Below are 70,233 nucleotides of genomic sequence, written 5' to 3' on the forward strand. Positions count from 1 at the left end.
CCACTGTGACTAGTCTTATGCGAAAAGCTGGGGAAGCCGCAAAAAGAACTGGCCCTAGGAGTAGTAGCTAGGGATACTAGGAGTAGTAGCTAGGGATCGAGTGTGCGAGATGAACCAGAGAAAGTAAATGCAGAGAAATGAAATGCAAAAAAGATGGAGGGATGTGATGGTTGCTTGTCCGTTTATTTTACCAGGCCACTTATTACTGGGAGTGGTTGGGTTTTGTGATATGACGGCTTTACTGCCGCGCCACGAGCGGGGCGAGACTCCCGTGCAGCGCCGCCCTCTACACTAGTACTACATCGGTCGTGGTTTATCCCCCATTGAATTTGACTGAAGATTTAACTGACAAAATGTTAGTGCATGTCAACAAAAACAATATCGTTGGATTCGTATTTGAACATAGTTTTCAATGATATAATTTTAGGTGACATGCATCATCATTTATCGTACTGTATATAATGTTAGTTCAATTTTTGGTCGTACTAATCTATAGTAAGGTGCTCGTGCGTTGCATGGAAGAGTGAAATGCATTGATCGGGGAGTTGTTTATTTTGACAAAGGATGTGGGGGTCATCTCATGTGTAACGGGTATCGATAGGTTTGTTCGGATATTATTTCATCTCTAAAGCTCACAAACATCTGGGTGAAATAGGTAAAAAAGTATCTTTTGCAAACAAAAGCGTTCAACTGTTCAACCTGCATCCAAAACTTGTGAAGAAATAACTCTTATTGTGCTTTGCAAGAAATGATCTTCAAGAATTAGTTTTTGAGTATCCATTGTTATACATGTTGGCTACAGATGACATGGCACTTTCTTATAGTCAACAGTTGGCTATACTATTTAAGTATTAACCATGCCCTTATACACCTAGGCGGAGGGATTAAATCAGGATGACTTGGAAGGGGGCAGAGGATATGTAAGAAATGGTTCATCATAAGTCTTTCACCAGTACTGTAGTAAAAATTCATACATGGAAGATTCTAGACTGAACCATAAATGGATACACTTTTATTCATGCGCGATACTCCAATAGAGCAAGATCATGCATGGAAGTCTCCACATGCTTAGACAGCGGATTACATTGAGCGAAGACTAATGATCAACATTTAACTTGATAATGCAGATGTCCAGGTGAACCTCCTTGGAGTACCCGTGCACATTGTTGGGGGTCAAATAATACCATGCGTCTTCCATGTCCACATCGGCAGGAAGGTCCCAGCTCAGCAGAGTCCAAGTCAGCTTGATGTAGCCAGTGTCGTCGCCCACGTACCTCCGAGGGGTAGTAATAGTGAGCACGCACCCGTACATCGGCCTCGTGTCAGTGTCAGCGTCAGCGCCCCTGACGCACACTACAGAGACGGGGCGGCGGCCTGCGCGGGCCTCGCCGGTGCCCACGATCAAGAGGAAGACGCTGTCATCCTCCTCCGAGACTAGCAGGCGGCGGTGATCCTCCAGCGACTCCGGCACGGTGAACGGGTAGCATGTCTCGTACTTGATGTTCTTCGCCAAGGGCCAGCAGTGACCGCTGCACGCATCCGTGAGGTGATGCACCATGTCCGCCGGCGAGCCACAAAACGGCATCAGGCACTCATAGCAGTGGACGAAGTGCTCCTTGGAAGCATCGACCAGGCCGTCCATGAAACGGGAGTGGCTGTAGGGGACGTTGCGCCAGTTGAATATATGAGCAAGTTACTACGAGATTTAATCCGAATAAGCACAAAATAAATCATGACAGCTATAACAGAGATCAAACTAATCATGCGTACTAGCATAGTAGATGAACAGATCGAATCTAGGGCATAGACTAGAAACATGAATTCTACCACGATTTCGAACAGGAAGGACAGAAACACATACGGTGCAACGGGAGCAGCACCATTGGTGTTGAGGTTGTCGCCCATGTCGTTGAGGAAGAGGTTGCCGAGGTCGGGGAAGAAGTCGTCGTTGGTGAAGTCGTCGCTGCTAGCAGTCGCGAGAGTGCGCTCCCCAAATTTCAACAGCGCCCGCCGAATGGAGCGCGGGAGGGAGTGGATGTAGGGGACGTTGCGGCCGCCGAATGGAGCGCAGGAGTAGCCCACGAAGCAGTAGATGGTGCTCCTCCCTAGTCTCTATTCTTATCTCTATCTCTACTACTCTTCTTTGTTTTTTATAATATACTAGTTGTAGTTGTCAAATCGAATAGTACTGCGTCGTCCACTGCACGCCCGGCTGAACATGCCTCCTCGCCTCCATCAAACCCCTCCGTTAAACCCGCATGCAAACAGAGAAACCTACTATGGCCCGCGGGAGGAAATTTGTCGGTTGCAGTTGGAGAATAATAGAGTCACGTCCAATCCATTTGAGTTAATTGCGTGTATGATTCTCCCTCTATAAAAAGTTAATTGCATCCTTAATCTTGTATTCTAAGTACTCTGTGGGTTCCACTGTCAGTACAGTGTACATGACTTGCAGGCTGGCTACAGATTCATACAGAAAGTTAAAAAGAAACAAATCCATCCTTAATCCTGTATTCTAAGTACTCTATGGGTTTCACTGCCAGTACAGTAGCAAAGAAGTAGTATATATTAAAAAATATAAAAAGCTAAAGTTTAGGACAGAATTCGAACTCAGGTCATCGGGCTGCGAGCATCCGGCCCGGACCAGTACGCTAGGTGTTGGTTGCGGAGAATGCAAGAGATAAACCTTTATAACTATGAGCCCGTCCGTTGCAACAGATCCAAAGTAGAATAATACATATTCACAAATTTGAAAGAAAACAGTTTACTTTTGATATACATATCACTAAAAAAATCTTATGTTTCACTCCAAATATATTCTTTGGGCTGTTTTGATGAAGTAAGGGAGGAATGTGGTTGGTTTCAAGATACTAAGGGGTTTTGTGTAAACTGGAGCAGAGAAGTGGGAATTGTTGCAAAAGTCCACAACTTACATCACAGCCGTTAGATGCAGATCTAATGGTCAGAAATGGCGGATGGCAGACACACCATCATCACCAACTGAGTCTTTTATAGGAGTAGGAGTAGAGAAAAAACCGAGTTGGTGATGATGGTGCGCCTGCCATCTTATAATATAGATTGTCCGATCTATATCTGACGGATAGAAAGCAAACTATGACTAATTTACAAAAGATACCCGCTCCTCTCTCCACATTTACAGATAAGGCCTTGCCTCGTTCATCCTTATATCCCACAACCTCATTGCTGAGCAATTACAAAAGGAAGTCTCTGGAACAATCTAGCATGGTGGCCGCTGCCGGCGCCGTCCATCCCCATGCCTCCGCCCAGTCCGACCACCAGTCACCACCACGCCCCGCTCCTCCTCACCTCTATCATCTTTTTCGACATATCATTTTTTCGATGAAATGGTCGGCATACTATTTTCCGATAAAATTCTCAAGATATCATTAGTTTTTACACATGGGATTACTCCTGCCCATGATCAAGAGGAAGACGCTGCCGTCCTCCTCCGAGACTAGCAGGCGGCGGTGATCCTCCAGCGACTCCGGCATGGTGAACGGGTAGCACTTCTCGTACTTGATGTTCTCCGCCAAGGGCCAGCAGTGACCGCTGCACGCATCCGTGAGGTGATGCACCATGTCCGCCGGCGAGCCACAAAACGGCATCGGGCACTCATAGCAGTGGACGAAGGGCTCCTTGGAGGCATCGACCAGGCCGTCCATGAAACGGGAGTGGCTGTAGGGGACGTTGCGCCAGTTGAATATATGAGCAAGTTACTACGAGATTTAATCCGAATAAGCACAAAATAAATCATGACGGCTATAACATAGATGAAACTAATCATGTGGACTAGCATAGTAGTAGGATACAAAGTAGAAACATGAATTCTACCATGATTTCGAACAGCAAGGACAGAAACACATACGGTGCAACGGGAGCAGCACCGTTGGTGTTGAGGTTGTCGCCCATGTCCAAACACCATGTAGACACGGTCTTTGAGCACGGTTCGTAGTCGTTCCACGCTCGGGCATTGAAGTTTGTAACTATTTTAGATTAGAATATACTACTCCTTCGGTGCTAGTAGTAGAGCAGAGTCCTACTCTACTACTCTACTCAAGCAAGTTAGGGCATAGCACTGTAGGGAGTACCGGTACTGTGATCACTCAAGCAAGTTGTCTGGCATCGACATGACCCTACGCTGCTGGTATGTGTCTCGTAAGTCAAGCGGCGTGCTGCAGTCATCATCACCTGTCCACTTCCCGCAGCACATATTCGCTTCTCCATCTTTGTCCGCACATAATCTCGTCCAATCTTCCATCCCCGCTAAGGCGCCTCCCCCCTCGTCCGAAACCCAAGCACTAACAATGGCAGAACCGAGCAGCGTCCGCCGAAAGAGTGGCTGGAATTCGCTCCCCACAGAGGTAATCAAGCTCATTGTTTCGCGTGTGGACGATCTCAGTACCATGCCGCTCGCCGCGTGCTCGTCGGGGTTGTACCGTTTACTCAAAGCCCTCAGGCCGGAGCTTTTTAAGCCAGCTCCTTGCTTGCTGATGCCGCCTGATCTTCAGAAACGGCATGTCACGCAGCATAACGATCGTAGGGTGGCGAGCATCAACCCCCTTGACTGCGATCCGATCCCCGTCAGCCTCAACTACATTAACGGTATGTACTGGGTCGGCATGAACACGTCTTGGATGGTGCTCGTCGACGGTCGCGGCAGCTGGATGCTCATGGAGGTCTACACCCGGCGATTGATCCCCCTTCCTTCGATTAACACTGCACTGCTTTGGCACCGTGGCCCAGAATACTCGGAATCTTACAATAGCCAACATGATACCAAGTTTGATTTGCTCAAGGTTGTAATCTACCAAGTGCCCACAAGATCTGCGAATTATAAAGACTTCAGGCTAATTGCGTTCTTCAACCGCGGTCTCGCCTATCTGACAGGTCACTGCGGTAAGTGGATAAATCTGCACGTCCATCGCAGGATCATACATCCTCCATGGTTCTCTGATGCCATTGAACACAAGGGCTTCATTTACGCTGTCGACTCCTTCTATGGCTGGACGTATTGCTGGCCTACTCCAGTCATCGCTACAAACGGCTGTTACAGCAGTATGTTACTTTCCTATGATATCATGATGGCTTGCTTATATTACTGTCAACATTTGCTGAAAAATATTCATGCTCATAACATGATGTTTTTAAGATTGACTAAATCAAGAGCCCTTTTTTATTTGACTCCAACTTGATATGATGTTGTAGGCCGCCTGGTGTCCCTACCCTTCCTAATCCCAGAACCTTTCAAAGAAAAGCGGCATGGCAGTTGCAGGTGGTTCCTGGCTCGATCAGACGACGACGAAAGATTGATGATCGTTCGCACGTACCGGACGTGTTGTTTCGCGGAATACAATCACAGTCACTGCAAGGTCTTTGAGCAGGATCCCAGCTTCTCTGGGCCTTCAGGAATTTTTGACTGGAGGCTGGTAAGTAGCCTTGGTACACGCTCTCTGTTTGTCGGACTGAATTATCCGATTAACCAGGAGATAACCGACGGCAAGGATCATGATGGCAGCACGGTTTCGTTCATCAGGCAAAACTATGTGTCCACAGCGTACCATGCGTCTCTGCATGCACCATACCCTGATATGTGCCGCCACGCTCTGCAACCCAAAGTAGGAGAGAGGGTCGCAAGTATCAGACTTCGACCTGCTGGCTGGAGTTTCCCCCGTCAGGCACCCATCTGGTTCAAGCCGTCAGCCAATCTCCACAGCTTAATAAATAGTAACGTCTAACTGAGCTAGTTAGTTAGATGCGTACACTTGGTGTAGTAGGATCTTTATTTAGTTTGATGCATACACTTGTTCTTTTTTGGTAGCCCTTTTGTAATGATGGCTGATATTTGGTTTGGAAGAGAGAGTTGTGTCTTCACTCTTCTGGCCTGCTTACTGCTTCTGTTGCACCCACAGCCCTGGTTGTTGCTGCTGCTGTTTTCAATGTACAATCAGTAGTATATTTCGTCTGTTGGTTGAATAAATGTGTTATTAGAACGACAAACACAATGTTTTGGAAGTCATTGCACGGTTTGATCCTTTAGTGCCCCGTACCGTACGTAGCGCATACTATTTTTTGTACGGAACACATTTTCCACTTGTTGATAACATGCAGCCCACTGATGAAGGCCCAATAGAGAAGCCCATAATTAACTAGAAGGGAGGCTCTCACATGAATCCGGCCCAGGTACATGCTCATGGTCCCCTAAAGATAAATAAGTAAATAAATAAATAAATAAATAAAGCTAAATGCTCATGCACCAGTTCTTTGGGAAAATAGGTAGCCCAGTATTTCTTTTTGAAGAATACCCAAGCTAGGCCTATTTGTTTTCTCTGAATTACTGGGCTGCAAATCTTTCAAGACGAGGAGGGATGCATTCCGGCCTGGCTTAAGAGTATGGTCAATGTCTGTTAAAAGTAATATCAAAAGGGGTTGAAAATTCCAAAAAAATTATAGCAAATGGGATATAAGTTTCTTTTTTTGTTTTTATTCTTCACTGATATCTTATATGTATTTCATTGAATTTAACATGACATAGTACTAATTTATTTTTAAATTTGTTTTAGTATGGCTATTAATTTTTGGATTAAGAATATTTCGTTCCCCAGCAAAAATTTGCGAATTTTCAAAATTTCCCACATATTTAGTTAATTTTTTGACCCTGGTACTGACCAGAAAATGGCCAGCAATTCTAAAAATGGAAAACGGGCTGCAATAAATTCCATATGAATTAGAAAATGAGTAAAAATTATAAAAATAATAGCAAATGGGCTGTACACGCCACAGATTTCGAGGCTGACTTGTTTACGCAAGGCTTTGTCAGTGAACACACGATTCTAGCAGCAGTGACTGTTGGATGTCCATCCAACGGCCGACGTGCTTCTTCAATCTCTGATCTTCCTGCTCCAGCCGCCTAAACTAGCGCCGGCGGGACTGCCTGCTCCCTCCTCTTGTGGCCCGCTGTGATGCCGCGCAGGCTTCCCCGGCCCACCCTACTCCCTCCGCTGGCCTGGCCGCACGCAATCAACTGCCTCCTTATTACGCGAAAAAAATGATTCCTCCCACTGACATCTGGGGCGCACCGGTTGGGAGGCTGACCTGTGGGCCTACTAAGTTGACGCGTACGCAGGGCTTGTCAACTTAGTCAACAAACGATTCTAGCAGCAGTAACCGTTGGATTTGAATCGAACGGTCCTGCTGCTTCTTCAATCGCTGCTCTTCTTGCACCAGCCGCCCAAACCAGCGCCGGGGAGACCGCCTGCTCCTGCCTCCAGTGGCCGGCTGTGCTGCCGTTGAGGCCTCATCGCCCCCTACTACTCCCACCGCTAGCCAGGCCCTGCGGCGACGGCAGCCTCACACCGCAGCCGAACCAGTGAACCCTCGTACTCCTCTCCGCGTGGGCATCCACTGCCGCGTCTTCCCCGGCTCCGCGTCGTCCCCTTCCTAGGCCTCGCCGTCGTCCACCGCCTTGGTGCTCTCGGCGCGGCGTGGTCAACGTGGTCAACGACATTCCATCGGAAGAGTACTGTACGTGGAGAGGCTGACAGCTGGGTCCACGGCCACAGCCCAGTTTTTTTGTGATTTGCCAAGTAAGTCGCTTTGTCAGGCCTGTTGGGCTGCAAATCTTTCAAGACGAGGAGAGCTTTCATTCGGCTGGCCGAGAAAATGGCCCATCAGTAATGAGAAATGGGCTGTACATTTTTAAAACACATCAAACCGGCAATTAGTTTCAAATATCTTTTTTTTCATTTCGAGATTTTAAATTACATTAATTTTTATGCGTGGAGAATTTGTTGGATTTTATATTGATATACATTTATTTTTAAAATCAGTTTGAATGTGAGTCGAAATTTCGGGATTAAAAACAGTTCGGACCGCACCGAAATATGCAAAATTTCGTATAATTTTTTAACCGTGGCCACAATATGGGCTGTAATGCTAACAAAAAGAATATGGGCTCCAAAAAAACCTTAATAATTAGCAAATGGGCTGTAAATTATTAGAAATAATGGCAGATGGGCTGTATGCTGTTTTCCACAGATTTGAGGCTTTCCTAAAAAAAGGTTGACGCACAAGCACTGACTGTTGGATGTCCATCCAACGGCCGTCGTGCTTCTTCAATCTCTGCTCTTCCTGCTCCAGCCGCTCAAACAAGCGCCGGCGGGACTGCCTGCTCCCTCCTCCCCGCGGCCGGCTCTGCTGCCGCGCAGGCCTCACCGCCCCACCGTACTCCCATCGCTGGCCTAGCCATCCCTCTACTCACCCACACCTGCTGTTATTCTCCGGCGACGGCAGACGAACCAGTAAACCCTCGTACAGTCGTACTCCCCTCCGCGTGGGAAACAACTGCCGAGTCTTCCCTGCCTCCGTGTCGTTCCCTTCCTAGGCCTCGCCGTCGTCCACCGCCCTGGTGCTCTCGGCGCGGCCTGGTCAACGTGGTCAACGACCGACATGCATCTGAAGTGGACTGTACGTGGAGAGGCCGACAGCTGGGTCCACGGCCGCACGCAAGGAAATGCCTCCTTATTACGCGCAAAATAATGATTCCTCCACCTGACATCAGGGACCCACCGAAAGGGCCTCTGTATTTCGCGAAAAAAACGTTACCGCCGCTGACAGCTCGGACCCACCAGCTATATCTTCGCACGCAAGGAAGTGCCTCCTTATTACGCACAAAAAAATGAATACTCCCCCTGTTAGCTGGGACCCAGTATAGTGGCAGGCTGACTTGTGGGCCTACTAAGTTGACGGGGACGGAGGGCTTTGTCAACTTAGTCAATATGCACGATTCTAGCTCCAGTGACCGTACGATGTCCATCCAACGGCCGTAGTGCTTCTTCAACCTCTGGTCTTCTTGCTCCAGCCGCCCAAACCAGCGCCGGTCGTGCCTCGTGCTCCTGCCTCCCGTGGCCGGCTGCGATGCGGCGGAGGCCTCACCGCCCCCTACTACTCCCACCGCTGGCCAGGCCATCCCTCTACTCACCCACACCCCCTGTTATTCTGCGGCGACGGCAGCCTCACACCGCAGCGAACCAGTGAACCCTCGTACTCCTCTACGCGTGGGCATCCACTGCCGCGTCTTCCCCGGCTCCGCGTCGTCCCCTTCCTAGGCCTCGCCGTCGTCCACCGCCCTGGTGCTCTCGGCGCGGCGTGGTCAACGTGGTCAAGGAACGGCTTCCATCGGACGTGGACTGTACGTGGAGAGGCTGACAGCTGGGTCCACGGCCGCAGCAAGGAAGTGCCTCCTTATTACGTGCAAAATAATTATTCCTCCACCTGACAGCGGGGACCCACCGGACGGGCCACCGTATTTCGCGAAAAAAACGTTTGCCCCTGACTGCTGGGACCCACCAGCTACATCTTCGCACGCAAGGAAGTGCGTCCGGGCAAAAAAAACGATTCGCCCCCCTGACTGCTGGGACCCACCAGCTACATCTTCGCAGGCAAGGAAGTGCCTGACAGTCGGGACCCACCTGGTCGAAGCGTACGTAGCGTTGTCATTCTGGTCGCGAACGTGTACGTACATATATACTGGTGGATGTAGAGGCGCGCACGTGTCGTAGTAGAGGCGCGTACGTGTCGTAGTAGAGGCGCGCACGTAGCATGTACACGTACGTACAGCGGCCAGGGTGCAAGAAAGAAAATACGGCCACGTATGTGTACATACGGGCGGGGTCTCGAACGCCTACTCGCGCATACGTACGGCCAGGGCTCGTGTACATGGCTGGGTCGGAACGGAGAAACAGCGTCGTCGTCGTGTTCATGGGGAGGCAACGGAATGCGTCGTGTTCATGGGGAGGCAACGGAATGCGTCGTGTTCATCGGGAGGCAACGGAACGCGTGGGAGCCAACCGGCTGGGTCGGAACGGAATGCGTGGTCGTGTTCATCGGGAGGGCTTGGACGGAACAGGCGATGGAAACGAGGCCTGGCGTACCGCACAACGGAGGAAACGGACCTCCTACGTTCGGAACGGGGTCCTGTTGATCGGGAGGGGTGTGGCGTACCGCAAAACGGAGGAAACGGACCTCCTACGGTCGAAACGGGGGTCCTGTTGATCGGGAGGGGTGTGGCGTACCGCAAAACGGACGAAACGGACCTCCTACGGTCGAAACGGGGGTCCTGTTGATCGGGAGGGGTGTGGCGTACCGCAAAACGGACGAAACGGACCTCCTACGGTCGAAACGGGGGTCCTGTTCATCGGGAGGGGTGTGGCGTACCGCAAAACGGGACTCCACGGGATACTGTTCATCTCCACCGTCGACCTCCTCCAGCCTCCACGGGCTACCGTCGACCTCCTCCAGCCTCCACGGGCTCCTGTTCATCCAGCCTCCACCGCGCGCTACTCCACCGGCTACTGTTCAACCACCCTCCACGGCACCCCTCCACCGTCTACTGTTCATCCAGCCCTCCACACCACGGGGTCCTGTTCAACCACCCCTCCACGGGCACCCCTCCACCGTCTACTGTTCATCCAGCCCTCCACACCACGGGGTCCTGTTCAACCACCCCTCCACGGGCACCCCTCCACCGTCTACTGTTCATCCAGCCCTCCACACCACGGGGTCCTGTTCATCCAGAGGCAACGCCACCGCTCACTGTTCATCCAACCCCCCCCCCCCCGCAACGCTCACTGTTCATCCAATCGATCGGCTTCAGTTAGCAGCAGTAGCGAAGGAATCGCTCGATCGGGTTCAGTTAACAGCCATCGATCGATCGCTCGGGTTCAGTAACGCGTAGCCTGCAGTGCAATCGCTCGGGTTCAGTTAGAGCCCAACGCCTCGCTCGGGTTCAGTTAGAGCCAACGCCTCGCACACACGCGCGTACGTGTACGAGAGAAACGCGCATCGCTCGGCCCCCGACCTCCCACCGTAACCGGGAACTCCCCGAAATTTTCCTCGCCCTCGCTTCTACCACGGTTTTTTCCGTCATGGACGGCCCAAAGAATGTCATGCAGCTGCGTCTCCGGCCCGCCCAGGACGAAAAGCCCATTTTCTGTCATGATTTTTTGTCATAGAAGTAGGAGCCCACCACATCTATGATGATACCGGGTTTTGTCAGAATTATCGTCACAGAAGTGTCATATGTATGACAGAAAAAAAAATTCGGTCGGCCCAAAATGTCACGGATGTGTCTTTTTTTACTAGTGTTACTCTGTTTATTTGAATAATACCTTCAATGGTCTTGCACCTAAAATGAATGGTTTATTGAATCTCGATCGTAGTGATACACATGATCATGCCAAAAGATATAAGATAGTAATGATAGTACCACATACTTGTGGCACTGCCATTTGAGTCATATTGGTATAAAACGCATGAAGAAGCTCCATGTCGATGGATCTTTGGACTCACTCGTTTTTGAAAAGATTGAGACATGCGAACCATGTCTATTGGTATATATGCATGAAGAAACTCCATGCAGATGGATCGTTTGGACTCACTTGATTTTGAATCACTTGAGACATGCAAATCATACCACATGGGCAAGATGACTGAAAGGCCTCGTTTTCAGTGAGATGGAACAAAAGAGCAACTTGTTGGAAGTAATACATTTTGATGTGTGCAGTCCAATGAGTGCTGAGGCATGCAGTGGATATCGTTATGTTCTTACTTCACAGATGATTTGAGTAGATGCTGAGTATATTTACTTGATGAAACACAAGTCTGAATTATTGAAAGGTTTAAGTAATTTCAGAGTGAAGTTGAAGATCGTCGTGACAAGGGGATAAAATGTCTATGATATGATCATAGAGATGAATATCTGAGTTACGAGTTTGGCACACAATTAAGACATTGTGGAAATTGTTTCACAACTAATACCGCCTGGAACACCATAGTGTGATGGTGTGTCCGAACATCATAACTGCACCCTATTGGATATGGTGCATACCATGATGTTTCTTATCAAATTACCACTATCGTTTATGGGTTAGGCATTAGAGATAACCGCATTCACTTTAAATAGGGCACCACGCAATTTCGTTGAGACGACACCGTATGAACTATGGTTTAGAGAAACCTGAGCTTTCGTTTCTTAAAAGTTTGGGGCTGTGACGCTTATGCGAAAAAGTTTCAGGCTGATAAGCTCGAACCCAAAGCAGATAAATGCATCTTCATAGAATACCCAAAGCAGTTGGGTATACCTCCTATTTCAGATCCGGAAGCAAAAGTGATTGTTTCTAGAAACGGGTCCTTTCTCGAGGAAAAGTTTCTCTCGAAAGAATTGAGTGGGAGGATGGTGGAGACTTGATGAGGTTATTGAACCGTCACTTCAACTAGTGTGTGTAGCAGGGCACAGGAAGTTGTTCCTGTGGCACCTACAGCAATTGAAGTGGAAGCTTATGATAGTGATCATGAAACTTCGGATCAAGTCACTACCAAACCTTGTAGGTCGACAAGGATGTGTACTACTTCAGAGTGGTACGTAATCATGTCTTTGAAGTCATGTTGCTAGACAACAATGAACCTACGAGCTATGGAGAAGCGATGGTGGGCCCAGATTCCGACGAATGGCTGGAGGCCATAAAATCCGAGAGAGGATCCATGTATAAAAACAAAGTATAGACTTTGGAAGAACTACTTGATGGTCGTAAGGCTGTTGGGTGCAGATGGATTTTAAAAGGAAGACGGACAATGATGGTAAGTGTCACCATTAAGAAAGCTCGACTTGTCGTTAAGATGTTTTCCGACAAGTTCAAGGAGTTGACTACGATGAGATTTTCTCACTCGTAGCGATGCTAAGAGTCTGTTGGAATTATATTAGCAGTTACTGCATTATTTATGAAATCTTGCAGATAGGATGTCAAAAAAAACATTGTTTCCTCGACGATTTTCTTGAGTAAAGGTTGTATGTGATACAACCAGAAGGTTTTGTCAATCTTGAAAGATGCTAACAAGTATGCAAAGCTCCAGCAATCCTTCTAAGGACTGGAGATGATCAAAGATTTTGGGTTTTTACAAAGTTTATGAGAAACTTGTATTTCCAAATAAGTGAGTGGGAGCACTATAGAATTTTTGATGAGTATATGTTGTTAACATATTGTTGATCAGAAATGATGTAGAATTCTGGAAAGCATACAGGGTTATTTGAAAAGTGTTTTTCAATGGAAAACCTAGATTAAGCTACTTGAACATTGAGCATCAAGATCTATAAGGATAGATCAAAAACGCTTAATAGTACTTTCAAATGAATACATACCGTGACAAGATTTTGAAGGAGTTCAAAATAGATCAGCAAAGAACGAGGTCTTGGCTGTGTTACAAGGTGTGAGTATTGAGTAAGACTCAAGACCTGACCACGGCAGAAGAGAGAGAAAGGACGAAGGTCGTCCCCTATGCTTTAGACGTAGGCTCTACAGTATGCTATGCTGTGTACCGCACCTGAAGTACGCCTTGCCATGAGTCAGTCAAGGGGTACAAGAGTGATCCAGGAATGGATCACATGACAGCGGTCAAACTTATCCTTAGTAACTAGTGGACTAAGGAATTTTCTCGATTATGGAGGTGGTAAAAGAGTTCGTCGTAAAGGGTTACGTCGATGCAAACTTTGACACTAATCCGGATGACTCTGAGTAGTAAACCCGATTCGTATAGTAGAGAAGTTATTTGGAATAGCTCCAAGTAGCGCGTGGTAGCTGCATCTACAAGATGACATAGAGATTTGTAAAGCACACACGGATCTGAAAGGTTCAGACCCGTTGACTAATAACCTCTCTCACAAGCGAGATATGAACAAACCCCATGGGTGTTGGATTCATTACAATCACATAGTGATGTGAACTAGATTATTGACTCTAGTGCAAGTGGGAGACTATTGGAAATATGCCCTAGAGGCAATACTAAAATGGTTATTATTGTATTTCCTTGTTCATGATAATTGTCTATTGTTCATGCTATAATTGTATTAACTAGAAATCGCAATACATGTGTTAATACATAGACCACAACATGTCCCTAGTAAGCCTCTAGTTGACTAGCTCGTTGATCAATAGATGGTTATGGTTTCCTGACCATGGACATTGGATGTCATTGATAACGGGATCACATCATTAGGAGAATAAGACCCAATCCTAAGCATAGCACAAGATCGTGTAGTTCGTTTGCTAAGAGCTTTTCTAATGTCAAGTATCGTTTCCTTAGACCATGAGATTGTGCAACTCCCGGATACTGTAGGAATGCTTTGGGTGTACCAAACGTCACAACGTAACTGGGTGGCTATAAAGGTGCACTACAGGTATCTCCGACAGTGTCTGTTGGGTTGGCACGAATCGAGACTGGGATTTGTCACTCCGTATGACGGAGAGGTATCTCTGGGCCCACTCGGTAATGCATCATCATAATGAGCTCGATGTGACTAATGAGTTAGCCACGAGATCATGCATTACGGAATGAGTAAAGAGACTTGCCGGTAACGAGATTGAACGAGGTATTGGGATACCGACGATCGAATCTCGGGCAAGTAACATACCGATAGACAAAGGGAATTGTATACGGGATTGATTGAGTCCCCGACATCGTGGTTCATCCGATGAGATCATCGTGGAACATGTGGGAGCCAATATGGGTATCCAGATCCCGCTATTGGTTATTGGCCGGAGAGGTGTATCGGTCATGTCTCATGGTTCCCGAACCCGTAGGGTCTACACACTTAAGGTTCGGTGACGCTAGAGTTGTTATGGGAAATAGTATGTGGTTACCGAAGGTTGTTCGGAGTCCCGGGTGAGATCCCGGACGTGATGAGGAACTCCGGAGTGGTCCGGAGGTGAAGATCGATATATTGGACGAAGGGTATTGGAGTCCGGAATTGTTCTGGGAGTACCGGGTGACGACCAGCGTGACCGAAAGGTGTTTCGGAGGCCCCGACAAGCGTTGGGGGGCCTTATGGGCCAAGGGGAGGGGGCACACCAGCCCACTAAGGGGCTGTGCGCCCCTCCCAACCCCTCTCACGTAACATGGAGAGGTGGGGGCGCCTCCCCTAGGGCAGCCACCCCTCCCGACTTGGGGGGCAAGTTTCCCAGGGTGGGGGCGCCCAAACCCATCTAGGGTTTCCCCTGTGGCCGCCGCCCCTCCCCTAGGGAACCCTAGGGCGCCTCCTCCAACCCCTTCCCCTATATATAGTGAGGGAGAGAGAGGGCAGCTGCACCCCTTGCCTGGCGCAACCCTCTCCTCCTCCAACTCCTCCTCCTCCTCCGTAGTGCTTAGCGAAGCTTTGCCGGAGAACCACGAGCTCCATCGCCACCACGCCGTCGTGCTGCTGGAGTTCTCCCTCAACTTCTCCTCTCCCCTTGCTGGATCAAGAAGGAGGAGACGTCCCCGGGTTGTACGTGTGTTGAACGCGGAGGCGCCTTCCGTTCGGCGCTAGATCGGATCTTCCGCGATTTGAATCGCCGCGAGTACGACTCCATCAACCGCGTTCTTGTAACGCTTCCGCTTAGCGATCTTCAAGGGTATGAAGATGCACTCCCTTTCTCTCGTTGCTAGCATCTCCTAGATTGATCTTGGTGACACGTACGAAAATTTTGAATTATTGCTACGTTACCTAACATCTCCCTCTCTCCCTTCTAACAATAGGCTTTGGCAGTTATCTGTTTCTAGGCTTCTATGTGCTAATGGCAGCACGATCACCTTCACTAAGCATCCAAGAGGCTTGCTTGCAAGGTTCGCAGGGGCGAACGCACGTACACGATCGTGGGGCCGAATGCCCCCACTCGATTTTTTGGGCCACTTATACTTGGCTTCAGATACGTGGCTTTGCCCCCGCTCGGCCCATGGTATTTGCCCCCACTGCCTGGCTACTTCTCTACGGATCTGTTATATAAAGCCCAGCCCATCTTCTCTCGTGTGGAAAAAGGACAGCACCGGAGGAGCCCATCTTAGAGAGATTGAGACACGAGGCAATGCATACGAGCAAGCTAGAAGCGTACGCGTTCGTCAAACAAAAAGAAAAGGAAAACGTTTAAATACATCCGGATGATTTCTCTAGAAAATAAGCCATGTCCCCTGCACGCCACGCGTCCGCATAGGGCCACGCCACAACCACCACACGCTCGTTTCCTTTTTTCTCCTACTCAGCGTCTCAGCTAGATCCCCTTTTTTCTCTCCTAACTCTGTCTCGCACAGCAGCATATTCGCCATTAATCCTGGTCGGAGGAAGCCGTCCCATATCTTCGCCATTAGCCTCGTCGGAGAAACCCGCGGGGCAACTTGCAGCAGCCGGCAGCGAGCCTGCGACCTTCCGCACTCCAGCAGTCGGCGACCTGCAGCTCCCCACGCCGGCTTGTTGGTTCTGATGTTGAAAAGCGCGACGGTGCTGCCGGTGTTTGAAGAGCTCGTCGGTGCTACCAGTTGGCGTCCAGTGTTGCATAGGGTGCCGATGCAGCGTCGTCGGCGTCGAGTTTTTTGGAGCGCCCAGTATTGCGGAATGGCCGGGTCGTGAAGCTGCCATGGGACGCAATGGAGCTCCGCCGAGGCTGCAGCGCCGCCGGGGCTGCAATGGAGCTTCGCCGGGCGGTGGCGGTGCTGCATTGGAGCTTTTGCCGCGCTGCCGGGGTTGCACTGGAGCGCCACCGGGGCTGCAATGGAGCGCCGCCTGGACTTCAATGAAGCTCCATCGAGGCTGCATGCCGGATGGGGCACGACTCCGCCGGGTCACCGGTGCTGCAATGAAGCCCTCGTCGGCGGCCACCGGTGCTGCAATGAAGCCCTCGGCGCCGGCACCGGTGCTGCAGTGAAGCCACCATCGCCGGCCGCCGGTGCTGCAATGAAGCCCTCGTCGCCGGCCACCGGTGCTGCAATGAAACTACGTCAGCGCCGGCCATGGGTTGGAGCGGCTGTGCTAGTTGGCGGCGACAGAGAAGTCCACTGCGAAGAAATGGGCATGGGGGAGACGGCAGGCTGTTGCGTGCGTTTGCTGACTCGAGAGGAAAAGGTGGGGGCAGGTTGATGCGTTGACCCATCTACGGCTACACAAATGAATCCGATGGCTACGGACCCGACTGATTTCGCGAGAAAATCAGTCGGTTGATTTGTAGCAGCCGCCAAAAGAAAACTGTATCATTCGTCCGTCGGTTGGCTTCTCGCACGACCGCCGAAGCGAAACGAAGCTGCCGCTGGCGCCGCCGACACCCAACTATCAGCCTTGATCTGCAGTTCTGCACGTACACGCCGAGTCGCCGACCGGCCGGCCGGCCCGGGTTGCCGTCCCTAAGGAGAAAAACTGAAAAAGACGTGCGCCACTCATCAGCCCTAGGTTCAGTTCTGATCTTTCCCTTTTAATTTTCAAAGTATTAGTCTATTCTGCTTCCATGTTTAAAAGGTACAAGTTAGTAATTAGGTTGACTCAATCTAGCTTCATATAACCACTTCGTATGAATAAGTTTAACCACTCCAGAAACCCTAGGTTGAGTTCTGCTGGGAGTAGAATAAAATATATAGACTATAGTATTATACTGACTTGATGTACATCAATTTATGTATCATTTAACTATTTGACATTGCCAGGAAAGCTAATGGAGAGATATTTTGCAAAATCCACAACTGGTAGTATGCCTGAAATAGTTGATCTGGACAAGCTTACTCGGGATCCATCTAAAGGGAAGAGACTTACAGATTATAATATCAAACAGCATGAGGAGATTAGGAGAAAGTACCTGACATGTGGGGCTTATCAACCTTGTCCAGCCAAGTTTAAACCCAGGTGGATTGGTAAGAGTAAGCGGTATTTCAATCCTGAATGGTATGATCTCCCTATGTTTGAAAATGATTTTTTTTTCATGCAGCCTGAAGGCTAGAAATCAGGGACATAGCAACAAAAAGGGATGGCATACCCATATTTCTCAAGTTATTCTGTCTTAAGAGGTTAATTTACTTTTATTTTGGCACTGAACATGTCATAGTTATGTGTGTGATGACATTATCTTATAATAGATTATATGATTTTGCTTCTTCGACACTATATGTATGCTTGTGTGGTTGGTCCTTTAGATGATCTGCCCATTAGTTCGTATACATGTTTCTAAAAAAAATTGTGAACCTCTTTGCTCCCACTAGTTTTTCGTCCTGGCTCCGCCCCTGAAGGTTCGGAATACAAGTAAGCCACGCATCACGCATTGCATGCGCCCTGAGGTTGAGGTTGATCATCAACGTCCATCGTGAGGATATACGCCATGACAGGAAAACCAAGCGAGAGGAGCACGGGGATGGCGCAGTTGAAGAACAGACGGAGGTGGTTCTTGTCCCTGCTCCGTGGAACCATGAACGCCAAGATGAAGACAATAAATAGTACACACGCCGTGTTGCCGAACGCCTGCACAGAGGAGGAAAAAGGAACTTGTGAGGCTCCCTCAAAAAAGCAAAGAAAAACATATATATATAGCTTACACGCACATACCCTTGATTATTTATAGCTTACACGCACATACCCTGATTGCGCGGACCCACGGAGGGTTGGTTCTCTTGGGTTTTGGCACGAGGCGTGGCGCCACGGCCGGCAGCCGTCCTTCCTCCAGCAAGCTGCAGCGCACATCGTACGCCGGCATGGGCAGGAGGGAGGGAGGGAGGGAGGATCGAGGTCGATCCGTCGAAAAACTTTATATCTCGATCGATCGCTTCGCCGAGGAGATTAACTTGAACGAATAATCAGGGGTTGGGAATTACAAACGAATATAGTACTACTTTATAGGAGTACTTACGAAAAGGACTCCGATCCGGTCAGGTCAGGTACCGCGTACGTGCTACAAGTGGAGTTCCTGCAGCGTTCTATTCTTAGTAGTAGTACGTACGTACACATCAAGCAAACAAGCACTTCACCGGAAGATGGCTAGTTGACGGGAAGGCCTGAGACTCTGAGCGGTTATGGTTGTGTTTGGATTATAAACCAAAGTGTACCGTACCGAAATTTTTGGTTATGAACAACAGAAGGTTGGCCCTCCCTTTTTTTTAGGCGGACATTGGCCTTTGTTATTAGGAATAAAGACCGAGGGTATGTTAGGTATTAGTCTAATTTTGCCACGTGACACATGTGGTAAGCAATCCAAACTATTCAAAGAAAAAGGTATTAGTCTAATCTTGCCATATCAAATACTCCTACACTACAATACAGAGTAGTTTACTTTATTTTGCTATACTACCAATGTTGGCCAATCCATTGGCAAACAAAACCTTAACAAAAGAAAATCCAAGCTAGCTAAACAACCTTTGGCACAAATTGAACATACCCTAAGTCCAGCTCCCAACAATATGAAAGCAGGGAATATACAGGGGATTAAAATGCAAAACCAATTTCACGCAACATTATGGTGAAAATCATACTCCCAACATCACAGTGAGTGGCCGAGATCCAAAACAACACACCAACGACCTCTCATCACGCATTCCAACACTGCACAGAAACCCTTCTACTCTTTCCAAAAAAACATTCTATTCTATTCCATTCTATGAGTATCAACACTTCAACAACATAAGCACCGCATGTACAAAGGCCCAAAAAGACCTGGAGTGCTTGTGTCAGCAACTGGGCATATCCGTATTCCTGTACCAGCCAAACAGCAGCAAAGGCAAAAATCTACATTGATCATCACAGCGATATATCATAACCAGCGAGCATCGACAAACACTTCTTGCTTTCCCGTCTCAGGGCTCGGAAAAAGAGAGCTGACATGGCCAGGGTTACACCAGACTGTTGTCAACATTCTAAGGCAACATGTCCCTGTCACCACCTGTACAACACCCCTGCATCAAAATTGAGATTGTTACCTCAACCCAAGAGATAAACAAAAAACTGAAATAGACAAGGGATTAGAGATGAAGGTTGGGATTATATCATACTCTTATCCAGGAACATAGGTGTCCAAATGCCACTAGAGCCGCAATCACAATGAAGCCAGCAGTTGTCCACCAGTCAGCATCACCATCACCATCACCATCACCGTTGGTGATTCCAAATGACGACACAGATGGAGTTGATGGAGTGCCGGAGACATTTAGTGTGAGGATGTAGATGGCATAGAGGACCAGCAGTGAGAAGGAAAGAGAGATGAATCGCCCTACATGTCGACTGCAATTTTTTTCAACCCTGGAGGTGCCAAACATTCCGATGGGCAAGCCCACGCTGCCCGCCCCCCAAACGGCAGCAAACGCAGCCAATATCCAACGATCATAGCCACTAGGCAACCAGGGTCGAATCAAAAATATGATGCCCAGCGCAGTACCTAGATCAAATATGTAGCCAATCTGCCTCTTGTTCCAGATCTGATCGTCCTCCTGAGAAGGTGTATAGAATATCAGTATGTCTACTCCATGAATACAATCCAGTTTGTCAAGATAAGTCCCTAGCCTTAGGGAAGACTAGATTCAATCATTTTCAAAACCCCGAAGAAGTCAAACTGTTAGTTGAAAGTAGTGGTTCTGTCACTTGCATTTAAGTTTCGAAAAGAGTCAAAGAGTGGATTTCTGCAAATCAGTGCAAGTGATTCAGTACTTCAGTGTCAGTTATTAAGGAAAGAACCCTCAATTCGAAGCAAATTATCTAGTACCTGAATTCAAGAACAGGTAAATGGAATCGGATAAAACTAGCACTCCCTCCGATCCATATTAATTGTCGCTGATTCAGCCACAGTTAATATGGATCGGAGGGGCTACCTGTTTTACTAGCACAAGCAATAGTAAGCCATTGTAATGTAGGGAACATCCATAATTAGTTTCTTCCTATTATTTTTGCTTCATCCTTTTGCAGATAACATGGTGTCAAGCTTATACAAGACATATTCAAGATCTCTTACCTGTGACCTGATCATTGCACTCCTGTTATCTTGCCCAGCTTCTTGTGTAGTCCTGTTACCTTGCTCATCTTCTTGTGTAGTCACCTCTTTCTCTTGAATGTCCTGAGTAAACACCTTTTCAAAGCTCAGGCTTACAATGGAGACACCATCAATGGCAATTCCAAAGTTCTGTGCCTGATCTGTCAGTATCTTTCTAATCTCCCACCTCACGCGCTGAAATTAAAGGGGAAAGGAGCAAACAATGAGCACCCACAAGTAATATATTCTGCCAAATATATACAAGCATGCCTACACAATGCATAGGGCGAATCATACCTCTTGCTGTGTTAGAAGCTGACTGGCATTGTATTTAGCAACTACAGCTTTCAGTATTTCATGAATGGTTGAATATAACCTCCTCTCATCCAAGTTCTCGCTCGATCTTGTAAGGACGCGGAGGCCAATTTTCACCTGCCAGATAGGGTAAATTTATCGAAGGTATGAGAAAAAACTCATGTATTCTATAATGTAGTCTGGCAGCAAAATAATCTAGGAACACAAAAGCAGATAGCATGAACTAATCCACACGGTAAATGTAAATAAATTGACGTATGGAAAATGAAATTTCTATGGAAGAAACTAAAACCAAATAAAAAATAACCCTTGTATAGAAGAATATATTATGATAAAACTAAACAGAACTGTCAGTCTAGTTATTTTTGATTTGTTGCAGATGAGAATACATTTTCAGAACCAAAGAAAGTGTCGTCAGGTTATTGGTTTTCTGCGTCCTACTTATCTAGAGGTCGGGTGTGTACTCACTGTGTTTTGTATCCCCTTGATACTACATTATGAGTTAATAACATACGCCCTTTATGGGAAACAAAAGGAGCTCTAAATTCCGAAACATAGAAAAATGAAAGCAAAGGTTAAGAGAAATAATTACCATCTCAGGATCTTTGCTTTCAGAAGTGATCTGACCAAGGCTGGGAAAAGAACATATGCCATAAGTCTTTGGACTTTCAGACCTTAGAGGCATCAAACAAGACTCAAAATGATATACCTGGATAAATGCACTGTATGTTAGCTATATATTTGGTCAACTATGCCGATGAATGCGAACTACTCGACAGAAAAAATATTGCTACTAAGAGTTTATGATTGTTCCTCTGTTTTGCTACTTGCCAGTTCCCTGTTTATTTTTTATATATCAGCTAACCACTGCATGTGTGAAGATTGGTGTGCCACCTGATTGCATTTGTCCTTTTACTCCAGTTAGCAAACACAGAGGAATTCAGCCAGTTTTCACCTAAGGGAAGAAGAGGATTGAGAATTTTCCTTCTTGATGGTAGCAATCAACAATTGTAATGGCTCATATATGCAAAGCATGGTTGCATTTCATCCTCCCTTCATAAGATCACTAATCCAAGCAATGTAAATGTTGATATAGTTTACCCACCCCTCTTTTCCTTCTAAAACAGAACAAAATCAGAAGCAAATCCTTACCACGCTATAATGTGGCGAATTTAAACTTTCTTTACACAAAACAATATTTAGACACTTCAGTATTCAAAATGGAAGACACGGCTAATTGAGCAACTACTGTATAAAAATAATAATGTTCCATATATGACGGCTTCAACAATGACACAAAACTCACCACGATTAAATATGCAAAACAGAATATAAAAGAAATCAGTATTTCTGCCCTCAACCAGGTTTAGGGCAATTACGAGAGAGAAAACGCCAGTGTGAGAGACCTAAAAGTGATGTTTGATTGTACAGGTGGAAACTGGTGCATGTTTTTACCGTGCACAAGGTGATATAATTCACAAGTTCAAGAAATGTATCACTCCAATAGTTTAACATGAATTTCACCTGAGTGGGTGCAAGGTAATAAGTATAAAGAGCAAAGGTCAGACACAATTGATCGGTCAATAACAGTTCTCTATGTAGTATGTACCCTGACACTTCCTACAGAATGCTGTGTTGCCATACCACTAGAAAATGTCAAACTGCAAACCACAGCTCACAAACAATTGCACAATTTAAACCAGCATTATGTGCATCCTTGATCTACCAATGCTAACAGAATTCACAAAACATAATCTAAAGAGCATGCGATATACCACGTCCAACCAAGACTCCATATATTAATACTACGATTGAAACTGAAACATTGGCAGAATATTACACACCTTGCCCTTGAGCGTGGAAGTCCTCGTAGTCATTGCTGTAATCTCAGGTATTATAGGATTGGGTGTGTCCGATGGAGTGGGCATTAATTTTGACTGTTGGGGCATAAGCAGTTGTTGCTTCAGCGCTGACGATGCATCATCCCTGGCTGGCTCTGCATTCCAACGAAAGAATCCAGACCCAAGACAGACATGATTGTCCTCATTCCCATCCTCCTTCCCCTTCCTCTTCTCCTCCTCCCCCTTCTTCTCTTTAGCTTTAAGTCTGGACGTCTCGGACCTCAACCCATCTTCCATCCTCTGCACCGCAGGCATTCTGGTTGTCCGGTCTGCATCTACATCACCCACCCATTTGCTCGGTGTTGCATGATCTTGCGGGACAGCAGCGTAATGCGTCCGCCTCAAGAGTGTCTCCCGCTCATCAAGAGTTGAGGGCGGAGCAGCGGCGGCGGCGGCGGTACCACCCGGAGCGGATGAGAGCTGCTTCTCCGAGTCAGAGAGCGCGGGCGTCTCGACGGGGTCTTCCATCGCCTTCTCCACCTCCCCTCCCTCCTCGTGCGCGCCCGCCGCAGGCTTGCCGTGGCCGGTCGCCACCAGCTCTAGAAGAGAGACGCGAACCCTGGGGGAGGTGTTGCAGGAAGCTGATGCTGGGGGTGGCGAGGCCGTGGGGGGGCTTCCGCGGCCGCCGCAGTGAACCCGTGGAGAGGCGGGGCAGGAGACCGGTGCTGGGGATGGCGAGGCGACGGGGGGGCTTCCGCCGGAGCGCGGAGACGAGGGCGGAGTAGCAGCGGCCTCATCGCCGGTGCCTGTGCCACCCGGAGCGGACGGGCCCTTGGAGGCGGGGTGCGGAGACGAGGGTGGGGGAGCTGCGCCCGCGCCCGCGCCCTTGGTAGCGGAGGTCGTGCCGCCGGGGCTCGGCGGTGGCGAGGTGGTCGGCGCCGCCGCGCCGTCTTGCCGCGGAGGCATTTCGTCGAACAGGCGGCGTGCGGCGGGGACGCGCTCCGTCTCGCCGCGAGACGCCCTGCCCACAGCCGCAGCGGCTCTCTTGCTTCCTTTTTCTGTTTTTGATTTGATTTGAGACTGAGAGCCCCCGTGGACTGGTCATCACGCCATCACGATCACGATGATTTGGGTCAGGATGCGCTGCGCAGGGAATGGGTGTGGCCATCTGTGTGCCATGTTTTCTCGCGTATAGGAAGCTGCGACGTGGGAATACAGATTGTTGGAGCTGTTGTGTACTAGCATTTTTTTCGAAAGATCCAGCAAAATGCTGGCTTGATTCGATTTAGCAGGAAGCAGCGGACGATTTAGCAGGAAGCAGCGGAAGAACAACATGATGAAGATCCGAAGATCAAAGAAAAAGAAAACGACAGCCCTATTAGCTGCCGAGCTACCCACCACAGTCAACACGACTACAAAGCAAAAAGGGCCTGTCCTAGGCTAAGCGTCACCGTCGCGTCACTTGACCAACGCCGGTATCCTCCGAAGACAGCAGTGCTACCTCTCGAACACTGCGTTGGTTTTCCCTTGAAGAGGAAAAGGTGATGCAGTAAAGCAGCGTAAGTATTTCCCTCAGTTTTTTAGAACCAAGGTATCAATCCAGTTGGAGGTCATGCACGAGTCCCTCACACCTACACAAACAAATAAATCCTCGCAACCAACGCGATAAGGGGTTGTCAATCCCTACACGGTCACTTACGAGAGTGAGATCTGATAGATATGATAAGATAATATTTTTGGTATTTTTATGATAAAGATGCAAAGTAAATAAAACAAAATAAAAACAGCGACAGAAATAACTTGTTGACGGGAGATTAATATGATGAAAAATAGACCCGGGGGCCATAGGTTTCACTAGTGGCTTCTCTCAAGAGCATAAGTATTTACGGCGGGTGAACAAATTACTGTTGAGCAATTGACAGAATTGAGCATAGGTATGAGAATATCTAGGTATGATCATGTATATAGGCATCACGTCCGAGACAAGTAGACCGACTCCTGCCTGCATCTACTACTATTACTCCACACATCGACCGCTATCCAGCATGCATCTAGAGTATTAAGTTCATAAGAACAGAGTAACGCTTTAAGCAAGATGACATGATGTAGAGGGATAAACTCATGCAATATGATATAAACCCCATCTTGTTATCCTCGATGGCAACAATACAATACGTGCCTTGCTGTCCCTACTGTCACTGGGAAAGGACACCGCAAGATTGAACCCAAATCTAAGCACTTCTCCCATTGCAAGAAAGATCAATCTAGTAGGCCAAACCAAACTGATAATTCGAAGAGACTTGCAAAGATAACCAATCATACATAAAAGAATTCAGAAAAGATTCAAATATTGTTCGTAGATAAACTTGATCATAAACCCACAATTCATCGGTCTCAACAAACACACCGCAAAAGAAGATTACATCGAATAGATCTAGCTAATAACTATGGACCCGAAGGTCCACGTTGCTCCACGAGAGAGGGGGAGAACATTGTATTGAGATCCAAAAAGAGAGAAGAAGCCATCTAGCTAATAACTATGGACCCGAAGGTCTGAGGTAAACTATTCACACATCATCGGAGAGGCTATGGTGTTGATGTAGAAGCCCTCCGTGATCGATGCCCCCTCCGGCGGAGCTTCGGAAAAGGCCCCAAGATGGGATCTCACGGGTACAGAAGGTTGCGGCGGTGGAATTAGGTTTTTGGCTCTGTATCTGGTAGTTTGGGGGTACGTAGGTATATATAGGAGGAAGGAGTACGTCGGTGGAGCAACGTGGGGCCCACGAGGGTGGAGGGCGCGCCTGGGGGGTAGGCGCGCCCCCCTACCTCGTGCCCACCTGGGTGATGTCTTGACGTAGGGTCCAAGTCCTCTGGATCACGTTCGTTCCGAAAATCACGTTTCCATTTGCTGGGAATTCCGGATCGTAGAAAGGGAAGATCTAAATATGGTGCAGAAAGACCTAAATCGAAATGAAGGTTTCATTCCGTTTGGACTCCGTTTGATATTCTTTTTCTGCGAAACTCTGAAATAGGCAAAAAAACAGCAATTCTGGGCTGGGCCTCCAGTTAATAGGTTAGTTCCAAAAATAATATAAAAGTGTATAATAAAGCCCATTAATGTCCAAAACAGAATATAATATAGCATGGAGCAATCAAAAATTATAGATACGTTGGAGATGTATCAAGCAGCAGCTCCAACTAAGACTTTCTTTGTCAACGCACCATCCACCCTTGAAGCAGAGTCCAGGCAGATGGCGGAACTCGGTCGGTCCCAGAAAAAGCTTCGTCTTGGACTTATCAGCGATGGCGCACATTGCGCCTGGAGCTTCACCAAAAACAGCGGCGAGCACCAGAGGAGTACCACGTAGAACCTCCAAGCAGTGTCTCAAAAATGTGATGCTCCCAACAGAGGAACGACGTCGGAGACGCCGTCATCACGCCGATCCAACCGGGCCTAGGCTTTCGCCCGGAGACACTACCAACCAAGCCCGAGGAAGATGCCGACACACCTCGGTGGCGCCTCCAAGGAGGAAAATGACACCCTCAGGCGCCATCGGCACCGACTCTTGTTGTGCAGGACTTTCGTCCATATCGTCGCACACCCCCGCTCAAGCCCTACGGAGCTCGTCCATGTCGTTCTCACACCGCCGCCGCCGCAGCACCTTGTTGTTGAAGCCGTGAAGGCATGGTCCACCTCCCCACGGCAAGCATGCAGAGGCCAGATCAGGCCCCGCATCCCGCATCTACCACGGCTGGAGCCTCCCTGCTCCAGCAAGCGCAGCCCTCCTAGATCCAGCGCGGCCCATCAGTGCCCTCGACGCCCTCCACTCGCCGCCGGGTGTAGTGCCGACGCCGCCCTCCGCGGCGCCCACCTCCGCGCCAGGCCAGGAGCAGCACGGGGCGGAACTCAGGCCCTCGTGGCGGCAGCGCGTCAGATCCGCGCCACTGCCACCACCGGACCGCTGCCCAGGCCTACGCCATCCAGATCCGCACCGGCCCTCCTCCTCCTTTACCGCGACCCCTCTCGGCGCCCTCCTCCTCCACCTCGCCATCTCCCGGGCGCCGCACCAGATCCGCTCGCATGACGCGCCGCTCGACGCCGCAAGCCGCGGAACAGCCGCCCATCGCCCGACGAAGCCTCCCCCAGCAGCCAACCATAGATCGCCTCCGACCCGAGGAGATCCGCCGTCGGGCTGCGCCCCGCCGCGAAGCCGGCCGTCCCGCGCCGTCCTGGCGCCTCGTGGGGAGGGGAAGGGCCCCGCCGCCACCAACGTACGCGCGGGCTTTGCCCCACGCCATCCCCTGGCGGCGGTGAGGGAGGGGGCGAGGGTGGAAGGGGGGCTGCGGCGGCGGGCTGGGGTTTTCGCCCGGCCTTTTTTTTGTGGGAATCATCGAGCTTTATTCATTCACTAACATCACCAGCGCGATCAGCCATGAGGCTGGTCACGAGGAAACCAGGGGAGTTCATCCAACAGTCAGACACACCTAGAGTGCTTGCATGTTTCACACACAGGTGAGCTGATGTGTTAGATTGTCTCATTACATGAAGAATGTCAAAGTAAACAAACGATGAGGCTAGCCCTCCAATTTCAAGGAGAATAGGCGCTATAAGAGAGCACGAGAACTGTCGCGAGTTCCAGAGCTGAACCAGCTCCAAGCAGTCGACCTTGAAGATCACCCGCGAAAAACCCCGAAGCTTGCCGAAGATGACACCATCTCGCAGGGCCAGCGCTTCTGCGATTAGTGGATCTGTGATGTTCTCATGTGGCTTGCTCCAGGCAGCAATGAAGTCGGAGGAGGTTCGTGCAACACCACCCGCCCCGCTTCTGTTTTCAGTCGGAGAGACGCTACCATCCGTGTTGATCTTGATGTAGTCTGGACCCGGTGATCTCCAACCATAGCCAGGTAGAGTTCTGGTATATTCCATCGGTAGCTCTAATAACATTAGGGTTTCCCTAATGCGCTTTAAGGATTGAACCAGCTCCAGACTAATCCTGTCATGTGTTATGTTGTTGCGGGATGTCCATATAGCCCACATAACAGTGATTATCTTAGCCCGGTCCTCCTCCATAAATCGAGAGTCACACAGAATGTCCTTGCACCAAGTGAGGGGGTGGAGTTCAGGTAACTTGACATCCAGCCACGGTCTAGCTTTTTTCCAGAAGCTGCGGGCATGAGAGCACTTGATGAGTGCGTGAAACATGTCCTCATCCGCGCCTTTGCATACTTTGCATCGAGCCTCGGTTGCAATATGTCGGTATTTCAGCGTGGTTTCCACTGGTAGAATAGGGTAGGACTTTGAGCTTCCATAGCCGTGTCCACATCTGTTTATCAGTCTCTGAAGATTCAGTGATCGCCCCTTCCTCTAGAACTTGTTGTTCGTTACGAGTCATTAGAGCACGATACGCGGATTTGACAGAATATGTCCCGGATCTCTCATGAGCCCACGCCCAAAAATCATCACCTCCACCATGTCTGAGTGGTATGTTCAATATTGCATCTGCATCTGGTGGCGTGAAATTTGATCTTACTAACTCCGTTCTCCAACTCCAATTTTCGTGGTCGATTAGGTCGGAAACAGTGTGGATGGTTGCATCTCCAATCTGAACTGACGGACGCATGGATAGTTTCCCGGGCAGCCAGCGGTCAGTCCAAACATTAACAGAAGTGCCATCGCAAATCCGCTTCATTAATCCAGCTTCCAGTGTCGTCCTCCCTACTATGATGCCTCGCCAGGTCGCTGAGGAGTTGTTCGGCACAGTAGCATGCATGAAATCGACAGTTGGGAAGTAGCGGCCCTTGAGAACCCTAGAGCATAAAGAGTCCGGGTCTGTGATGAGCCGCCAACCATGCTTTCCTAACAGTGCGATATTGAACGTTTCCAGATCACGGAAACCCATCCCGCCCTTACACTTTGGGACTGAAAGAGATTTCCAGTCTATCCAGTGCATAGAACGTCTGTCGACGGAGCTGCTCCACCAGTACTTGGCCATCGGCGAGGATATGCTTTTGTAGTTCTTCTTGGCCAGCTTGAAGCAACTCATTGTAAATGTCGGTATAGATTGGGCCACCGACTTTACCAACACCTCTCTTGCTGTGCAGGAAACCAACCGTTCGGTCCCCCCATCCATCTTGGACCTGACTCGTTCACCAATATAATTGAAAGTGCCCGAGGTGATACGCCCTGCCGCGGTAGGCAAACCCAGGTACCTCTCATTGAAAGCCTCGATCGAGATACCTAGAGTTCCTTTCAAAGCTTCTCTGACGGGTTCTGGTGTGTTCGGGCTGAAAAGGATGGAGCTCTTTTCCTTATTCACACATTGTGCCGAGCACTCGCCATAAACCTTCAGAATGTTGTTGAGTCTGATGGCACTCTCCACCTTTGATTGCATGAAAATGAGGCTATCATCCGTGAAAAGCAGGTGATTGATCCATGGAGAATGAACACTAACACGAATCCCTCTGTCCACATAGGCGCCTCCAAACCTATTAAGTAGGGTTGTGAAGCCTTCTGCGCAGAGCAGGAATAGATAAGGTGAAGCAGGGCAGCCTTGCCGCAAACCCCTGGATGGGGTGAAGTATGGCAGAAGCTCTCCGTTCACATGAACAGAAAACCGGACTGATGTGACACACTTCATGATCAGCCGGATGAATGAGACACAGAAACCCAACCTTGACATGATCCCTTCTAGGTAGTGCCATCCTACACGGTCATAAGCCTTCATCATGTCAAGTTTGACTGGGCACACGGAGTTCTTCCCCCTTTTCCTCTTCTTCATTGTGTGTACGCTCTCATATGCAATGAGTACATTATCAGTGATGAGTCGCCCGGGCACAAAAGCGCTCTGCTCCTCACTCACGATATCATCCAGAAAACCCCTTGTTCTGTTAACAATGCACTTGGCTGCAATTTTGTACAGGACAGAGCAAAGGGAAATAGGTCTGTACTGGTTGATGCGTTGTGGGTGCCGTACCTTTGGGATGAGAGTGATTGACGTGTCGTTCATGCCCTCCGGTAGCTCGCCCCCATTCAAGAAACCCAACACCGCCGGGATAATATCATCCTTGAGAAGAGACCAGTGTCTCTGAAAGAATCCCGCAGTAAAGTCATCCACTCTCGGAGCTTTCGACGGCGCCATTTGGAATAAAGCAGTTTTCACATCCTGGGCTGTGTACGGCATGTCGATATGTGCATTCATTTGCTCATTCACGCGGGGTGGCACTAGATTGATCAACTCATCCAGAGAGTTGAAACCTTGAGATGTATATAAGTTTTGGAAAAACTGTTGGACTTTGTTTCTGTCCTCGTCCAAAGTCTGACACATAGAGCCATCCGCACGCATAAGCTTCTCTATCTTATTGATACGTTTTCGCATTGCAGCTTGTGCGTGGAAAAATTTGGTGTTACGATCACCGTGACGCAACCATGGTACCCGAGACCGCTGGCGCATCCAAATTTCCTCCTGGCGAAGTACCTCTTTCAGTTTCTTGACGGTGGCCTTCTCTTCGTCAGTTGGACCCCTACCAGTAGCCCTGCTCCTTAATTTGTCCAACTTGGCCCGGAGCTTCCTTACAGTGGCTATTAGACTGCCAAACTCCTTTGCACCCCATGCTAAGAGCGAGTTTTGCATGGTATTGAGTGCTTGTAAAACTCCCGCCAAGCCATGCTGCCCCGATCCTTTTTGCCAGCTATTCATTACCATTTGGTCATAATCTGCATGGGTTTGCCAAACCTCTTTGTACCGGAACTGTTTGACCCCTCATGCGTAATGCTCATTGTCATGTGTCCTCAGTTCTGTTAGAACGAAACAATGGTCAGATTCGGTGGTGCTAATGTGCTTCACTCTTGAGTGTCTGAATCGATGCATTAGGTCTGGACTTCCAAAAGCTCTGTCCAACCTAGCTCTGATGTTATCGCCGCCCAATTGGCCATTATCCCATGTGTACTCAGTACCCGTCCATCCCAGGTCCTGAAACAAGCACTCATCAATGGCATCCCGGAACGCTCGCATCTGCCATTCAGGCCTAGCAGCGCGTGAGAAGTGTTCCGAGGCATACAATGTCTCGTTGAAGTCTCCAACGCACAGCCATGCCGAGTGTGGGATTGCGTTTAGTGTGCGGAGAAACCTCCAACTGTGGTGACGGTCGGACACTTTGGGGGCGCCATAAAAACCCGTGAACCGAAAGGGGTCTTCGCTCAGATCGCTTTTCTGCACCATAACATCGATATGGCCAGAACTATAGCTCTTAAGATCAACAATAAGATCGGTTGACCAGAACAAGCCAATACCTCCACTTAAGCCAGCACTTCCCACGGCAAAACATCCTGCGAAGCCTAGGGTAGCTTGCAGATTCTCTACACTTTTTGCTGGAATTTTCGTCTCCATCAAGAAGAGGAGACCGGGCCCTTCCTGCTTCACAACAGTGCGAAGCTCTCGAACTGTGGCATCTCATTGCGACTGGCAGGGCTGCCGTGCAGCCTCTGCCGATTGCCCCGAGCTAACCGGGGTGGGTTTCTTCTTTTTTGGGATTCTTTCTCTATCCTCATCAGCTGACTGATCGGAAACATCTCCTCCCTTGCTATGTGCGACTTGGGTCTGATCTGTAGCATTGAAGGCCTCATTAGACAGCAAGGGCAATTCCACCCTTCTGTAAACCTGCTTGTTAATTTGCGCCCCCCCTTTCTTTTGTTCTGATGCTTGTTCTTTACAGGCGAGGTCACCTCGGTACCTTTATCCGCAGCAGTACTGGAGTTTCTTGTCTCGGCCTTGTTGCTCGGATTGGAGTTATGCCCCCTAGACATGTTCTCACCAGAGCTGGGCTTTTTGCGCTCGTCCGACGCGCGGAGTCCTCTCCCAAAAAGTAAATCACCATTAGCATCTCTGGCTCCTGGTGTCAGACAGTGCAGGTCAGAGTGGCCCAAACAACCACAAGAGAAGCAAAAGTGCGGTATGTTCTCATACTGGATTTCATAGGGATCCGTACTCTTCCTCCTAGTTGATTCAATCAGAATCCAGCGTCTCAGTGGCTTGCTAACATCCAATGTGACTCTGGCTCTCAAGAATCCATTAGCATGGTCGAAGCACACGTCAATTACTGCTCATCAATATGTTTTGTTATCGCAGCACAGCACTTGTCATTACACAGGTTGAAGGGTTTTCGCCCGGCCGCTCGCGGGAGCGGACGAGCGAGCGGGTCGTAAGACAATGGATAATTGTAAGCGTTTTCGTGTACTAGCATTCGAATTGTTTTCTCGCGTATAGGAATCTACCGGCTAAACACCGCCCGTGCGTTGCACAGAGCAATTCTTATCGCACTGGAAGAAACACCGGCGTTCTACTAATGAAATAGACATTTCTTTCACTAACATGGAGATAATCATTGTTCATTTGGAGACCATTTTTTTAGGAAAACTTTCAATCTATTCATCTTCAATTATGGTAGTACAACGAACACTAAAAGTAATAAAAATTACATCCAGATCCGTAGACCACCTAGCGACGACTACATGCACTGAAGCGAGCCAAAGGCGCGCCGCTGTTATCGCCCCTCCCTCGCCGGAGCCGGGCAAACCATATATGAGGCCATAGTTCAAACGAGATGACCTTCCGGTTTTCTGTAACATGCCTCACATCTCTCTTTAATTGCAAATTTTCAAATTTTTGTTGATAGCTTATCAAGCTGACCGCTTGATGTCTCTCACATCTCTCTAGTGAACAGACTTTCAGTTTCCTTCCTCACCAGGAGTATTTTCCATAATCTTTATTTTGTCAAGTCTGTCAAATGAAGGCTTGGTTTGTTTGGCGTATGGCCAGTTAGTTCTTGAGATTAAGAATCTTTTTGGTAGTAGGGAGTTTTCTTCTCAGAAAATTAGTCGTACTCAAAATAGAGTTGCCAATCGGTTGACCAATTATAGCCGGTCTGAGCGAGCTACTTCTGTGTGGCTTGGCTCGGTTCCACCTTGTATTGACGACTTGTGGCCTCTTGACTGTAACTCTATGAACTTGCAATAAAACTCCCTTTACCCCGCAAAAAAAAATTGCTCGTGCGTTGCAATGGGGACAAATACATTCTAGGAGCATTGCCAACTTTTTTCTACTGATAAATCACTGTTCTTCTTATATAGTTTCCATACTATTGAAAGCTACAAGAGTAGGGTGTATTATTTTACATGACTATCATAGCCCTAGAGTATTGCTTGTAAATAGTTGCATCAGTGAGCATTCATGCATCATATGTAAATTTGTGAAACTGGAATTGAGGAATTTTTAAAGACTAAAAAATTTAAATAAAAGAAGGGCGAAGAACCCTGGAAACCTCATTCTTTGTTCCCAAGATGACCTTATGAAATGTTTGAGAATTTTAGCAAGAGCTATATACCAAGCCAAAATTTAGTATATTTTTAAGGAACTGTTTTGGGACTTTGAATTTAAACCAATAACTATTTGAATTTGAGTTATATTCATATAATTAGAATTTAATTTCAAACAACTCTTAAATAATTTATGCATGTTTGGATAATTCCATTGTGCAACATAAAAATATTCAGGGGAATTTTGTCATTGGTTTTGAATTTTTTTTATTTGAAATCAGTGGCAAAAGAAATAAATAAAGATAAACCAAAACCGGAAATAAAAAGGAAAGAGAAACTTACCTGGCGCGGCCCAGTTGGCGCTTGCTTCGTCGCCGTCGCTTCCGTGATCACATTCCTGCGGCATGGCTTCCCATCGATGTCTTTGAGCGGGCGCGGTGACGGTGGCGGTGGGCGGCTGGGGCAGGAGACGGTGGTTTTTTTTTTTTTTTTGAGAACCGAGATGGTGGTTATCGAGTTTTTTTTTTGAGAAATATGGTGGTTATCTCTTTTTTTAGGATCAAATACGGTGGTTATCGAGTTGAATCGACCAGTGCGAGAGGGCCAGGGCCCAATATCAATCCAGGCCAGTGCGAGAGGGCCAGGGCCCAATATCAATCCAGGCAAGTGCGAGAGGGCCAGGGCCCAATATCAATCCAGGCCAGTTCGAGAGGGCCAGGGCCCAGGCCCAAAGAGAAACAATCGACGACCCACGCCGACCGTGTCATGGCGCCGTCGCCGCAGCACCCGCCGCCGCCGCCGGCGAGCGGCGGCCGACTCCTCGTGCTCTATGCATCGCAGACCGGCCACGCCGAGGAAGCCGCCGGACGCGTGGGCCGGGAGGCCGAGCGCGGCGGCTGCCCGGCCGTCCACGTCCTCTCCATGGACATCTTCGACCCTGTAAGCAAGCAAGCTCCGTGCCCTACAAAATACTTCCCTTCCACCCGCGGCCGGCCGGTCATTCGAACTCCTTCCGATTGATTGTTGTGCAGAGCCGCTTGCCGGGAGAAAGGTTTGTGGTCTTCGTCGTGTCCACCGCCGGGCAGGGCGACCCCCCGGACTCCATGAAGGTGGTAGAGTGACATTGTCGAGATGCAGTTCCTCTGCTCGCAAGGTTCTTTTGATTCTGGTCTGCTAATTGAGATTTTGCTGGTGATAGGGGTTCTGGAGATACCTTCTGAAGAAAAACCTTGATGCCCAGTGGCTGCAAGGGTTCCGTTACGCCATGTTTGGGCTCGGGGATTCAGGCTACCAGTACTACAATGTTAGTATACTGGCTATGATTTCTTAGCTTGCTGCTGCGCTGTGTGTTGATACAATGATGCTAGTGTTGCATGCACTGCCGTTTGCCGCAATTAAGCTCCGTAAAAGGCTTTCACAGCTTGGTGCAACAAAACCGATCATAGGGATATGCTTGGGAAATGACCAAGACTCTTCAGGGTACGCTGTTAGCATCTGTCGCTTGTATTTGCTATCGTTGCTGTTCATTTGCATGTTTTTGAGAAGTCAAATTCCATATTTGTCATGCCTATCGAAATCCCAGGGATTATTTTTCTTCTTGTTGGAAAGCAATTCCTCGTAGTTACCAAGTGATTCCTTTTCTTTTTGCTGTATACCAGATATGAAAAAGCTCTAGGTCCTTGGCTGCTGTCTTTGTGGAAATCACTGAATCGAACAAATCCGTCACTTTTACCAAGAATACCCGACATAATTAATCCTAATCTGAATAATTTGGGGGATGCAAAGGTCGAAGTCATATATTACTCTTCTGATGATACTCCACAAGACTCCATTCTTTCAGGTCTGAGGTCTCAATGGTGCTAATTTTAGCAGTAAACATGTAAGCTGTTGTGTAATATCTCTTCTAAAGATCATATCTGTCATCTATTCACCAGACTCCAAGAAATTAATTGGGAGGGCGCGCTCAATGCACCCTGCTCTAAAGTTCCATAATGATGGAGAGCCAGAATACATGTTAAAGATGGTACGTTATGTATGATGTCAAATGTTTAATACTTTAAATCATCTTTTCACTTTATTCTTATCACTCGTTTATCGTTTGGTTACATCTGGTTCAGATGGTACAGGAGTTCTAAATATGAGTATACATTTATCTCTAGGGAATCTTTTCTAATTACGTATAAAATATTACTCTACGTTTTGTGTTAGGTTACTGAATGTAGAATTTGCTCCTGAGAAATTTCCATCTGAGAGTACTCAAGAAATTCATGATTAGTTGACTTAAAGGATCATGTCCCCAAAAAGCCCTGCATATCTGCAATCACCAACAGTAACACCACTTAAATGGTTTGGCTCATTTGTATAAGTCAACTTTGTGTCACCTGTAATTTGTTTGGCTATTTTGAGCTGACCTTACACTAATTTTTTTTACGGATATGCCTGAGTAGATTTAGTGTTGACTGGTGACTTGTTCTGGGAATTTTGCCACTGACTATTCATGACCAAGCTCATCTTGCAGTTATGTGCCATGCATGTGATGCTGCTTTGCTGAGTTGGTTCAGTTAGCATGGCCAGATATTTATCATGCTCACAGAAAGTCTAGCCTTAAATTATGAATTAACGAATAATAGCTGGGCTAGTGGGCTGTAACGGTTCTTTCTAGGGACTGCTCCTGTTTTGTGACTAGATTGAAAATGTAGCCATTATGTCGCAGTTTAGTAGATTCGTCTTTAAATGCTTAGTTCATGTTGCCGCTGACGCTGCTAACCTTTTTAGGTAACAAATCAGCGCTTGACTAAGAAGGATCCTGAGAGAGATGTGCGCCATTTTGAATTGGAAGACCCATCTTCTGTATGTTCTTTCTTCAATATGATGATGTTAGCTTGCAGTCATCTTGTTAACACATGAATAAATTGAAAGATTCTATTTTTTTCATGTTAGGCGGTCCATTATCAAGTCGGTGATGCTTTAGAAATTCTACCAAGTCAGAATCCGTCAGCTGTTAATGCTTTCATCAAACGCTGTAACTTGGATCCAGATTGCTACATATCGGTACAGGGCTTTGTTTTGTTATATCTTGTTGATGTAGTTTCTTGTACCTTTGTGTTTTCGTCCGCCACTGAGGCAACTTCCATTAGTATCTCAACACGTTTCCTTTCCACGGTGTCTGTCTGCACATTGTTTGTTGCAAAATTAAATACAACTGCGCCTTGACCAGGCCGCTTTAGTAGTGAGTTATTCATCATGGTTTGAACAATACATCCTTTTTTTTTTCCTTTCTCGAACCTATGGTTCTTGAGTTTAGCCATAAAAAGGGGGGAGGCTAGAGGAAGCTATGCTTTCTTATATCTTCTCAATCAACCATCTAGTTGCAGTTATTGACCTAACTAAAGCACAGACTATTTATTTATTTTTGTGCCCAGATACGAGCAAAGGGAGGGGATGAAGTTTCCAAAAGTTCACCTGTGAATGGCTTGATGGATCGCATCAAGTTAAAAGACCTTTGTTGCTTTGACAATGGATGTTGCATCAGCTTCCCCTGGGCGATATTTCTATGAGGCAAGAGCAGTTACCCTGGATGTTTCATCTCATACACCTCTTTTCTAGTTTGACATCTTATCGGTGCGACTGATATGCTGATATCCCGATATTTGTTTGTAGATCATGAGCTATTTTGCAACAGCTCAACATGAAAAGGAAAGGCTTCATTGTTTTGCAACAACTGAAGATGAAAAGGAGAGGCTTCAGAAGAAAAGGCTTCAGAAGGAAAGGCTTGAGGAGTTTGCTTCTCCGGAAGGAAGAGATGGCCTTTACCAGTACAATCACAAGGAGGGTCGAACTGTTCTAGAAGTAAGTGTTGTCTTTACTGAAGATCTCCTTTACAACGTCCATGCGGTACTTAGGATGTGAAAGTTATATGGCAATATGGAATTTATTTTTCATGGCTGAACAGTGAGATATGCTTTGTAAGGTATTGGAGGAATTTCCCTGGGTGCACATGCCTTTTGAATGGTTGGTGCAATTGACACCACCATTGAAGAAAAGAGCATTTTCGATATCGTCATCCCCATTAGCACATCCAAACCAGATACACTTGACTGTTAGTGTTGTGTCATGGCTTGCTACTCCTTTCAGGAGAAAGCATGGTCTCTGCTCCACATGGCTGGCAGGACTCGATCCAAATGAAGGTATGCATTGCTTCTTACAGTTACTCTGCTGCTGCTGCCGTAACAAATGTATACTCTTGCTTTTAACTTGATCACCTCGCGAAAGAAAAACCATAAACCCTCGTCGTGCTTACGTGCAGAAACTCTTGTACCATGCTGGATACACCAAGGATCCCTGCCTCCTCCAGATCCGTCGACTCCTCTCGTTCTTATTGGACCAGGAACAGGATGCGCGCCATTCCGAGCATTTGTGGAGGAGAGGGCTGCGCAGAGGGCAAGAGAACCCACAGCTCCAATCCTATTCTTCTTCGGCTGTAGAAATGAAGACGATGATTTTCTATACAGGGACTTTTGGTCACACCATGCCCAGGACAACAGAGTGCTGTCCCTGAAAGAGGGTGGCGGTTTCTTTGCCGCCTTCTCCAGGGATCAACCTGAGAAGGTGTATGTGCAACACAAGATCAGGGAGCAGAGAGCAAGGGTGTTGAACATGTTATGCGCTGGTGCCGCAATATACGTCGCGGGGTCTTCTACCAAAATGCCTGCTGATGTTAGAGCTGCGCTGGAAGAACTTGTCCGCGAAAAGGGCGGCGACGCTGGATGGCTGAGGAAACTGGAAAGGGCTGGTAAATATAACATCGAAACTTGGTCATAATTGCGATTGTCAGAGAGAGCAAGGAAGTAGTATATAGGAGCAATAGGCTGAAAATGTAACTTTATTGCAACCAATGTAACTGATACATAGATACATGTCTATATTGGAGGCCTTGTGTGCCTTCAGTTTTGCAGCCAAACCAAATATAGAAGATCACACAACACTGTCACTGCGGCTTGTACGTATACATGTTACAGAGAGATAACCAATCAATGGTTAGCAAGAGCTGTCCATGAACTCCACAAGCAACTCCTTGACCGTGCCTCTGTCCGGCATCTTCCCAGCGGCGCCATAGATGGGAGCCATCCCCCCACTGATAGGCCCTGGATTCGCTTTCACCTGCAACCAACACCAATATAGTCAATGCTTGTGCTTTCTCTAGGAACCAGCAAAAGGTCATATTGATCACTCACTGTGTTCACGGAATCCTCGAGGTCCTTGAGGAATTCCTCATAGATAGCCGTGTGTTGAAGCGTCACGCAGATGTGCAGACTGAAGAACCAAATAGCACTGTCAGGATTGGCACTGGTACGTGGAAAACACAGCTGGTTTCTTGGATGAAATCGGGTTAATTTGGATTTACCTGTTGGGTCTCTGAAGAGCATTGAGGTGCCATCCTTTCGATGACATTATGTCATTCACCTCAAATATGTCGACTGCGTCCGACCCAAAGGCCACGACGGTCATGTCTGGCTTCCCAATCACAAATAAACCTGAGATGTCATCAATTCTGCACAAACAATTACACTGTTAGTCTAGCTACAAGATTAGAGAATTACTATAAGGATTCAGACATTGTCATTCCACATTTACGAGGACATCTGGTATAAAAACATTAATTTGACATTTGACTATTAGTTCAGAACAGGTGCGAATGATACAACATACATATTTTATGTATGGTCAGTCAGAATATATTAATCTCCAAATGACCATCAGATCACAACTTTTATTGCGAAAATGCTAGATTTTTTTTTTTTGCAAAACACTAGTGCTGTCAGTCTCTATACAGATCTGTTTATACTTTATAGTAGGCTTTCAAGCACGATAATCAAACAGTTTTCTTTACCCTTTTTGTATCTTCTTTGAGACTTCCATGATTTTCCCAGTACTTTCCAAATAACCTGGAAAACAAGCACCAGGTCCAGGATACATCAGGAATGCTGTTCTAATACAGAATTACCACCACTCTGATATATTTAAATAAAGTTGTTACCATTCAATCCAAGAGACATCATCGCAGCCCAAGCTCCTGCGACTAGTCCACCTGGCCTGCTTCCAGCCATAGTAGGGGAAATATAGAGCCCACCAGTCCATTCAGTCACTGAGCAAACAAGGAAAAGTAACACACTATATTAGTTTTGTAATATTTGTTAACTGGGCTATGTAAACATAAGCAAACATTAGCAGACACGTGAACAATTACATGCATGAGTAGTATACAGCTGTGTGCCACCATTACCAGAGGCCACTACTATACAGCTCAGGTCTATATATTAGAGAAAGGGAGTGCCAACAAGAAAAATCTTCTTCACTATGTTTCAACAATTGACTGGAATGTTACAAAATGTTTTTGTTTTTTACTGATTTCACAAGGTAAATTACGGTGTCCAGTTAGTAAATGTTGAAGTCAGGATCTGATTGTGTTGTATAATTCAAAGAAGATGGAGACTTACCAGCAACAAATTGGTGCTGAATTTGATGCAAATATCAAAGATGACGGCGCCAATCACAAAAGAGGGAGAAAATGTTAGAAAATTGCACAGCAAACTGAAGATAAATATTCCATGCTTATTTCTACCTTTCTAATTTCATGATTCCTGTATAGGACAGTACTGGTGCCTTTTGGGGCTAGCCCATACTTATGAACATCTGTTGAGATCGACGTAACACCTTTGACAGAAAAATCAAAAGGAGGAATTGGATACCTGCATGTTGCAAAGGACAAGTAGGTATAACATTAATGCTGACAGCAAGATTCAGAAAGTGGATAGCACATCCATTGAAAGTTGTAGCACAATATAGTTGACAAAATACAAAATAGTGTAAGTACGTATCATTAAATGTTCTAAAGAATTTCTTCAAAGTTGGCACATGTATTACTACTGCTGACAACGAGTCAGGGCACAATTAGAGAACATTAGATAACTGGAACAATATTTATTATTATATGAGAAGAGTAAGTACCCAAGCTTATGGGCGAAAGGCAATACAAAGCCACCAAGGCATAGATCAACATGCAAGCAAATGCCATATTGTGAAGCCAACTCCCCAAGTTCCTGAAATATTTTGAGTTATAAAGCAACCACCAAACTTGCTGATGCAACAGCGCAAGAAGTACGACTAATGCTAATATTTACCTCGATGGGGTCAATTAAACCGTGGGGAAATCCTGGTGCAGATCCAACCATCTGGACAATAGAAGTTTGTTAAAAGGCATCAATACACATAGACAGACAACACATTTGAGCTGCAAGCAAGACAGTAAGGTACATACTAGTCTCACGAATCTCAGGTGAATGGATGCTTACCATTATGGTGTTTCCATTTATGCACCGTTTGAATCCTTTTACATCTGCAAGAAATTCTTTATTCACAGGTACACGCCGCACTTTAATATTGAAATATTGGGCAGCTTTGTCATAGGCAGAATGAGCTGATTCAGCAATAATCCTGTATAATAAACTTTTGTTACCATGGAGACAAGGAAATTGCTATGCGTTCCAAAGCAAAAAGGTATGGGTTGATAAACCAAATAAAATGCATCACTGTCTCACATTTCAGGCTTTGTGATTCCCTTCTTTGACTGCATATAATCGCGTGATGTTTTGACGGCCAACAATATGCTTTCAGTTCCGCCTGACGTCATATTGCCACAAATTTGTCCACCAGACGCTTTTTCTTTGCTGCCAAGCAAAGCAGCTGTCATTGCAACTACTTCAGCCTCTAACTGTGCCACACTCTTGAATACATCCTGATGCAGTGGATTTGTGTGTGAAAACCTGAAAACATGAAGAAAAGTTTATGCATCATTCATTTGGAAGTCGTCATTAGAGAACGTACTACGAGTCTGAAGGTTAGGTATATAATGCAAGGCCTATTCACACGCAACTTGAAACATTTAATTATGAAGAAGAAAATCCCAAATTCGCTATCCCTATTATTGATCATGGAAGTAGATACTTCACTGACTAATCTTTCAGATAGTCTATAGTCATATTATTTGGAGCTTCTTTACTGATCTTGCTTCATACAGGTAGCATGTAAATTTTAAGAAAGTGCCCCCTGAAAAACAAATATGACATTTTTTTTACATAAGCTAGAGTCATCGCCTATCATTATGAAAAAAAAGGCGGAATCGCCTATTATTGGCTACATTTTCTATGTGAGGTGGAAAGTGATACAAAGCATATGTATAAATACAGTTCATATCAGGAGTAGCCAGGATATATTAAAATCTCAGGCCTTACATAGAGTAGGCCTTGTTTATAAGTGAAAAATGGCCTTCAGACTCGCTCCCAGCGATATAACTGCAAGGAACCGAGAGCAGAGTTAGACACGCTTATTTGACATGAAACAAAAAATGTGAAAACACTAGAGTAGAATTCAAAATTCTAAGAACACGAAGCAATTCAAGTTCATCATGTCATCGAGGTGCACGTACACAGTGCCGGAGCATTTGCCCTGCCATCTCACATCCTTGTCTTTGAGCGCCTGGAGCTCGCCTATGACTCCGTCGGGATCCCCGACGGCGGGCAGCTCGGTTCGCAGGTTCTTCTTGGCGGATGCACTGCCTGACTGCAACTGCTCAACAACCTGCAGCACAAATGGCGCACGATGATAAGCAAAAGCGGTTGGTCACCGATGTCAGCATGGATGGGTATGGCGTGCACGGCAGCAGCTGACTATGAGATGCGTGTGCTGTCTGCCTGTTTCCAACAGTGCAAGAAGATATTGTCTTGCTTATCCAAGATTCTTTCTGAATTATGTCGAAATCTTTTCTTGCTTATTATCCACCCAAGATTGCTTGTTCGATTGCTGCTGGTTGGGTTGGGATGGGATGGGCGGATGGCTAATCGGTGGTGGTGGTGATTGGTTACCTTGCTCTTCTCGGCGGCGATGTACCCGCTGACCCCCGGCACCAACCTGCAGGCGGAGCAAGAGCAGATTAGATTAGATTGGATAGATGAACTGAAGTAGCTATAGTTGAGTAGCGCTGAATAGGATGAAGGCGAGAAAGATAAGCGAGAAGAGAGAAGTACTTGACGGTGGCCATGGCGAGGGTGATGAGGACGGTGCGGAGGCCGCGGTCGGCGACGTCGGCGGCGGCGGCGTGGACGGCGCGCGCGGCGAGGAGCGCGAGCAGCGGCGCGGCGACGAGGAGGAGCGGCTCCTGCCCCGCCAGCCGGTCATTGGCCGCGGCCCGCAGGCGCTGCGCCAGCTCGGCGGCCGCCTCCATGGCAACTTCAAGCCGGATCCCAAGCTCGCTCGCTCGCGGTTCTTGGTGTGGTTGGTGGACGGGATTGAATTGTTATATACTACTACCACTAGTACTGGCACTACTACTACTAGGCAGAGGAAGGGGGTGACAAAGAGGAGGGACGACGATGATGGCCCGAGGAGCTGACCTTGTGAGATTCTGGACTGAGATTGAGGAAGATGATCCGGGTCACCGGGTCAGCGTATATAAACAGGGGAAGAGTGCATGATAATCCAGCTTTTTGCAATGAAAACTTGACATAAATCTTGTTATAATTCTTGCGTTTTATTACTGCGTGCCATGTATGGTCAAGCGATCCGTGCTGTGGCCTGCGAGGGCAATCAATGCCGTCGATTTCTAGACGCTTTGATTTGCTTTGCTTCCTGAGGCGGGCAAGCTTCGTCTTCTGGTCTAGTCTTCTTCTGGAAGCCTTCTGTTTGTGGTGCTCTGTTTTTTTGTCTTTGGCTGGCCGGAGACGGACGGAAGACCCAACAGAGAGAGAGAGGCGCCACGTCCCTCTCTATCTCTCTCTCCCGGTCAACAAAGGTATGCGTTGCTTGCCTACTTACAAAACAAAAAATGTGGCGGAACTGAAACAGGAGGTGTCACCGGAGTCTAGCCCTTTCATTTTTACAAAAAATCAACCGCAAACCCCGTGTAATATCCAGGATCACAAACCTCCTACTCTAGGAGTGCGGCGTTCCTGCTCCCGAGCTCATCTGCACCCGCCCTGACGAAAAAAAAATCAAAACAAATACTAACAAAATTCAAAAAAAAGGATTTTTTTGAATTTTTTTAATATTTATTTTGAATTTTTTTTCGGACCGGGTGCACACGAGCCTGGGCACCGAATTGGGTTTTCGCTAGTAAGCGGTGTATTCCGAGATTTACTTTGACCAATATTTAGACCAATCATGTATAACGTGTCTGTTATAATGAAATGAGTTTCCGATGGTAGGATTTTTATAGCAGACATCTCATATTGTTCATCTAACCGATGATGATCAACATAAGTATCAAATCAAAATATGTAATAGGCCATGTATATCCCGATAGAGGGAGTATACATTATCCTTCACAAAATTAACCACACGGCTAAATGACAGTGTGCGTGATTCGTCTCTTGTTCCCGTGGGCCTCATCCATCGGATCTCGTCGTAACAGTGCTACTTTTTTTTTTGTTATCGATTCGAGTCCACATATATCGGTAAAACCTCCCATGCTTATGGTTTTATGTTACTATTGCTCTAGATTTATGTCGTGTTGTAATTTCCTCTTCGAAAGGAAGTGCTCTCTTCCTGCTTGTGTGTATAATGCAAGGGAACTTTTTTTCCTTGATAAAGAGAATAAATTAATGTCGAGAGCATATCAATTACATCAAGCCTCTACAACAACACAAATATCAAGAGATTGTCAAGACATCACGAGAATGCACATACAAAAAAAAGTAGAGACAAACAGTTGTAGCAAACATCAACCATCAATCATCATGCAATATCTTCAACAAGGGAATGTCGCGTGAACGTTGTCATTCCTAGGTTCAACTGATGAAGGTTGGACCTAGAGTTTTAACCCTGAAACTCGAGACCCTACTCAAAGAGCCCCACCTATTCAAAGAGTATATCATATATATTGCTTTGTCGGAGCAGGGGGCCTTCGATCCTGCTCAGTTGTTGGGTATATAATATCAGCCCACCCCATAACTTGAAGCCTACAACTCAATTAGTTTTCCATGCTACCACCACATGTCGATCCTCCATCGCACAACCGTATTCGCACATAGTTCTGTCGTGGACCTATCCACACTACTGGAATCATGTATGTGCAACACATGATGTCGAATAGTGCCTAGGGGCGCCTTCCATCAAGGCCGATGGAGCCCAACATAACGGGCATGGAGCACTGGTCCCATGACGCCAAGAATCTTGCCCGCCCACGTAGAGCTAATTTAAGGCAAGCCGCGTGGGGCATTGCGGACACGAGCCAAAACCGTACATCGAGCGGAAGTAGAGTCATCAGATATGCCTTTGCAGAATCCTTCCAGGGCTCTGTGAAACTCCATCCACTACACCGAGCAAGGGACGGCCAAATACAGGAGCACGCCCAGAGGCTAAAACCCGCCAACTGTGCACCCTGTTAGATTCGATTAGCAGGTTGGGGCCGCATCACTAGGAGCAATATAGTTGTTCGTGAGCATGATCGAAGATGGCCGCATCCGGACAAAACCATTACGCAAGGTCATAAATTCTCTCCGCCATCAGAAGACGGGGACTAGAGAGCACTAAGACAAAATCGAGCTCTGGAAACAGTTTTGGTACATGGGCCTCTGGCGGCTCCTCGTTCTATCTCCAAGCATGTGTCGCTGATACTCGGCATAGCGGAGGTAGTTTCGAAACCACCAGCAATGATATCCCACAGCAAGCGGTTTTGGTTGACAGACCTCTTCCAATGCTAGGATGTCCAGAGGCGGTTGTTTCGATGGAAGTGCCTCCTACACACTAACATTACAGGTGGTTGTTTCGATGGAAGTGCCTCCTATACACTAATATTACAGGCGGGTTCCTTAATAGAACTGTTCGTACCTCACTTTTATTTTCATTTTGTTTTATTACATTTTAGCAGCATACCAAATACGCATTCATGGTATTTTCATAATGTACAAGCACATTTTCATCTCATAATTGCATTGCATTTCACAACTAGATTCATATATGTTCAAATGTCTAGGGGACAACATATGCAATAAAGTGCTCAAAGTTATAATGTGTATAGGACTCTAGGGGCATGTATGCAACAAAGTGCTAAAAAGAGAGAAGACGAGTTTTTTTTTCTTTTGTCATTTATAGGAGTTGTACCATTGGTGGAGGCGACGCGTCTTATTGGTTCCGTCATTGAAGACGGCCGCATCTGAATGGACAAAGCTGTTACACAAGGTCACATCTTATCGGCTGCCGTACATGAACGGAGCTATGGTGTGCTTATGGGGGGTTGTGGCGGAGGTATATGTGCTTATGGGTATGGGGGGTTGTGCCCCCCCCCCCTTGCATGTCTTAGGAAAACGTGTGAACGAATTATTTTTCGAAAGGTTAGATGAGAAAACAAAAAGTATTTGGCCCCTTAAGTCCACATATTTTATCATTTGCCCCCCTGAACTTCCTCTCTAGCTCGCATGAGTGGATATATAGGAAAGGATTCCAAATCCGCCGAATGGCTCGTATGATCGTGAGCATTCACAAAAGGCCACTGATAGGTGCCGGTGCGCCGGCCGAAATTTCGACCGGTCGCACCGCGCACATACGATTTGACTATTTTAGTCCCGTCTGATTGAAGTGGTGAGATAAAAAGTTGTCCGGGCCGTTCCTTTCTTTGCTCATGTACGCACGTCGCGTCGCTTGTCCCATGTGCATCAGCGCCATGCCGTGCATGTTGCATGTTGTTATGTGTGTGGAGCCCACCCAAATGATGCTACACTTCTCACTGCTATCTACACAGGGAGTCTGCACTTGTTTTTAGAGTGTATCACCTATGTCGGCAGAACTTCACAACAAAACCTACAAATCAAAGCAAAAAAAAATGTAGCATTGTAGCATAAACCAAAAAACAAAAACCATGAAAGCAAAATTGGTGTATGTTCCAACATATCTCCCATATTTCTACAACTGAAAAAGCACTCATGTAGCATTCCATCAAGAAACAATAACAATTTCTTGGGAGTAGATTCCTAGCTTGTTTACAAACAATAATCACCAAATACTTTCAGAAAGTAACTTGGTTGAAGCCAGTGGCGGTGCCAGGATTCAAACCTTGTGATGTCAAGATTTACAAAAAAAAAGAGTAAAAAGAGCATACGTTTTTACAAACATATTTTTGGTAACAATCCTTTGCGCTTCTGCATATTTTGATAGGTATGCATAATAGCATTGTGCTAATAGATTGGATTACATTGGTTTCAACATAAGTACGATAAGACAATGATACAAGAAATCATCGCCCCATTTATTCCACAAATCATATTAGGTATATTTTATTATGTGGAAAATGTTATCCCAACTGTCACCATCGCAGCCGGCAAAATCACTGATAGCTTCACCAATATACTAGAGGAAAATTGGTATTACTGAAAACGACATATCAAATTCTTAATAAAGAACAACCTCTTAATTTCTAATATTGGTCGTGAGAGAAGAAATTAGGAAGAGAAGGAAGATAGGACTTACAAATGAAAGGAGAAGGGCATGTCTTGGTGTTGGATTTGATATCATCGTGCCATGGGCATCACGTCGCCCGCGGCTCGCCGGAGGCGAACTGACGATGAACAGTGCATCACATCGCAGTCGCTGGAGATCGACGTGCAGTTCGAAGATTGCATCTAAATTTTAGTGGTATTTTGGAGAGGCTTTTACACGGGAAGCAGAAAACTGAAAAGGTGGAGAAGTTTGAACTGTAGAAGGAGAAATCACGGGATTTCAGGGATCAACCGATCAGGGAAGTTATTAGGATTGCTTTCTTTCTTTTTCCCAGCCAAATGTTACCCCAAAGGCCCGAACATATGACAAGTGGGCCTTTGTATTCAGTTTTCAGAATTTGCTTGTTCAGCGGTGGCCGCTGGTTGAAGCACCCCTGGTGCGCCGCTGGCGGCCTCACTGTCGACGCTCGCTGCACGGGTTGCATGAACGATAGTAGCGAGCCAACGCCATTTAATGGATGTAGCAAAAAACCTCGCCGGTCGTAGCAAAAAAACAATGACGGTTGCAGCAAAAATCATCGCCGCCGTCGTCCCGGGTCAAATCTTCGCCATGAATGGATGTAGCAAAAAACCTCTCTGGTAGTAGCAAAAAACAATTACGGGGGCAACAAAAATCATGGTCGCCGCCGTCCCTGGTCGCATCTCCATCATGAATGGATGAAGCAAAAAACATCGCCGGTAGTAGCAAAAAACAATTATGGGTGCAACAAAAATCACCGTCCCGGGTTGCGTCACCGCCATGAACGAATGTAGCAAAAAAAAAACTTCGTCGTTAGTAGCAAAAAACAATTACAGGTGCAGCAAAAATCCTCATCGCCGCCGTCCCTGGTCGCATCTCCGCCATGAATGGATATAGCAAAACAACCTCGCCGATAGTAGCAAAAAACAATTACGGTCCAGAAAAAATTATCCTCGCCGCCGTCTCTGGTCGCATCTCTGCCATAAAATGAATGTAACAAATTTTCTCACCGATTGTAACAACTGACGACGATTGCAGCAAAAGGCCGTCGGCCGTAGCTCCGACTTGAATGGATGTAGCAAAAAAATCGCTGGTTCCAGCACGCGGCCGCCACGGTCGCAGCTCGCCGGACGACGCATCGGAGGACTGAGAGAAAAAAATAGCAGCCATGATGGGCCAAGGGCATGTAGGAGGCTGAGGAGGAAAATCCAACAACGCAAACAAATGAATCTGTAGACGTGTTAGCCATAGAATCGCTGGGCGATCCAGCGGTACGCCAGCGACCGGCCGGCACATAACGTTTCCCTTCACAAAATGCTTAAATTTGATTTTTGAGACATGGTATCATGTGATGTCTTCCCCCGAAGGCACGAGAAGGTCGCTCACAAACAGTGACACCACCACGTACAAGTACAACATTCCGTTGGCGTTAAGCGTGACATACATCGAGCGGCATGTTAACATGGTTTCAGTTGACAGCATGCTAATTAAGCAGCTTGATTTTTATTATTCGCAGTGGCATGGTTGGGTATCATTCCTCAGCCACGGCGGCGACGATCCCGCGGTACACGGCAGGCTCAACGACGGCCGCCGCCGGAGTAAGATTTACCAGCACCTTCGCCGGCGCCACTAGCTGCCTGGCCTGCTCCCTGGGCCGCCGACTTCACGGCGGCTCCCGCGCCCTCAGCAGCGGTGGCGGCGCCTGTCCCGGCTCCTTCGGCCGCTTTGCCGAACTCGCTGCCGGCACCCTGGCCGTCGGCAGTCATCACGACCGCCATGCTGACCATCACCAGCAGCAGCGCCACCAGGGCAACCCCCTTCTTCCCCATGCTCCCTCTTTCTTACTCCCGCTAAAATGATCTATCTTTCTATCGATCGATCGATGAAGCATACATAATATCCAACGACGGAGGTCTATTTATAGCAAGCCCAGCTGCGCCTCAGGCCTCACTTCTCGTTTCCAGATAATAGTACATTGTAGCTACAATAATGGATATGGACCAGCGTATCTTGATAACACGACCTAATTCCATCACTAAACTAGTGCTCCTTCCAACCAAATATTATTATTCTTATTTGTCTCTCTTCTAGGCTTCTAGCTGCTGCTACACGTACAGCGTCCATTCATGTGGTTATTAATTACTACACCCATCACAAACCAATGAGAACAATCGATGGTGATCTGGGCAAGCATAGGGATCAAACATCCTGCTCTGTTAGATGAAGTTGAGATGCTCAGGCAATAGGCGTCTTCTTTCACTACTACCTTGTACAGGAAGAGAAGCTTCTTGCAAGTGTGCACACACAATTAAAAAAAAACAGTACCATCAGCAACACATCAGGTGCACAGACGATGACAGGCTAAAGCAGTTTGATTTTATTCATGATGCAAATTAAATGGTGGTAGAGCAGCACCACCAGAACTCTTTTCTTTTATCAGACACATTCTTGCTTGCCCATGCTTACTACAGGAGCGATCCCCCGCTGCATGACTCGCTAGACTCGAACCAGACACTGTTTTCATCCGCATCTTCCAGATGCAGCTACATGTAATATCCAGTGATATCGAGATCAGAAACCCCGTTTACATCATCCTTGCTTCGCCAAAATTAACCACGCGAGTAAATGACAGTGTACGTAACGCATCTCTTGCCATCATATCACCGGCCCCTCGTATCTCCACCATACATATTTTGCTTTCTACAAAAATTCGTCTGGCAAAGCAAATTCCCCTTCCTTTGCCGGCTGCCATGTTTTTCTACTACCTTACCTGCCCTGCATATCTAGCTAGATGGATAGATAGATAAATGTTACAAGTAAAAAAAAAAGGTTACTGGGATGTCGTCTGTCTTTTGGCACAAACCACAGCAAGGCAGTGCCATATGTAGTATATCATCTTCGTTCGCCTGTCCCTCAACTGGCGAAACCCCGCAGGAAACCAAACCGGCTCGAACTCGAAACAGGTCTCTTGAGGGTTGCTGCTGTGCTTGAAGTGTCCTTTGGCGCCTCAGGGGTAGGCACTCCTTCCTTCATCGAAGTTGCCCGGTTGATCACAGCCTAGAGATTAAACAGCAAGAGCTTCAGTTGCATTCGGTTTGGATTTAACCAAGGTACTCTATGTTGTAATTACTAAAAATAGCTGGTAGAATCGTACAAACATATCCTATCTACAAATAGATAGTCCAAGCTACCATGTCAAAAAGATGGCGGTGCCGGGGGCAAAGTTCCACAACATATAATACATCCACAAAGTACATTTTTCTTAAAGTTATTCTTTTCTACAGCCCGTACAAGCTGTCACTCAAAGAGTGACATGTTTTTATTAAAAAAATCACCACATTCTGATTAACATGGAAGAGCAAACTAGAGTTAGCAGACCAAAATTAGGTTCAAAATGTAATGCTATAGATATCCAATATTCACGACTAGTACTTTCAGGCAGCGTGTCAAATCACTGTGTACAACAATCATTAGGCAGATCGCACCATCTTCAAGTAGAAAGTATCAACAGACCATAAGAAGCCCTAAAGAACAAAATGCCAAGAGATGCTCTTACCCTTTTAGGTATTGATGTAGTTCCAGCTAGCATACTCAGTCCTGATGCTGATATGGCTGTAGACGAACGCAAAACCTATATAAAATTAAAATATTAGACACAATAGACCAGGCCAAATGTGTTGTAAAAAATATTAAATTAAAACTGACCTTAGGTGGATCTGCTCTAGGTGATTGAGCTAGAGGAGACACGGGTTCTGAACCTGACGGCAAAGAAGCAGTCTGTAGTAAGAAAGAGAAAAAGGTTAGCCTGTGAAGATCAAAACTATATTGAAACTGGAAAAAGGGTGAAGGAAGTTACCCTAGTAATTCCTTCTGAAGACTCGATAGCAGGGAGAGGAGTTGATGCTGTGACCTGAAAAATGATTTTGTTTACGAGATTAGGATTCACAGAGAACACGACATTCGAACCAACAGGCCTCATGCCATAGACGCGTCATGAAAATGGCCACAATAAAATAAGCACGCTATAGGGAATAATGTATGAGATATATTCACAGGACTTGCCTTAAGAGCATCGGCTTTCGGACTCCGATCCAATCTTTTAGTGAACTCACATAACTCATGTATTCCTCGTGTTGTGTGATCCTAAGATATTTCAGTCAAAAAGGGTTAGCAACACATAATCTCTATAGAAAAACAAACTGTGGGCTAGGAATTTCTACTTACTTGAGTATATGCAAGGCGTCCAAGCTTTGTCTCCTGCAGAAGAGTAAGAGATTATTCGAACTGGTTGTATTGAACACAAAGACACAAGTATGTCCAGTGCAAGCCTGAAAGGTTACAGGTACTACTCCACTACTTACCAGAGTGCGGACAACATGGTGAACTGATTGTATTTCCTCCTGAAAGGCACTTAGATCTCCATGTATCACTGTAACCTGTGAAATACGTATTATTTTTGCATCAGTATCTTTTAAAATACACTAAAGGCTGGAAACAACAAATATGCGGGCAAGTTCCTCAAACCTCTTTCCCTGTGGCTTCAATAATTTCGTGGCATTCATCTAGACTACAATCGACTCGGTCGATCCTTCCAGCCAAATGCTTTTTTGAAGCCTGATATCAGCAGAATGAAAACAAATATAGTTTTCGTTAAAACAAAATATAGTCAGCACAAATGAAGCTAACATATAAAACAATGTTAGAAATATATGAGACCTATCCAAACATCATTTCCGTTTGTGTGCTTTTTTCCTCTTCTGAATGCATACAAGCACCAAGTAGAATTATAAAAAAAAAAACTATGTGCAGATACATAAACCGTAAATGTGCGTCTACATGATGTGGCATAACAAAAACAGGTCAGCAACAATGTAAGAAAAATGTTTAGCCATATAATAAAAAAATGGATGTACAAAATTGAATGTGTTTAGCGGTTTTAACTGAGCAACCTCTGACGTGGTGTATTTCAAACTTTAATGTACCAGTTCTAATAGAGATTGGCATAGTGCAAGTCCTAAACTTCATCTACTCCCTCCGATTCATATTACTTGTCTTAGATTTGTCCAGATATGGATGTATCTAAAAAGTGTCTGGATACATCCGTATCTAGACAAATCTAAGACAAGTAATATGGATCGGAGGGAGTAATAGAGATTGGCATAGTGCAAGTCCTAAACTTCATCAAGACGTCACAGACTGCATACTTAGGTGAATCTTATAATACAACTTTACTATAATACTAATACATTTGTAGTGACAGCACTATGGCATCCTTGCACCCGTCAACTGGAAATGTCATGCAGTTTGATAACAACATTCCAGTGAATATAGGAAGAAGAAACTTACATGAACACTTTCTGAAACCTGATCCAATTGTTTACCAACTACGTTGCAGGCATCAGCCAAGCCACGCTTGGTGACAAACATCATATCAGAAATTTTCCATCCCTGTAAATTAGCGAGTTAGCTTCAAGAGAAGTGCCAATGGTGAACTTCAAACATCAGAGTAGGAACAGGATGAGCTCAGGTTGCAATCTCAGACCACTACACTATAAGAATCTAAAATGACAAGAAAGAAAAGTAGCCCTTGTAGGACAGTGTAACATAACTTTATTGTGTAATTTGTTAACATATATTATCCTTGCACCAAGTTGACAGGGAGATAAATGTTTACCTTCCATCTTATGTATAAATAGCCAATGGCTCCAACAGCAATAAAAGTTAAACCATAAGCACCAGCACCTGCAAGAGAATGGTTTTGCTTCAGCCGATATAAAAAAAAAATATGATACCAATTCAATTCGGTTCCTTGCAAGTTAAATTGAAGTGACAAACAGCACATAATGAGTATATTCTCTGATAGCTCTGGTTCACATAGGTGGAGGCTACATGGCACATCGCATAGAAGGCGAAGAAGACATGGTTACTTGAGCCACGGACACACGTGATTTGGGTATGAAAGAGAGGAAGCAGGCAGCAAACCTGGTCCGCCATTGACGTTGATAATCTGCGGGCATTGGGCCTCACGGGACAATGCTTGGAGCTGATCCCTGAGATAGTTGACCTGAAACGCGAGGTCGATCGACCGGTCAGGTTAGCGTCTGTGTTGCATACAGCAAGCAAGCATATTTGGTGATATTATGATAAAGAGGCGGATGAAGAAGACCTGAGACAACAAGAGGTCGTTCTGCGGCGAGGTGTTGGACGAGCCTTCCTTCTTGTCCTGCTTCATGAACTGGATGGCACAAAGAGGGGAGGGGGTGAGATGGTGAATATAACAGAACAGAACAGAACAGAACGGAACGGGGGATCCTCATCCAATCAACACAGGCAATGGCCATGGATGGATGGATGAATACGATTACGGCACCTTGAAGGAGAAGGAGAGCACGTCCCTGAGGTCCGGAAGCTTGCTGCCGTCTCCGCCGGTGACCATGGTTCCGATGATCCCTGCAGGCATACATACAAGCAGACACCACTCCGTCAGCTGCCTGCCTAGCTTAGCAACACGGGGAGCGCGCGGGCGCGAGCGAGCGGAATCGGCACGGAGCAATCGGCTCACGGGGCGTCACCGGGAGGGAGGGGGCGGGGATTCGCGGGAAGCTAAATCGATGCGGCCCGGCACGCGGGACGGGGAAGGGGGAACAATCGATGGCGCGGGGGGTGGAGGAGAGGGGACGGGGGAAGGATGGGGGGCGGGGTGACCTGAGCCGATGACGATGGCGATCTTGCCGAGCACCATGGCGGCGGGATCGAGGCGCCGGCCGGGTGGCTGGCGGGTAGGAGGGCCACGGCGACGACGAGGACCAGGAAGAAGCTAGGGTTATTCGGGGTCGCTCCACTCCGCCTTCCGTCCTCCCCCTCTCTCTCTCTTGTTTTATTTTTATTTTTGTTTTGGGTTTTGTTTTTGTCTTTCTTTCTTTCGCAAGGGGAGAAGAGGGGTGGAGATGCTGCGGGAGGGGAGATTCGAAGCCAGACGACGCGCTCGCGCGGGCCGGGCTGGGCCGGGCCTGGGGGGAAAGGATGGGTCGCCAAATGGTCACCTTGGATCGAATGGACGGATGGGCCCAAATAAAATAAAATCATGCGCTCAAACAAAAATCGTTAACCGAGTATTGCAGTTCTTGGCCAGTATGGTGAACAGTAAAATCAGGAAAAAAATAAAAAGTAACTCTTAAAAAATCTGTTTTTTGCGATAAACGTTGATAAATTTTTACTAACATATAAATTTTGGTGATGAAAAAAATATCTGTCGAGTTCTGGGAAAAAAAACCCAATAGGGCATTTTTTTAGGCATTTGGGAAACATCAAAAAACAATTGACCAGACCTCCATGAATGTTTTCTCATCACTAATCTTTGCACATGGTAAAATATTCAACAATGTTTGTCACAAAAAATATTTTTTTATTAGGTTTCCCTTTTTTAAAAATTAACTATTCACAAGGGTGAATATGCACCCGAAAGCAGAACATCACTTCCCCTTCTTTGCTTCTTTTTTTAAACAAACCTACACATATACAGTACTGCTACTCCGATCTGATTTATTCGCTTTTAATCCATAAAAAAGAATCATAGCAAGTGTTAGTGTCGAAAGAAACTCCTACCAAGATTATATATGGATGTGCAGGAAGGTGTTGCCGCCCTGAGGCGGCGCTCCAACCCGCAACCTAGCTCGAATCTCATATGGAAATGCCCGGTTCCACCTAAAGTTCCAATTAAGTGAAAAGTTCCTTCAAGTGCCCCCGACACACAATAGAATTTATCTAACTCGTGTGATCTATGTGGTCTAGAGAGCAAGAACACCTTCTTTCATGCTTTCATTGGACGGCCTCTGGCCCGCACACTTTGGCAGGCCATGTGGAGTTTGGGATCTCCCGAACACTTGAGCTTTTTCATGCTAAATGTGTGGGAATGGATTTTCCACGCCTAGCATGAATCGAATAGTGATATGGTGCATGAGAAGCCCACCCCTTCAATTATAGGATCGAGAAGATTCCTTGCGAGCTACTCCCTCCGTTCCAAAATACTTGTGGTTTTAGTTCAATTACTCAACTCGCTCCTCCCCATTCGGCAGCATCCGGATGCTGGCATTGCGAAGGGCAAGCATGTGGTCTCTTATTCGCAAGATACAATTCCAGAACGACACTGTATGGATGGGTGGCACAAGGTGTGATCAAAATGGTGTTCTTCGCGCAAGGCGAGCGTGAAAGTGAATGGCGGACAGAGTGCTCCGTGTGTATTGGTTCCGTGGTGCAGGTATTTCATCCAATGACAACTTGTCATCGGGTTTTGGGTGCGTCGTGTAGAAAGAATATTTTCCATGATAATCAAAGAATGAAAGTATGGCTTATTTATTTTCGGTATTGTTACCAGTTGATGTTCGTTGTGAAGGGGGTGGCAAGCGAACCCTCCTGAAGAGATAAAACAATTGCCTTCTTGGGTAGTACTTTATATTCTAAAATGTTGTTTACTTATCCAATGATATGGAGTAAAAATTAGGAATCCGCTTATGTAATAAAGCCGATCCACTTAGAGGGTGTTTGTTTCAGGGACTTATTGATTTAGGGACTTAAAAAAGTCCCTATAAGTCCCATCTAAACCAAACAGGAGGGACTTATAGGGACTTAAAGTGGGCATTTGGGACTTATGAAATAAGACTCTCAAGAAGGGACTTATAGGGACTTATAGTTGTAATATGGTCTTCTAGTCCATGTTAAGTGCCAGGAACCAAACAGATAGGGACTTTTTAGGGATTTGGGACTTATAAGTTGGGACTAAAAAAAATCCTAGGACTTATGAACCAAACAGGGCCTTAGGTATTAGGACCGCTTTGCCGGTTGATTCTAGAAACTAATTTGTATAGAGGCGTGAGCGCTCAATCCCATTGAATATGATCCCCTAGTCATGGACAGAGATGTCCAAGGAGCTTCCTGAACTAATCATGGAAAGAGATGTTGCCGTGATGGGAATATGGTGAGTAACGGCTTGCCACAGAGCAAGCTAGAACCGCTGTTTGGCTAGCATCACTCTTTACATATCAAGAGATTAATGAACACTATAATTTGAGTACACAAACCCGATTATTTTCCTCAAAACCGTTGGTGATTTGTTACGCACGGCACAAAGAACAATTTCCGCATTGCAAAAAGTACATGTATTCCTTCTTCAGGTTGTTAACTTTGAAGCTTATAGACAAAAATATCAATGCCTACAGTACCAAATAATTATCACTATTCTCCATGAAATATACCTTTATAATTTATATATTAGTATTGTAAATCTTTATATATTTAACACTGGCAACATTTGACTTTTGAAAAACTATACACCTTAGGAAGCGTTTCAGTTTGAGCGACAATCCAAGGAGAAAGTTTCTCCAAAGAAAACTAATATTGACATCCTCCTAATTTTGTGCAAAGAGAAACAAGTTTTTCTTTTTAGTTTCTCCAAAGAAAACTAATATTGACCTCCTCCTAATTTTGTGCAAGGAGAAACAAGCTTTTCTTTGTAGTTTCTCCAAAGAAAACTAATATTGACCTCCTCCTAATTTTGTGCAAGGAGAAACAAGCTTTCTTTGTAGTTTCTCCAAAGAAAACTAATATTGACCTCTTCCTAATTTTGTGCAAGAGAAAACACAATCACAAAAGGGACGGGCTAATGGCATTGATTTGGCAGGAGTATGTGTTAAGTTTATAAAGTTTGAAACAAAAGGCGAAAATGAGAAACACAATCACAAAAGGTTTTGTAATGACAAAGCTAATATGCACTGTAAATTGAAACGAGTGAATAGCAAAAAACTACCATATTACGGGCTATCGTTCCAAAAAACTACCGCTTTTTTAAATTTTCCAAAAAACTACCACAAAAGTGGTGGGATGTTCCAAAAAACCCAAGTGCCCGAACGGTTACGTTTTAAGTGGGGTTATGACACATGGGGCCCGCCCGTCAGGGTTTTGTCGGCCACAGGGCTCACGACGCGCGGGTGACGGCCGTTAGGGTGCACGAGCCGTCCCGACCAGGTTTCAATGCTCCAACCCTAAATTTGACCTCTTTGGGGTGGCCACTTGTCGACCAGCCCTAAAGTGATCAAATATGGCCACTTTGGGTGCCTACTTGTCGACCAACCCTCAAGTGGCCAAATATGGCCACTTTGGGGGGCAACTTGTCGACCAAACCCTAAAGTGGCCAAATTTGGTCACTTTGGGGGGCAACTTGTCGACCAACCCTAAAGTGGCCAAATTTGGTCACTTTGGGGGCAACTTGTCGACCAAACCCTAAAGTGGCCAATTTTGGTCACTTTGGGGGGCAACTAGTCGACCAACCCTCAAGTGGCCAATATGGCCTCTTTGAGTGGCCACTTGTCGACCAACCCTCAAGTGGCCAAATTTGACCTCTTTGGGGTGGCCACTTGTCGACCAACCCTCAAGTGGCCAAATATGGCCACTTTGGGAGGCAACTTGTCGACCAAACCCTAAAGTGGCCAAATTTGGTCACTTTGGGGGGCAACTTGTCGACCAACCCTCAAGTGGCCAAATATGGCCTCTTTGAGTGGCAACTTGTCGACCAACCCTCAAGTGGCCATTTGGGTGCCTACTTGTCGACCAAACACTAAAGTGGCCAAAATTGGACCAAAGCCTAACATATCTAACCTTAAACATCAAGATTTGGCCATCTAGGGACCAAACCCTAACAGATCAGAACTAAAACATCAAGATTTGGTTATCTCAAACCAGAATATATCTAACCTAAAACATGAAGATTTGGCCATCTAGGGACCAGACCCTAACAGATCAAAACTAAAACATCAAAGATTTGCAACTTTGACCAAACCAGAACATATCTAACCTTGAACATCAAGATCACCATATCAAATCATTCATACACACAAATATAGATAAAATATTCACTCATAAATTGCATCATAGACAGATTGATTCGTCACATAGATAGATCATTCAACATTTTTCTTTCAATATCTTCATACATTGCATCATATACAACTTGATTCATCACATACATAGCTCATTCAACATTATTCTTACACCAACTTCAAACATCACATAGATAGAAAGACAGATCTAGGAACACAGCAACATCAAAACAACATCATGGGTATAGAATCCTAGTCCACCTCTGCCTAGTGACCTAAATGGATGGAAGTTTGCCCTCCTCCTTGCCCAGTAGATGATATCATCATCACTAGGGTTGGAGCCAGGGGAAGGCCTCCAGGAACTGCTCTATGTCCTTGCGGTTGCGTGCTGCAAGGATCATCTCAGCAAGCTGCCTTCTCACCCTCCTTCTTGCATCTCTGCGCCTGACTCCCCTGGGCACCTCTTCTCCCCTGGGCACCTCTTCTTCTCCATCTATGACCTCTCCAGGATCCATTTCTCCCTGGGCTTCTAGGGTTTCTTTGGCGACTGGGGGGTGGAGAAGGGTGGGGGGGATTGACTGCGGTTTCTGCCAAGGGGTGGGTTTTATAGACTAGTCTTGGTTGGTGGTAGGTTGGCACAAGAGTAATAAACCAGCCCAGTTTAGGCCCACATTGTGTACATAATGGTTTTAGGCCCAAAAAAACTAGTACAGGATTGCTAGTTTCAAGAAAACAACTTAAAGAAATAAAACAGTTCTTGTAACACCCTGAGAATCATGCTACAGTAACCCCCTGTGATTAAGCTAATCATGTTGCTAAACAGGGCTTGATCACATTTGAACCACACCCTTGTCAAACTCCTAGTTCAAACTTCAATTAAATTTAAAAATGGAAAATAAAAGTTTTCAAAAATTCAAACAAAAATGTTCAGTGGGTGCTAAATAATACACTGGTAATTATGGTGGAGGAAACACATTTTTATAAAATACCTAAATACTTTTAAAAGAAATAAAACAGAAAAGAAAATAAACAAATAAAAAGAAAACAGAAAACAGATCACAGAAAGAAAAAAAAGGAAAAAGGAAAAGCCCTTTCCCCCCCACTGGACCCGTGGCCCGTCTGGACCGAACCCCGGCCCAAACTGGGCCGCCACCCGCGCCCCGACCCCGGCCCAGCCCACCTCTCCTCCCTCGCCCCTTCCCTATTCCCCCGACCGGGTCGGAACAGGGGCGCGCTGCCGCCCGACCACCTCGCCGGCACCGACGCCGGAGGGGATAAGGTCGCCAGCCCCGCGCCTCCTCGGGCCTCTCTCCCACTCACCCCCGCTCTCCCTCTCGGCCCCCGCGCCTCCATCTCCCCTCCCCCGGATCCGCGCCGCTCCCCTCTTCCCCACGCCCGACGCGCTCGCCGCCGTTCCCGTCGTTCACGCGGCCACCGTGCCCCAATCGCCACCTCGCCGTGTCGTACGACGTCGCCACCCTCGACTACACCCCCTCCGCCTCTCCGTCGAAGCTCGGAGCCACTACAACGGCCTCCCCGAGCTCGCCTTCAACTTCGGACGCCGGCGACCCCCTTCTTCCCCGGCGACGACCTGCTGCTACTAAGCCACCCACGGGCCTTTCTTGCGCCGCGCGGTGAGCTCCTCTACCTCCTCCCCCTCTCCTCTAGCTCGCCCGCGCTCCGTAGCTGCTTCCCCACGCGCGCCCGAACGCCGCGCCGCGGAGCTCGCCGCCGGCGGGTCTCCGGTGACCAAATGGTCACGGGGTCAAGCCCGTTGCACTCCCCGCCGTTTGTAGATGCCCCCCAGCCCCTCCGCTTTCTCGATAGCTCGCCGTAGCTGTGTTTCCGTCGGGCACCCGTAGCTCCTCGCCGCCGGCGAGCTCGTAGCGGTCGTCCCCGGCCGTTCCAGCCCCTCCGACCACCGCCGTTGGACGCGCGACGCCGAGCCGCGTCGAACGCGCCCAGCCACGCCCCCGGAGACCCCCCGTACGCGAAACCCGTACCCCTCCCGAGCCGCGCCGCCGTGCGTTTGGTCGCCGGCGTTACTCCGGCGCCGGCCGCCGACGTGGCCGGCCTGGGGCCACCCCCAGTGCCCCTGCCAGTGGCCCCCACGGGCCCCAGTTGACTGGGTTGACCCAGTCAACTGCTGACTGGGCAGGCCCAGTCACTGACATGCGGACCCCGCCGCAAAAATATAAAAAAAAGAAAAGAAAAGGAAAATGTTTTATAAATAAAAATAATTAGTTTAAATAATCTCTCACTGACAGGTGGGCCCAGTAGTTAATTAACTAAAAAACTAATTAGTTAATCCTCTGTTAACCCACTGTCTATGACAGGTGGGTCCCCCGTGTCAGTTTGACCAGTCAACCCGGACTGTTGACCGCTGACGTCACTCATACGTCATGCTGACGTCATATCCCTTTTTCTGTTAATTAAATAATTCCAGAAATTCAAATAAACTTTGAAAATTCATATCTTTTAAACCGTAACTCGGATGAAAATGTTTTCTATATGAAAGTTGCTCAGAACGACGAGACGAATCCGAATACGCAGTCCGTTCATCCACCACACCTCCCTAACCTATCAAACTAGCAACTTTCCCCCTCCGGTCCGTCTGTCCGAAAGCGCGAAACATCGGGAATACCACCCGGATGTTCCCCCCCTTCACCGGTACCTCCTACTGTCGCGTTAGGACACCCCTAGCACCGCTCATTGACATGTCACGCATCGTCATGCTTATGTTTGCATTGTATTTACTGTTTCTTCCCCCTCTTCTCTCCGGTAGACTACGAGACCGACACTGCTGCTGCCCAGTTCGACTACGGAGTCGACGACCCCTCCTACTTGCCAGAGCAACCAGGCAAGCCCCCCCCTTGATCACCAGATATCGCCTATTCTTCTCTATACTGCTTGCATTAGAGTAGTGTAGCATGTTACTACTTTTCGATATCCTATCCTGATGCATAGCCTATCCTTTCTACTACTGTTGTTACCTTTACCTGCAATCCTACATGCTTAGTCTAGGATGCTAGATTTCCATCAGTGGCCCTACATTCTTGCCCGTCTGCTGTGCTATACTATCGGGCCGCGATCACCTGGGCGGTGATCACGGGCATATACTTATATACTATATACATGACACATGTGATGACTAAAGTCGGGTCGGCTCGTAGGAGTACCCGCAAGTGGATCTTTGTGGCGGAGCGACAGGGCAGGTTGAGACCGCCTAGGTGAGAGGTGGGCCTGGCCCTGGTCGGCGTTTGCGGATACTTAACACGCTTAACGAGATCTTGGTATTTGATCTGAGTCTGGCCATTTGGTCTATACGCACTAACCATCTACGCGGGAGTAGTTATGGGTATCCCGGCGTCGTGGTATCAGCCGAAGCCTTCTTGACGTCAGCGACTGAGTGGCGCGCGCCGGATTGGACTGGAACGCCACTAGGCTAGGTCTGCTTCCGGCCACGTACGCAACGTGCAGGTGTGCATAGGGCGATGGGCCCAGACCCCTGCGCGCATAGGGTTAGACCGGCGTGCTGACCTCTCTGTTGTGCTTAGGTGGGGCTGCGACGCGTTGATCTTACGAGGCCGGGCATGACCCAGAAAAGTGTGTCCGGCCAATTGGGGTCGAGCGTGTTGGGTTATGTGGTGCACCCCTGCAGGGAAGTTTATCTATTCGAATAGCCGTGTCCCTCGGTAAAAGGACGACCCGGAGTTGTACCTTGAGCTTATGACAACTAGAACTGGATACTGAATAAAATACACCCTTCCAAGTGCCAGATACAACCCGGTGATCGCTCTCTAACAGGGCGACGAGGAGGGGATCGCCGGGTAGGATTATGCTATGCGATGCTACTTGGAGGACTTCAATCTACTCTCTTCTATATGCTGCAAGATGGAGATGTCCAGAAGCGTAGTCTTCGACAGGACTAGCTATCCCCCTCTTATTCTGGCATTCTGCAGTTCAGTCCACTGATATGCCCCTTTACACATATACCCATGCATATGTAGTATAGCTCCTTACTTGCGAGTACTTTGGATGAGTACTCACGGTTGCTTTTCTCCCTCTTTTCCCCTTTCTATACCGGATTGTCGCAATCAGATGTTGGAGTTCAGGAGCCAGACGCCACCGTCGACGACGACACCTACGACACTGGAGGTGCCTACTACTACGTGCAGGCTGCTGACGACGACCAGGAGTAGTTAGGAGGTCCCAGGCAGGAGGCCTTGCCTTTTCGATCGTTGCTACTTTTGTGTTAGCCTTCTTAAGGCAAACTTGTTTAACTTATGTCTGTACTCAGATATTGTTGCTTCCGCTGACTCGTCTATGATCGAGCACTTGTATTCGAGCCCTCGAGGCCCCTGGCTTGTATTATGATGCGTGTATGACATATTTATGTTGTAGAGTTGTGTTGTGATATCTTCCCGTGAGTCCCTGATCGTGATCGTACACATTTGCGTGTATGATTAGTGTATGGTCAAATCGGGGGCGTCACAGTTCTTCACTGCATTACTTAAGATAGATAGGTTATTAACAGTACAATAACATAAGCCAGACTTAGCAAAGGTTCTGAAAGACTACTACCACTCCAGTTACCATAACTTAAACAGTTCATATAGGACTGCACAAAATATACTCCTACCATCGTCTTGCAAAGGCCTGTTATATGTGTAGGCCACCTTACTTACTTAACCACCATTGTCCAAATCTTCAAGCCTCTAGTATGGCCTTGATTTTCTCAAGCTTTTCCTTGCTCCCATGGCCAACATTCAGCAGATCAGCAACTACTTTCTCAAGCTCTTTCTTCTCTTGTGCAATAAGATCCCTGTCCACCTTTATCTCTTTCATAGCCTTCCTGGTGTTGTGAATTATGTCTGCCTGGGCCTGAAGGATACACTTCTGTTCTTTTGCTAGCCTTAGCCTCTCCATCTTCATCTCCAGCTCAAGCTCTTCCTTCTTCTTCTCATACATCTCAGCATCCATTGCTTTCTGGTAGTCAATCTTGCCAACACCATCCTGCCAGTCAAACATCTTGCTAACATCATCAACCATTTTATGATACTTAGTGCAGAGATGATCATAGTCCTTCTTCAACTTGGCAACCTCATCCTCATATGCATGCTTGTCTTGAATCCTTCCAAGGTTTTGCTCATGAAACATTTCCCACAGCTTGATGAGGCAGTTCTTAAGTACATCAGGCCAGGCAGGATCAACCCACTGAACTACACCACAATTCACACCTCCCTGTAGTTTCATCAGACAACATATACTTCAGAAAATGCATAAATTCAGTTCCAACTTCAATTCAAATAGGGTATTGCTAGACAAGGAGGAGATGTAACCATAAATTGAGTACTAAATTTAGTTCAAACAGAGTTAATGTACAAATTCAAAAATATATGCAATTCAATACAGCATAACAAAAACCAACACTTAGCATAACTCAATCACTTACTTTCTGCAAACTAAAAAACACCTACACATTAACTGAATCCACCCAGCATAACTGAATCCACTAGGCATAACTGATAACCAGAAAGCTTAAATGAATCGCTGAATTCATATATCAAGTACAAAACCACTCTCTGCAAATAAGAACATTGACTTCAGATAACAATGAGCTACTGGTTTACTAAATTACTCACTTGAACAGGGCATCCATACAACCTCCTCCCAGTGTTAGCACCTTCAAAAGCAACACACTTCCTAGGCTTCATCTGGTGCAGAGTGCAGTTGGCAACTTCCTCCATGGGAGCACCACACCAGAGTGGCTCAGGGATGGTGTCAGGTGTGTCCTACATGCAGTACAAGGTAGATCAGAACCAATGCATCAAATAGTTCTATTTGAGTCAAGCTTTGCCTTGCTCAAGGTCAGATGTACAAGGTAGATCAGATCAGACATCACAGTGTCATCCATAGGCTAGAGCAAAACTAACAGTTAACCAAACCAAACGAATCCATTCGTACCTATATGCAGCTCATCAACCCAGCCGGCCCAGATCGATTCAACCCTAACCCTAACCCTAGATAGTGACAGAGAGGAGGAGGAAGAGGCTTACAAAGTACTCCATGTCCATCAGGTTGCCCCCCATGTTGTCGTCGTCGGAGCTCTCATCCCCATCATTCCAAGAAGGCATCCTGGCCGGCGACGAGGAAGGGAGGTGGTCGACGACGATGGCGAGCTCGGGCAGGGGAAACAGAGCGAGGGGGGAGTGGAGAGTGAGAGTGAGTGAGAGCGAGGGAGACAGAGTGAGGGCCGAATCCGTCTTGACCTGGTTGGGACGGCTCGTGCGCCCTAACGGCCGTCACCCGCACGCCGTGAGCCATGTGGCCGACAAAACCCTGACGGGCGGGCCCCGCGTGTCATAACCCCACTTAAAACGTAACCGTTCGGCCACTCGGGTTTTTTAGAACAGCCCACCACTTTTGTGGTAGTTTTTTGGAAAAGTAAAAAAAGAGGTAATTTTTTGGAACGATAGCCCGTAATGTGGTAGTTTTTTGCTATTCACTCAACTTGAAACAGAGAGAGTATAACAGGTATAGGCAGTCAGCCAAAGTTGGTAATGACAACTACGACAGAGGACAAGTATGAAATAGTAGCATGCATTACACTACTGCAAAGTGAAATAAGCATTCCCGGAACTAGATAAGACATATAATGACAGAACACAACAACACATGTGCTCGGGTGCATATATGCACCAGGGGAAATCAGAAAGAATAGAAAATAAATTTTTTAAAAACTGATTTTTTTTGCGATAAATGTTGATAAATTTTTACTAACATGTCAATTTTGGTGATGAAAAAATATCTGTCGAGGTCTGGGCAAAAGAACCCAAAATGGCAGTTTTTTTAGGCATTTGGGAAACATCGAAAAACAATTGGCCAGACCTCCATGAACGTTTTCTTTTTTTTTTTTGAAAAATACCCGGGGGGGGGGAGCTCCCCCACCTGAATATATTTCTCATTTTTGTAACCCAACGTCTGTCCGATTACAAAGGGGAATTACATAAGCACGTGTAAGCGTGATAAGAAATAGGAACGCCATGAGGAGGCGGCCTGCTGATGCGCCGGCTTCTTCATCCGGTGCATCCAGAGCATAAGGTCATCAATGATTCGCTTGAGGGTGAAGATGCTGTGGTGGTTCTGTTGCTTGAAAGTCATGGCGTTTTTGGAGTCCCACATTTTCCATAGGATGATGAGGAGGATGGAGTGCCAAATTAGCGCGTCAAGCTGGTTGGGGAGGCGGCAGTCCCAAAGGTTGTCGATGGAGTTGGGTGGTGATAGACCGATTCGCTGCCATATTCTCTGAGCGAGGGGGCAGTCTAGGAAGATATGTGAGGCGGTCTCCCCGTCGAACCCACAACGGGGACCTAGCGCGTCTGGCACGATGTGCTTGCGGATAAGGTTGCTTTTGGAGTTGAGTCTTCCACGAAACAGAAGCCATGCAAAGATTTTCACACGGTTTGGAACGCATGAAGACCAAATTGCAATGGCATGAGCGTCGTCATCAGTGTCGGCCATGACCAGCTGATAGGCGGCCCGTGTAGAGAAACTGAGGCCACCGTTTAGGTAGCGCTCGTCCGGTCCCGGCGACACCTGGAAGTCCTGCAGGAGAGACAACAAAGAGCACAACTCGGAAGCGGCATTAGATGTTAGGCGGTTCCTTAGGATTGATTCTAGACCGTGGTTCATAACAGCAGCCACACGAGCGAGGGGGGTGGTGGTATGTGAGTAGAGGCAGGGGAAGAGAGTAGCGAGTGATTGTTGGTGTAACCAAATATCTAGCCAAAAATAGGTGTTTGTTCCAGACTTTGTGATGACGAAGGAGATGGTGTGTAGAGCTGGTAGTTGGTGGTTTATGGTTTGGCAGAGGAAGGAGTGGCTATTTTGTGGAGCGATGAGAGCATTTGGGTGTTGAAGGTCGATCCAATCTTGTCACGGAGTTTGGTCCGGTAGCAGAGCTTTTACGGCAAATTTCATTAATAGACAGTTATTCTGAACATGAAAATTTTTTAGCCCTAGACCACCTAGCTTTTTAGGCTTACAAACATTTTTCCAGGCAACTAAGCATTGAGCACCGGTGCAAGTTTCCTCTACGGCCCAAAAAAAGCGCGACGTATAGAGTCTAGGGTTTTCAGCACGCTTTTTGGGATGAGAAAGACTGACATAAAATAGACTAAGATGGAGTCAAGGACAGCAGACAGAAGGATGAGCCGGTCGCCCTTGGATAGGATTTTTGCTCGCCAACCTGATAAGAATTGTCGGCATCGTTCGATAATGGGTAGAAAGGCGTTTGGGGGTAGACGGGTCGGTGCAAGGGGTAGGCCTAGGTAAATTTGTGGAAAGGTTGAGGTTGTGCATTGCAAAGTGGTAGCAATGGAGTCCCTTTTTATTAGTAATCTTTGCACGTGGTAAAACATTCAACAATGTTTGTCACAAAAAAAATAGTTTTTTATTAGGTTTTCCTTTTTTAAAATTTACTGTTCGCACAAGTGCATATGCGCCCGAAAGCAGAACATCACTTCCCCTTCTTTGCTTCTTTTTTTTTATAAAAACGAACCTACACATATGCAGTACTGCTACTCCGATCTGATTTATTCGCTTTTAATCCATAAAATAAAATCATAGCAAGTGTTACTGTCGAACTTATATATGGATGTGCAGCAAGGTGTTGCCGCCCCGAGGCGGTGCTCCGACAACCCGCAACATGGCTCGGATCTCATATGGCAATGCCCAGTTCCACCTAAAGTTCAAATTGAGTGGAAAGTTGCTTCAAGTGCCCCCGACACACAATAGAATTTGTGCATGGCGCGGGGTGGATACTAATCTAACTCGCGTGATCTATGTGGTCTGGAGAGCAAGAACACCTTCTTTCATGCTTTCATTGGATGGCCTCATGCCCGCACACTTTGGCGGGCTACGTGAAGTTTGGGATCTCCCGAACACTTCAGCGTTTTCATTCTAAATGTGTGGGAATGCATTTTCCACGCCTAGCATGAATCGAATAGTGGTATGGCAGGTGCGCATGTGCATAGTGAACTTACGCATGAGAAGCCCACCCCCTTCAGTTGAAGGATCGAGAAGATTCCTTGCGAGCTACTCCCTCCGTTCCAAAATAGTTGGCATGGTTTTAGTTCAATTACTCAACTCACTCCTCCTCATTCAACGGCATCCAAATGCCGGCATTGCGAAGAGCAAGCATGTGGTCTCTTATTCGCAAGATACAGCTCCAGAATGACACTGTGTGGATGGGCGCCACAAGGTGTGACCCAAATGGTGTTCTTCGGGCAAGGCAGGCATGGAAATGGATTTTTTTTTTTGAACTATCACTTTATTTATAGCAATTTCGGAAACTATAGCACCCAATGCCAAAAAATCAAAACTATAACCCCGTCGACCTCGTGTGGGCCGAAGAGGGGGTTTTCGGCCAGGATTTGGCCGAAAAGGTCTTTTCGGCCGTGCCTGGGCCGAAGACGTGCGTACCTGGGCCGAAAAGTCCTTTTTGTCAGCGGTAGGCCGAAAAATCCTTTTTGGTCACCAGTAGGCCGAAAAGTCCCTGAAGCCCACCTTTTCACGTGAACGAGTGGCCGAAGCTGCATGGCTCCTCTCTTCGGCTTATGTTAGGCCGAAAAGGTTTTTTTTTACTTGTGAATGCTGTGTAACCATTGCCATCTTAGACATTGAAAAAAAAATCGCGCTACCCTTTCCGTCAATATTTTCTCGCCAACTCTTTCCCTCCATATGTCCCCACCAACCCTGCGAGAGCACGTCTCATGGTTGAGGCGTCTTGATGACAAGCTACGCGGGATTTACGCAGCTGTTACGTGTAGACGATCTTCGGATGTTGCAGTTCCTCCTCCAGCACATCGTCCGCCACATCCCTTTCTACAACATTCTGAACCACGACCCTCTGTGCACCATTCAGAACCACAACCCTCTGTGCACCGTTCAGAACCTCATCCTTCACAGCCAGGGAGCTCTTCCTGGCATCAGCCACCTCCTTCACAACCAGGGAGCGCTTACTGGCATCAGCAGATGGAACTAGGTAACACTACTTACTACATTCTTTTCAACATTGTAGTAACCGTTCATGCATTATGTGTAGTCACCGATGCTTAGTGGTGGTGCTTCGTTCATGCATTGTTCATGCATTTGTATCAATTTTACATGTTTTACTTTACCGCAGGCGGCAACCAGTCGCAACCGTTCATGCATTCAGTGCAGTCACCGATGCTTAGTGGTGGTGCTTCGTTCTTAGAGGGCGACGGGGATAATGATGACCAAGATGCAAACACTTATGACTTCTCGCATACAGTGTTTCACACTCAACCACCACCACCATCGCAGGAGACACAGACAGTGATAGACGAGGTTATCTATGGTCGTGGTTATCGTGAGCATCGTGCACCGCCTCGGCGCTTATCGCCTTCCGGTCCTCACCCGAGGAAGACCCAGATTCGTCGTCGCCCCCCAGATACGTGCTCTCGTAGGGTTGGCGGGAACATATGGAGGGAAAGAGTTGGCGAGAAAATATTGACAGAAAGGGTTGCGCGAAAATATATTTTTTCAATGTCTAAGATGGGCAATGGTTGCACAGCATTCATAAGTAAAAAAACTTTTTCGGCCTAACATAAGCCGAAGAACGGAGCCATGCAACTTCGGCCACCCGTTCATGTGAAAAGGTGGGTCCCAGGGACTTTTCGGCCTACTGGTGATCAAAAAGGACTTTTCGGCCTACTACTGACCAAAAAGGACTTTTTGGCCCAGGTACGCACCTCTACGGCCACGGCACGGCCAAAAAGCCCTTTTCGGCCAAATCCTGGCCGAAAACCCTCTCTTCGGCCAACACGAGGCCAACAGGGTCATAGTTTTGATTTTTTTGCATTGGGTGCTATAGTTTCCGAAATTGCTATAAATAAAGTGATAGTTTTGAAAAAAATCGACAATTCCTCTGTGTGTATTGATTTTGTGGTGCAGATATTTCATCCAGTGACAACTTGTCATCAGGATTTCGGTGCGCCATGTAGAAAGAATATTTTCCACGATAATGAAAGAAGGAAGAAAGTATGGCCTATTTATTTTCGGTAATGTTACCCAACTGATGTTTGTTTGGAAGGGGGTGGCAAGCGTACCCTCTTCAATGGCAGTTTTAGTTCCGAGAAGAGATAAAACTATGACAAATTTTGAACGAAAATTGCCTTTTCGGGTACAATTGTCATGTCTTCTAAAGAAAATGCCACCCCTCACCAATTCACCACAACTAAAATTGTCACTGAATCGCTTGCGTGTGCCACCCCGCGGGAATGTTCACCTATTAACATGGTCCTTTATTTTTCGAAGTTTCTCAATTTGATAGAGGTCAGTACGACTAAAAATTTGTTTACTTATCCAATGATATGAAGCAAAAATTAGGAATCCGCTTATGTATTAAAGCCGATCCACTTAGGCATTAGGACCCGCTTTGCCGGTTGATTCTAGAGACTAATTTGTATAGAGGCTCTTGTGCTCGTGGTGAGCGCTCAATCCCATTGAATATGATCCCCGAATTAAACATGGACAGAGATGTTACCACCCTCAAGGAGCTTCCTGAACTAATCATGGAAAGAGATGCTGCCGTGATGGGAATATGGTGAGTGACGGTTTGCCACAGAGCATGCTAGAACCGCTGTTTGGCTAGCAATCACTCTTTACATCTTACAAGAGACAAACCCAATTATACTCGAATTCTGTTATTTCCCTCCTTGAACAGGTCAGTAAATTTTCTTTAAAACCGTTGGTGATTTGTTGCATGCGGCACAAAGAACAATTTCTGCATTGCAAAACTAATATGTATATATATACTCCTTCTATTCCTAAATATAAGGTGTATTATTTTTTCAAAAAGTCAAAACTTCAAACATTGACATGTTTATAGACAATTTATAGACAAAAAGCCTACAGTGCCAAATAATTATCACTACATTCACCATATACTTTGATATTTTATACATTTAGTATTGCAAATCTTCATATATTCTGCTATAACATTTGACTTTTTGAAAAACTTTTGTCCTGCTAGAACACTTCCTATAGCAACTTAAGATGCTCCTACACCTCCTCCTCCAAAGAAAACAAATATTTAACCTCCTCCTAATTTTGTTCAAGAAAGATGTCTGGTAGTTTTTGCAAAAGACTAAGAAACAGGCAGTCGAAAGTCAAAATTTAAACAGAATCACAGAAGGCAGGTGACTAATGGACTTGATGATAAAACAGTCATAAAAGGTTGTGGTAATGACATATCTGCTATAGGGAATCGGCCAAAGTTGTTGTAATGACAAGTACGACAGAGCTTAAGTATGCAATAGTAAGCATGCATACACTATTGCAAAGTGGAATAAGCATTCGCAAGAATAGATCAAACCAAGACATATTATGACAGAACACATCGACATTCAACATATCCAAATATGTCTGAACAGGAATAGGTTTCACAAAGACAAGCATCAGGCACGTTCTTGCCACTACATCGAAATGTTCATTCCATAAAACTTAACGCATAGCTAAAACAGTTCTAGATATCTTGTAAAACACATTCA

The 70,233-nt window shown here is 46.7% G+C and overlaps 5 protein-coding genes, 1 long non-coding RNA gene and 1 pseudogene across 7 annotated transcripts in view; 1 reads left to right on the forward strand and 6 right to left on the reverse strand.

Annotated features, from left to right (window-relative positions):
* Positions 1 to 16,779: 16,779 nt before the first annotated feature.
* Positions 16,780 to 18,639, reverse strand: LOC123074024 (uncharacterized). Of its 2 annotated transcripts, none has more exons than XM_044496981.1 (2): positions 18,435 to 18,639; positions 16,780 to 18,319 (listed from the first exon to the last, which is right to left on the reverse strand). In XM_044496981.1, exons 1-2 carry the CDS (start codon positions 18,549 to 18,551, stop codon positions 18,116 to 18,118), a joined length of 321 nt encoding a protein of 106 aa, XP_044352916.1. In that variant the 5' UTR covers positions 18,552 to 18,639; the 3' UTR covers positions 16,780 to 18,115. The 2 variants fall into 2 exon arrangements, 1 of the variants encoding a protein (XP_044352916.1); XR_006435827.1 differs by having other exon boundaries at positions 18,182 to 18,319; positions 18,404 to 18,555.
* Positions 18,640 to 19,276: 637 nt separating this feature from the next.
* Positions 19,277 to 24,034, reverse strand: LOC123077230 (nascent polypeptide-associated complex subunit alpha, muscle-specific form). Its single transcript, XM_044499463.1, has 6 exons — positions 22,970 to 24,034; positions 21,718 to 21,834; positions 21,108 to 21,242; positions 20,793 to 21,005; positions 19,840 to 20,274; positions 19,277 to 19,743 (listed from the first exon to the last, which is right to left on the reverse strand). Exons 1-6 carry the CDS (start codon positions 23,930 to 23,932, stop codon positions 19,705 to 19,707), a joined length of 1,902 nt encoding a protein of 633 aa, XP_044355398.1. The 5' UTR covers positions 23,933 to 24,034; the 3' UTR covers positions 19,277 to 19,704.
* Positions 24,035 to 33,988: 9,954 nt separating this feature from the next.
* Positions 33,989 to 38,262, forward strand: LOC123077231 (NADPH-dependent diflavin oxidoreductase 1-like; annotated as a pseudogene).
* Positions 38,143 to 42,896, reverse strand: LOC123077232 (sphingosine-1-phosphate lyase). The gene is made up of 15 exons (XM_044499465.1): positions 42,362 to 42,896; positions 42,200 to 42,245; positions 41,764 to 41,915; positions 41,570 to 41,629; positions 40,877 to 41,101; positions 40,631 to 40,772; positions 40,460 to 40,510; positions 40,287 to 40,378; positions 39,901 to 40,027; positions 39,776 to 39,791; positions 39,316 to 39,423; positions 39,169 to 39,223; positions 38,683 to 38,829; positions 38,513 to 38,591; positions 38,143 to 38,438 (listed from the first exon to the last, which is right to left on the reverse strand). The coding sequence occupies exons 1-15, from the start codon at positions 42,556 to 42,558 to the stop codon at positions 38,316 to 38,318; spliced, it is 1,620 nt and encodes a 539-aa protein (XP_044355400.1). The 5' UTR covers positions 42,559 to 42,896; the 3' UTR covers positions 38,143 to 38,315.
* A 3,007-nt stretch (positions 42,897 to 45,903) lies between these two features.
* On the reverse strand, positions 45,904 to 47,011 carry LOC123074025 (uncharacterized). Its single transcript, XR_006435828.1, has 2 exons — positions 46,797 to 47,011; positions 45,904 to 46,130 (listed from the first exon to the last, which is right to left on the reverse strand). It is a non-coding gene; the product is annotated as an uncharacterized lncRNA (long non-coding RNA).
* Positions 47,012 to 49,138: 2,127 nt separating this feature from the next.
* LOC123077233 (uncharacterized) lies at positions 49,139 to 53,702 on the reverse strand. Its single transcript, XM_044499466.1, has 14 exons — positions 53,490 to 53,702; positions 53,155 to 53,234; positions 52,951 to 53,019; positions 52,767 to 52,848; positions 52,459 to 52,526; positions 52,131 to 52,232; positions 51,309 to 51,398; positions 51,146 to 51,220; positions 51,009 to 51,041; positions 50,847 to 50,927; positions 50,641 to 50,694; positions 50,490 to 50,561; positions 50,341 to 50,415; positions 49,139 to 49,841 (listed from the first exon to the last, which is right to left on the reverse strand). Exons 1-14 carry the CDS (start codon positions 53,524 to 53,526, stop codon positions 49,698 to 49,700), a joined length of 1,062 nt encoding a protein of 353 aa, XP_044355401.1. The 5' UTR covers positions 53,527 to 53,702; the 3' UTR covers positions 49,139 to 49,697.
* A 16,346-nt stretch (positions 53,703 to 70,048) lies between these two features.
* Positions 70,049 to 70,233, reverse strand: part of LOC123077234 (40S ribosomal protein S5) — a 1,792-nt gene continuing 1,607 nt past the window's right edge. Inside the window, exon 4 of the mRNA XM_044499467.1 lies at positions 70,049 to 70,233. This exon is cut by the window's right edge and continues 102 nt beyond it. The gene's annotated coding sequence lies outside the window, so the exon portion shown is untranslated.

This window comes from Triticum aestivum, chromosome 3D (genome assembly GCF_018294505.1).
Source record: "Triticum aestivum cultivar Chinese Spring chromosome 3D, IWGSC CS RefSeq v2.1, whole genome shotgun sequence".
Taxonomy (NCBI): domain Eukaryota; kingdom Viridiplantae; phylum Streptophyta; class Magnoliopsida; order Poales; family Poaceae; genus Triticum; species Triticum aestivum.

Bases quoted from the DNA above. Each gene is read 5' to 3' on its own strand.
- LOC123077233 (XM_044499466.1), bottom strand. From the start codon at position 53,526: ATGGTGCTCGGCAAGATCGCCATCGTCATCGGCTCAG. The intron at 53,235-53,489 runs GTCACCCCGCCC...GTATGCCTGCAG, and splicing joins CGCCATCGTCATCGGCTCAG to GGATCATCGGAACCATGGTC. The intron at 50,695-50,846 runs GCAAGTCCTGTG...ATCATTTTTCAG, and splicing joins CGAAAGCCGATGCTCTTAAG to GTCACAGCATCAACTCCTCT.
- LOC123077230 (XM_044499463.1), bottom strand. From the start codon at position 23,932: ATGCCTCCGCGGCAAGACGGCGCGGCGGCGCCGACCACCTCGCCACCG. The intron at 21,243-21,717 runs GTAATTATTTCT...CCTATCTGGCAG, and splicing joins AAAGCAAAGATCCTGAGATG to GTGAAAATTGGCCTCCGCGT. The intron at 19,744-19,839 runs GTATGATATAAT...ATTTTGATGCAG, and splicing joins ACCTATGTTCCTGGATAAGA to GGGTGTTGTACAGGTGGTGA.
- LOC123077232 (XM_044499465.1), bottom strand. From the start codon at position 42,558: ATGGAGGCGGCCGCCGAGCTGGCGCAGCGCCTGCGGGCCGCGGCCAAT. The intron at 41,916-42,199 runs GTAACCAATCAC...TTTGTGCTGCAG, and splicing joins TCGCCGCCGAGAAGAGCAAG to GTTGTTGAGCAGTTGCAGTC. The intron at 40,028-40,286 runs GTACTTACTCTT...TGCAACATGCAG, and splicing joins CCTTTCGCCCATAAGCTTGG to GTATCCAATTCCTCCTTTTG.
- LOC123074024 (XM_044496981.1), bottom strand. From the start codon at position 18,551: ATGCCGGCGTACGATGTGCGCTGCAGCTTGCTGGAGGAAGGACGGCTG. The intron at 18,320-18,434 runs GTATGTGCGTGT...TCCTCTGTGCAG, and splicing joins CGTGGGTCCGCGCAATCAGG to GCGTTCGGCAACACGGCGTG.